The following is a 72,089-nucleotide window of genomic DNA, read 5'->3' on the forward strand; positions in this document are numbered from 1 at the left end:
TAAACAGGTAAAGTATTGCAGGTTGACAAAGGGCATTCAACAAATTACAACTTGGAACTCTGCTAAAATTGACAATTGTACCCCACTTCCAAGCAATGTTTCCTATTTATAGTTCTGACATTAAATATCTGTGTGCTAATTATACCATTTTGTTTCACATAGGGGAGAAATGACTCGGAGGACTTCCCTCATCTGTGGAGACCAGAGCCCCCCCCCCTCTGGAAGAAGGGGAAGTCCCCCCAACACAAGCTGAGCAGGAGGATGAAGACGTGGTGGAACTAGTCACCACAACAGGTGAGTGTCTGCAACCACAGGCTCAGATAAGAGATGGATGGCGGCATTTTTTTTAAACCAAATTTATTTTGGGGTTCCTCTCTTTTTAGGTGATCGTGAGGTTGTGGATAAAGATCCTTTCACATCCGAAAGTGCCCAGATCCTGATCGGGGAGATCATGGGGTGTAATTTACAATTGGAAATCATCAAGCAAAACATCAATGATGTTATTCCAAAATATAAAAACATCATTGATGTTTTGGGGTGAGTTTAAAACCCCTCCAAATCACTTTCTTCTTTTGTGTGCTACAATGTGCTAAATGTTTTTGTGATTTTTCCCAAAGCCAAATTTGGAGGATGCACACAGTGTGCCAACATGTGCTATCTGCCATCACGGGAGATCAATGGACGCGTTTTGGGGGTGCAACCCCTTCCTCAATAATAAAGTAGCGGTGAGGAAGGGCTTGCTCCCCCAAAACACATCCCTTGATCCCCCGTGATGGCAGGTAGCACATGTTGACATTGGGAAATTTGTGTGCATCTTCCAAATTTGGCTTTTCCAGGGGTGATTTCCCCCCATCTGAACGCAATATCAAACACAGTTCCTAAATACTCATGTCTGATATTGCCTTCAAGTTCTACCAAATGTGAACTTTGTAAGATCAAGATTTGTGTCTTTCTTGTTGGTTTTACACAGGCCTGTTTTCTATAAAATGGACATTTTGATTTTGGATAATGCCACCACAAAAATTGGTATACAACAAACATGTTGGTTTGTGTGAAAAACCTTTGGTAAATGCACATGTGATTGTGCAGGTATTAAAAAGATTGTTAATCAAGAATGTGTGGATTATTGTCTCAACGCTACAACACTTTTGGGGTGATGTAATTGTTGTTTGATGAGAAAATGGGGGTTATTTCCTAAGGGCAAATCCACTTTGCACTACAAGTGCAGTTTCAGTGCACTTGCAAGTGCACTTGTAGTGAAATGTGTTTTTGCATTTAGTAAATAACAGCCAACAGTGCTTTGTATAAGGTTACACAATCACGCCATTTTCTGCACTCCAAACATTTCTGTCAGGGTCAGCTAAAACAAACACAAGCAGTAAATGTCCACAAAGATTTTTTTTTTTTTTTTTTATTATAAAAAGGCTTCACAGATTGTCTGGCATATTGATGGCCCCCCTACCCGCAAAGAACTCCTGGTATCGTAACCGGACATCACGGGCACTCAGGGAGGGCAAGCCAGGACGGCCGCTTTCAAGCGCCATCAGTGTGGTTTGATGTATCATTCCGGCCTCAGGCCCAACTGAGCCAGCATAGTTGGCCGAATGTTTCCTTAAAAAGTTATGGAGAACACAGCACGCAAGTATTATATGGTTCAGTTTATACTCCGCCATATGGATGGGTGTCATAAATAGGCGGAACCGGCTGGCCAGGATTCCAAATGTGTTCTCCACCACTCTTCGGGCTCTGGCCAGCCGGTAATTAAAAACCCTCTGTTCCGGGGTGAGGGTCCTCATTGGGAATGGCCGCATCAGGTGGTCCCCCAGCGCAAACGCTTCATCAGCAACGAACACGAATGGGAGTCCTTCCACATTGTCCTCTGGAGCTGGCAAGTCCAACCTGCCATTCTGGAGACGCCTGTAAAACTCCGTCTGGGCGATGACTCCACCATCGGACATCCGGCCATTCTTCCCCACGTCCACATACAAGAAGTCGTAATTAGCCGACACCACCGCCAACATCACTATACTATTGAACCCCTTGTAATTATAATAGTACGACCCCGAGTTGGGTGGTGGGACAATGTGGACGTGTTTCCCATCAATTGCCCCTCCGCAGTTAGGAAAGTCCCACCGCTCGGCAAAGTGGAAGGCCACAGTCTGCCATTCCTGTGGCGTGGAAGGAAACTGTTGAGGAAAAAACAATAAACATTACTATTTTTACTCTGAAACATGGCAAGCAGATTAGACACAAACATTATGGGGCAACCTCCAGATAGCATTTATTAAGGGGAATTTAACAACACCAAAGTATAAGGTACACCTATCATATTCCCTCTCCCCCCCCTCTCATGGGCCATTTCTAACATTATAGGGGGTGTGTGGAAATCTTGGACAGGTAACCCTCTTCACTTCATTGAGAGATGAATGCCTAAATAATGGGGATTACTTGGAACAGCCCCTCCTTAGTTACACTATTGGCAGACCACTGGACAGGTAAGAAGTGTCTGAATACAAAGATATAAATACACACTGTACACATTTGAGGACATTTGGACATTCTGCTATTACCTATCAAGATAATAATAGGATACAAAAACTTTAAACAGTACCATTGGAAAGTATACAGGCAGGCCCTTGCACTACATGCTTTGGGTAATTCATCCATAAATCTGACCAGTAAAGAGGTGGGTATAGTGTGTATGGGTTTGGCAAAGTCAGCAGATAGATGATTGAGGATAGATAGAGAATTGGGATCAGCTGACTTAGCAATTGGGGGAGGGAGGGTTACTAAAATTATTTGGGGACACCACAAAAAAAAAGCCTCTGGCACTCTGCCTGAATTTAAAGAAAAAATAACATTTCCAAACATTTTAGGGAGTGTTTGGGGTAAAGCACTACTATGGAGCTGATAAAATACATTGCTAAGTGAATATAGGGCAGGAGACACCATGCTGGGGAGGTTATTGAAGGGCAAATATGTATGAAGGACCTAAAATAATAATTACATAAAAATCCAGCATGCATGAGAACAAAGGGGACATTCACAGCATATTACAATCATGGTAATTAGGGAATGAGGAAAGAAATACAAGATATTATCAAACATTCAATACAATAAAATGTGATATTAAAGGATAAAAGTCTTACCTTCATATACTCCTTCTGCAGGACCTGGATGATGGCAGAACAGATCTCTGGGATAATGATCCCCAGAGCCTGGGGGGAAATGCCTGTCCAGAACTTCAAGTCCTGCAGGCTTCTCCCTGTGGCCAAATACTGCAAGGTAGCGACCAACCTCTGCTCCGGAGTGATGGCTTGCCTCATGCAGGTATCCTGCCTGCTGATATAGGGGGTCAGCGAAGCCAACAAACGGTGAAACACGGGGTCCGTCATCCGGAGAAAGTTCCTGAAATCATCAGGATTATTCTCACGGATCTCATGGAGCAAAGGCATATGAGAGAACTGGTCACGCTGAAGCAACCAATTCTTGGTCCATGGACTCCTCCCCACCCTGTTCATGGACTGGACTTGTGTCAAGGTCAGGACCCCAACACTAAGCCCCCGCACAGCACGAACTCTACGAGGAGTACGCATACGAAACATGGCTAGAAAACGGTCGGCTGCTCAGAACGAAGTAACAGAACGCACTGAAGAACAGCAAGGCCTGTGAAGAGCGACCTGAAAAACAGTAACGAACGAACAAGAATACAATGACTACCTAAAGTCACGCGGAACTTGCTGCACGCACTGAAGAGCAGATACAAACCCAAAAGCACAAACTGAACGGCAGAAAACGATCTGAAAGCCACGAGTCTGAAAAAGCGCGAATCGTCTCTCACCAAACTTTTACTAACACAAGATTAGCAAAAGGAGCCCAAAGGGTGCCGCGCTTGGTTCTGAACCGGCCTTTTCTAGTCTCGTCGTACGTGGTGTACGTGACCGCGTGGTTGGCGATGGGAAATTCCGACAACTTTGTGCGACCGTGTGTAGGCAAAACAAGTTTGAAAAAAATCCTAGGATTTTGTTGTCGGAATGTCCGAACAAAGTCCGACCGTGTGTACGCCCTATTACAGTAAAGAACCCTCTACGTAGTTTAAGATTAAGCCCTCATGCACACAGGCTGTTAAAAAAACGTTATGAAAACGCCAGTATCTTTGCAGTGAATTTTTTAAACTTTTTTCAGCTTTTTTCAGCGTTTTTGCAATAGCGTTTTTGAGCGTTTTTGAGCGTTTTTCCGCGTTAGCGTTTTGAGCGTTTTTGAGCGTTTTTGAACGTTTTTGAGCGTTTTTGAGCGTTTTTGAGCGTTTTTCAGCGTTAGAGCGTTTTTACAGCTGAAAAACGTCTTTCAGAACCCACTGGTCCTGGTTTTTTTTACAGCTTAAAAACGCCTATGCCACTTGCAGCTCAAAAACGCCTAGGTGGGCATGAAGCCATAGACTAACATAGACAGGCCTTTTTAAGCTGCAAAAAAAGCTCAAAAAAGCAGCTGTAAAAACGTCCGTGTGCATGAGGACTAAACCTCTTTTCTTCTAATTGTAATGAGTGGCCACGAGTCTTATTTATTTTTTTTTAAAGGTAAATTTTATTTGGTTTTGTGGTACAAAACAAACGTACAAACACAAATACATACATTTCGAGTAAACATTGCTCATTACAATACAGAGTGTCAGACAATGGCATATATTTGGCATACATGTTTTCATATTGTACAGCTGCATATGTCTATTCAGTTTTCATCAAACTTGGTATCATTGACTGGAGTTTCTTTATTAGCTTTATATGGTAGGTGTAATAGTGTTTTCAGAGCTAGTCCACAAACCCCATATTTTGTAAAATTTTTTAGGGCATCCTCTGGCTTCGTATGTTAATTTGTATAATGGTATAGCCTGATTAACCATGTTCAGCCAGAATGCTATCGTAGGTGGGGATTGTGATTTCCAATGAATAGTAATAGATTTTTTGGCATAAAATAATACAATTCTCAGGAAAGTTTGCTTGTTTTTAGATATACTCTCATCGTCCACATATCCTAGTAGGCATCTCAGGGGGTTGCAGATATTAGGCAATTGGGTCAGGGAACTGACAAAAGCAGTAACCCCTGACCAGAACCGCCTGATCTCGGTGCATTCCCACATCAAGTGGAAGAAGGTGGCCTCCACAATGCTGCATCTGGAGCACATTGCCGATGGTAGTTTTCTAAGTTTAAATAATAAGGATGGCGTAAAGTATGCTCTGTATAATAGTTTGGTTTGTATGACCCTATCCCTGGAGGAGATGACAGAGGGGACCTGGAGGGGAAGTATGTCCTGCCAGATATCCTCCGTCAGCTCAGGGATATCAGCTTTCCACTTAGTGAGCGTGTTACTGAGTCTGTGCGTTGTGGTGTGCAGTAGAGTTTTATAGTATGTGGAGATCAGTTTGTCATGGGAAGGATCTATTAGTAATTGCTCTAGCGGAGATAATCGGACAGTTACATTACGCAACCCAAACTGGGTGGTTGCTGTGTGGCGTATTTGCAAGTAATGAAAATAGGCTGTGCGTGGCAGCTGGTAGTCCTGGCGAAATTCCTCAAATGACCTAAACATATTATTTGAGAATAAATGCATTATGTTTTTTACCCCTTTTTTCGACCAGTATTCCCCATCTGTCCTACGGGCGAATTCCTGTAGATTTGGGTTCCCCCATAATGGAGTATTTGGAGAGTAGGTACGGTGCTCAGTATCTGGCAGCATTTTAGTTAATTTGAGAATTCGTAGAGTCATTTCAAGGATTTTAGTGCTTTCCCTCCCTCTAATGCCGCGTACACACGGTCGGACTTTTCGTCTACAAAAGTCCAACGGACGCTGACGGACTAAAGCTGGCTGGTAATCCGATCGTGTGTGGGCTTCTCCGGACTTTCAACGGACTTTTTCAGCCTCAAATCCGACGGACTTTAGATTTGAAACATGCTTCAAATCTTTCCGACGGACTCGAGTCCGGTCGAAAAATCCGCTCGTCTGTATGCTAGTCTGACGGACAAAAACCCACGCTAGGGCAGCTATTGGCTACTGGCTATCAACTTCCTTATTTTAGTCCGGTGTACGTCATCACGTAAGAATTCGACGGACTTTTGTGTGATCGTGTGTAGGCAAGTCTGTTCGTTAGAAAGTCCGCCGCAAGTCCGTCGAAAGTCCGTCGAAAGTCTGTCGGACAGGCTGTCGGACTTTTGTAGCTGAAAAGTCCGACCGTGTGTACGCCCCATAAGAGATAGACGGTGAACCAGATATTGTAAGGATTCGTACGAAGTGAGTATGGCCGCTTCTAGGGACGTAGCCGCATTGTTGGCTTCAGGGAAGAACCACCAATGGGCATGAACCAGTTGTGCGGCTATATAGTATGTCTGGAGACATGGTAGTGCCAATCCTCCCTCCAACACCGGCAGTTGAAGAGTATTTTTTGCAATTCTCACTGCTCCCCCCTTCCAAATGAAGGCGATAAGGATAGAATCAATCTCCTTAAATTTAGTTTTAGTGATATATATTGGTGAATTGCCTAGGAGGTATAGGAAACATGGGAGGAATATCATTTTAAAGATATTTATCCTACCTAAGATCGTTAAGGGAAGATTGGTCCATGTCTTCAGTGTGGTCTTCATTCTGTTAATAAGTGGGTCTAGATTATATTTGCTATAGGAGGACAGAGGATGTTGGATCATGACCCCCAGGTATCTGAAAGAGTCAACTATTTGTAACGGGCAGGAGGAAGGGGGTGTAAACACCGCTTCCTGATCTATTTTAAACATGAGGGATTTGTCCCAATTGACTTGAAACCCTGAGAAGAGGCCGAACTGTCGAATAATTTCCAGCAGGGTTGGGAGAGACGATTGGGGGTCCGCTAGGTATATTAACATGTCGTCAGCGTATAGAGATACTTTCTCTTCTAGGCCCCCAATCGTCAATCCCTTTATTTCCCCACTGGATCTTATCAGTGCCGCCAGAGGTTCTATCGCAATTGCAAATAGCAACGGCGACAGGGGGCAACCCTGCCTAGTACCCCTTTTAATCAGGAATGGATCGGTTACTGATGTATTTATCCGCAGCCTAGCAGTAGGCTGTGAATATAAAAGTTGAACCCACTTGATAAAGGTATTTCCAAACCCAAATTTCGCTAGGACTTCCAGCAGGTAGGGCCATTCGACCGAGTCAAATGCCTTGTGCGCATCTAAGGCCAGCACCGCTCTATTGCCTACAACATCATGGGTGGCCTGCAAGTTTGTGAACAGTCTCCGTAAATTTATGGATGTTGATCGTCCTGGAATGAATCCAGTCTGATCCGCCCCAATAATGGTGGTGATAACTGAGTTCAATCTCCGGGCGAGCACCTTGGCTAGAATCTTGACATCTGAGTTAATTAATGATATTGGTCTATATGACTCACACAATAGGTGGTCTTTATGAGGCTTGGGGATGAGGATCAATGCTTCTGACATAGAGGGTGGTAACTGTCCCGTTTTTATAGCAAAATTATAAACTCTCAGTAAATGGGGTATCAAAAGTTCCTTGAACTGTATATACCATTCTATGGGGAAGCCATCCAGCCCCGGTGTTTTGTTTCTGGCAAAGGACTGCATGGCTTCTCCAATCTCCTCCTCCGTTAGAGGGTCATCAAGGAGTGAGGCCTGTTCTTCTTGGAGCCTTGGTAGCGTGATGCCGGCCAAGTAGTCATCTAGTTCTACAATAGTATAGTGAGCTTTGGTAGCATATAATGAGGAGTAAAATTTCACAAAAGCATCGACTATTTCCCCACTCTGTTCCACCACTGTACCTATTGTATTTTTAATTCTTGGGATACTGCACGGTTGATAATCAGGCCTAGATAAATACGCTAGTAATCTGCTATTTTTGTCTCCAAACTCAAAGATTCGCCGGTTTTGATACAGCAATTTCTTCTGAGTGCGCTCTAAAAGGACTAGATTCAGGTCTCTGGATCTATATTTCCAGGCATTGTGTGTTGCTGGGGAAGGGGTGGTGGAGTAAGCAGCCTCGGTGGCCACGAGTCTTATTAAACTCTCTTCTGCGAAAAAGTTTTATCCCTATTGTGGGGTCACCAGTACAGTATTTGTAAATTGAAATCATATCCCCTCTCAAGCGTCTCTTCTCCAGAGAGAATAAGTTCAGTGCTTGCAACCTTTCCTCATAACTAAGATCCTCCAGACCCTTTATTAGCTTTGTTGCCCTTCTTTGTACTCGCTCCATTTCCAGTACATCCTTCCTAAGGACTGGTGCCCAGAACTGGACAGCATACTCCAGGTGCGGCCGGACCAGAGCCTTGTAGAGCGGGAGAATTATTGTTTTATCTCTTGCGTTGACCCCCCTTTTAATGCATGCCAATATTCTGTTTGCTTTGTTAGCAGCAGCTTGGCATTGCATGCCATTGCTGAGCCTATCATCTACTAGGACCCCCAGGTCCTTTTCCATCCTAGATTCCCCCAGAGGTTCTCCCCCCAGTGTATAGATTGCATTCATATTTTTGCCACCCAAATGCATTATTTTACATTTTTTTACATTGAACCTCATTTGCCATGTAGTCGCCCACCCCATTAATTTGTTCAGGTCTTTTTGCAAGGTTTCCACATCCTGCGGAGAAGTTATTGCCCTGCTTAGCTTAGTATCGTCTGCAAATACAGAGATTGAACTGTTTATCCCATCCTCCAGGTCGTTTATAAAAAAATTAAATAGGATTGGTCCCAGCACAGAACCCTGGGGAACCCCACTACCCACCCCTGACCATTCTGAGTACTCCCCATTTATCACCACCCTCTGAACTCGCCCTTGTAGCCAGTTTTCAATCCATGTACTCACCCTATGGTCCATGCCAACGGACCTTATTTTGTACAGTAAACGTTTATGGGGAACTGTGTCAAATGCTTTTGCAAAATCCAGATACACCATGTCTACAGGCCTTCCTTCATCTAGATGGCAACTCACCTCCTCATAGAAGGTTAATAGATTGGTTTGGCAAGAACGATTCTTCATGAATCCATGCTGATTACTGCTAATGATATCGTTCTTATTAGTAAAATCTTGTATATAGTCCCTTATCATCCCCTCCAAGAGTTTACATACTATTGATGTTAGGCTAACTGGTCTGTAATTCCCAGGGATGTATTTTGGGCCCTTTTTAAATATTGGTGCTACATTGGCTTTTCTCCAATCAGCTGGTACCATTCCAGTCAGTAGACTGTCTGTAAAAATTAGGAACAATGGTCTGGCAATCACTTGACTGAGTTCCCTAAGTACCCTCGGATGCAAGCCATCTGGTCCCGGTGATTTATTAATGTTAAGTTTCTCAAGTCTAATTTTAATTCTGTCCTCTGTTAACCATGGAGGTGCTTCCTGTGTTGTGTCAAGTTATGCCACCCTTTATGCACGTAGGGAGATATTTCTCCATTGGAAAGATGTTGCACCGCCCACAGTATTTACTTGGAGCTCTGTTTTAAACTCTGTTTTGCCACTGTATAGAATCACTTACCTTAACCGGAATTGCCATAGCAAAGATCTAGGTCATGAAGCTGTGCCTTGATAAATATATACCTATGTTGTCTCTCACCCTTTATTACTTATGTGGAGCTTGTAACTAATCTTTTTACTTGGGCCCCACCCCCGCCGCCCCCCTATGGTTTTCTCCTATATCCATATAGAATAATCAGGGCTTTTTTTCTCAAACAATAGGTGCTGGAACTCAACCACGACCCCCCAAAACCCCTCCCCCCACACACACCCTCCAAATCACATCAAATAGTGGGTATGGTCATATTTCACAAACAGTAGAAGGGTCTTAAAGTGGCATTAAATATCAGGATTGCATTACATACAGAGTGCGGAGTTAATGGGAGTTACACACAGAGTGCAGAGCTGTCACTTGTAAACACTGAAACCAGACTTCTGTGTTTACAAGTGATTGTGGTGAGCAGGCACCAAAGGGTCTGAGCCAGAGGTGGTGGAACTGAGTTCCACCAAGTTCCCCCTGAGTATAATACACCTGACAAAGGACCATCCTACTGTATTTTAGGTGTCTCACACCCCTTTCTCCTCTGGAAAATCAGCAAACTGCTCTATGTGGCAATCCCTATTGTAATGTAAGAGTTACCAACTGTGCCTGTTCATCGCTTGTAATGTAAAGATTTGAATAAACCTTTTCTTGTTAAAAAAATAAAAATAAATAAACTGACAGGGGGTTTTGACCCTCCTTTACTCTATCCAAAATGAACAAAAAGTTTTGCCTATAGTTCTACTTTAACCACTTGCCGCCCGCCCTATTACAAAATAACGGCGGAAAAGTGGTTTGATATTGATGACCAGATGTCATATGACGTGATCAGGAATATCGAGCCGCTGCTCGCACCCGGGGGCGCACATCGCGACGATCGTTGTTGCGGGGTGTCAGTCTGACACCCCGCAACACCGATCTAGGTAAAGAGTCTCTGACGGAGACTCTTTACCACGTGATCAGCCATGTCCAATCACGGCTGATCACGATGTAAATAGGAAGAGCCGGTAATCGGCTTTTCCTCACTCGCGTCTGACAGACGCGAGTAGAGGAGAGCCGATCGGCTGCTCTCCTGACAGGGGGGGGGGGGTCTGTGCTGATTGCACAGCCTCCCCTCGGATCTTGCCCAGGACCACCAGGGAAGCCGCCCAGGACCACCAGGGAAGCCATCCACACTGGACCACCAGGTATGCCCCTAGACCCCCAGGGAAATACCACTATGTGCCCAGGCAGCTGCTAATCTGTGCTCAGGCAGCTGCCAATCAGTGCCCACTCCAATGCCTGCCAGTGCCACCAGGGATGCCTATCAGTGCCTCATATCAGTGCCGCGTACCAGTGCCCATCAGTGCCACGTATCAGTGCCCATCAGTGCCCAGCAGTGCTGCCTTTCAGTGCCCAGCAGTGCTGCCTATCAGTGCCACCCTATCAGTGCCCATCAGTGCCGCCTTTCAGTGCCACCCAGTGCCACCCATGAGTGCCCATCAGTGCTGCATATCAGTGCCACCTACCAGTGCCCATCAGTGCCGCATATCAGTGCCCATCGTCAGTGCCTGCTCATTGGTGCCACCTCATCGGTGCCGCCGTATCAGTGCCTGTCAGTGACGCCTTATCAGTGCCCATCAGTGAAAGAGAAAACTTACTTATTTACAAATTTTTTTAACAGAAACAAAAGCAAAACTTTTATTTTTTAATTTTCGGTCTTTTTTTATTTGTTTAGCAAAAAATAAAAACCGCAGAGGTGATCAAATACCACCAAAAGAAAGCTCTATTTGTGGGAACAAAATGATAAAAATTTCGTTTGGGTACAGTGTAGCATGACCACGCAATTGTCATTCAAACTGCGACAGCACTGAAAGCTAAAAATTGGTCTGGGCAGGAAGGTGTCTAAGTGCCCTGTATTGAAGTAGTTAAGATTTTACATGTTTGGTATTTGTTTACTACAAGCAATCCCACCTTTTATATTTTACTCAAAAATGGAGTATTATTTTGTGTTTGTTTGCACTAAAATTCATTTTAGTAATTTTTTCCCCTGGAAATATGCCCCCACAGAGCCATTGGGCTTTCCTTTCACCAGTTCGCACATAATACACCTAAAGACTATCCAAGCTTTGTAATAGTGTGGAAATAGTATGCCTGTGTTCCGTCAGATTTTGTAACAGAAGTGACGTTCCGTCACTGCCATCTTGGTACACCTCACAGTCGCCCACAGTAAGGATACAGTGAGAAGGCGGCAAGCGGACATCTTTTTTACACTCACAGAAGTGTTGCATTTCACACTTATTTTAACCAGTAAACTGAGCTTATATCGTGAAATAATACAAGATTTAGGAGTTCGTGTGACTGTTTTGATGTTGAATTTTGAAAGCAGTGGTGTTCTGTCAGATTAGCAAACGTGTGAGATCAGCGAGCTTGCCACTGCTTTTAAAATTCAACATGAAAACAGTGTCATGGATTTCTAAATACGATATAATTTCACGATATAAGCTCAGTTTAGTGGTAAAATTAAGTGTGAAATGCAAGACTTCGGTGGGTGTAAAAAGATGTCTGCTTGGCGACTTCAGATTGTAGGCTTGGTGTTGGTGAGTGCGGGGTGTACCAAGATGGCCGTGATGGAACGTCACTTCTGTTACGAAATGTGATGGGCCACCTACTCTGATGGTGTTCTGTCAAATTAGCCAACTTGTCAGAAAACTCCAACTACTTAACTTCCGGTTTCTTTAAACCATCAGTAATTGGAGATTTTGACGAATTGCTGTTTGGACACAACACCTGCAACCGAATACAGTCCAGTACAGGAAGTTTTAGCTGTTTTGACAGCACAGCGGCTAACGAGGACAAAGTTGTCGCTGCCTCAGAGGCGGCCATTTTGTTGGCTAGTATTGGATCGGAGTAACAATCTCCGCTCATGATATCATGCACCAGACTGTATTTGGTTGCCGGTGTTCCATCAGATTAGGCGACCCGTAGCGAAAGTGACGTTCCGTCACGGCCATCTTGGTACACCCTGCACTCGGCCACACTAAGCCTACAATCTGAAGTCGGCAAGCGGACATCTTTTTACACCCACCGAGATCTTGCATTTCACACTTATTTTTACCACTAAACTGAGCTTATATCGTGAAATACAGGATTTAGAAGTCTGTGACACTGTTTTGATGTTTTTTTTTTAAAGCAGCGGCAAGCCTGCTGATCTCACATCTCGTTTGCTAAACTGACAGAAGACTGCTGCTTTTAAAATTCAACTTTAACTAGTTTGGACAGGAAGGATTTGCCCCCTTAATGTACAGGCCATTTTTTACGATACGGCACTGCGTAAATTTAACTGACAATTTTGCGGTCGTGCAACACTGTGCCCAAACAAAATGTATGTTCTTTTTTTCCCACAAATTGAGCTTTCTTTTGGTGGTATTTGATCACCTCTGCGCTTTTTTTTGTTTTTTTTGCAATATAAACAAAAAAAGACAGAGAATTTTGAAAAAAATATATTTTTTACTTTTTGCTATAATAAATATTAAAAAAAAACAAATTTCTTCATCAGTTTAGGCAAATATGTATTCTTCTACATATTTTTGGTAAAAAAATTGCAATAAGCGTAATATTGATTGGTTTGCGCAAAAGTTATAGCATCTACAAAATAGGGGATATATGTATGGCATTTTTATTATAATTTTTTTTTTTTACTAGTAATGGCGATTTTTAGCGGCACTGCGACATTGCGGCAGACAGATCGGACACTTTTTTTGGGACCGGTGACATTTATACAGCGATCAATAGCCATTGATTACTGTATAAATTACACTGGCAGAGAAGGGGTTAACACTAGGGTGCGATCAAGGAGTTAAGTGTTCCCTTGGGAGGTGCTTCTAACTGTGGTAGGGAGTGTAGTGACTGTAGGAGGAGAGAGATCGCTGTTCCTGATCACTAGAAATAGCATATCTGTCTCTCCTCCCCTGACAGAATGGAGAGCTGTCTACAGTGACAGATCCCTGCTCTGTCTCTCTCAGGAGTGATCCCAGGTGGCCGGTGGACATTGTGGCCATGCACATTGGCTCCGGTGTCATGCCCCCCCCCCCAGAGCTCTCAAAGTGGCCGAGGTACAATAACGGCGATTCGCCCAGGAGAGCCAACCTACCACAGTACAACTGCAGTGGCTGGTCCTAAAGTGGTTAAAACAGTGTCACAGACTTTTAAATGCTGCATTAACGATATAAGCTCAGTTTAGTGGTTAAAGTAAGTGTGAAATGCAAGATTCCGGTGAGTGTAAAAAGATGTCCGCTTGGCGACTTCAGACTGTAGGCTTACTGCAGCTGAGTGCAGGGACGTACCAAGATGGCCTTGATGGAACGTCACAAGATTTGATGGGTCGCCTAATCTAACAGAACACTGGTGTTGTTAGGGTTGCCACCTTTTCTTCAAGCCAAACCCGAACACTTTTGCGGCACAGGGCAATTTTTTTTTTTTTTTTTTGCAGTAAACACTATAGGATTATAAAAGACCTGGGACACATTCGGGTGCCCCAAGGGGAGCAAAGCCGTTTGAAGGAATTTGGGGGCTCCAAGCAAAATGGACATGGAGGCCCCCCCTAGCTCATTGCGGGCGGTATAGCCGCACTGTCCCATTGATTTCAATGGGCAGCAGCAGTGAAGGAGCGGTAAATACACCGCTCCTTCTCCGCTCTTCTCCACTCCAAAGATGCGGCTAGCAGGATTTTTTTACCGTCCTGCTAGCGCAACGCTCCAGTGTGAAAGCCCTTGGGCTTTCACACTGGAGTGAATGTGACAGCACTTTAAGGGTGGATTGCGCTATAGCGCCTGCAATACGCTCCAGTTTGAAAGGGGTCTTACGTACACACCAACATGGAAGCATCGTGGCAGTAAACAATGAGGTCCTAACCGCTTAAGCTCCGGAAGATTTTACCCCCTTCCTGACCAGAGCACTTTTTGCGATTTGGCACTGTGTCGCTTTAACTGACAATTGCGCGGTCATGCGACATGGCTCTCAAACAAAATTCACGTCCTTTTTTTCCCACAAATAGAGCTTTCTTTTGGTGGTATTTGATCACCTCTGCGATTTTTATTTTTTGCGCTATAAACAAAATAATAGCGACAATTTTGAAAAAAACGCAATTTGTTTTTACATTTTGCTATAATAAATATCCCCCAAAAATATATAAAAAACATTTTTTTTCCTCAGTTTAGGCCAATCATATTCTTCTACATATTTTTGGTAAAAAAAAATCGCAAAAGTTGTAGTGTTTACAAAATAGGGGATAGTTTTATGGCATTTTTATTAATATTTTTTTTTTTACTAGTAATGGCGGCGATCAGCGACTTTTATTGTGACTGCGACGTTATGGCGGACATGTCGGACATTTGTGACACATTTTTGGGACCATTGTCATTTATACAGCGATCAGTGCGATTAAAAATGCACTGATTACTGTGTAAATGACACTGGCAGTGAAGGGGTTAACCACTAGGGGCGGGGAGGGGTTAAGTATGTCCTAGGGGAGTGATTACTAACTGTAGGGGGATGGGCTAGCAGTGTCATTACTCTGATCACAGCTCCCGATGACAGGGAACGCGTAACTCCGGGTTATAATAGGGTGACGGTGCTCATGCTGTGTGACAAGTCTTAGAATCCAGAAACGTCAGTGCAGCACTGGATGAAAGATGCAAGGGTCTGTCAGGAGTCCAGAAACTCATTGACCTTTTATACACACATATACTAATTACAAGCAAACAGATCACAGAGAGGGCAAGACGAGGCACACCATTCCGGTCGGGAGCCTGGCTGGGATCGTAATACATCTGCCTTTTTGCTTTATTTGTCTGGTAAGGGGACATCCCGGAGGTCCGTTTAAATATCTGTTCCTTGGTGTTTGGTTCCTGGTTTCACTATATCTGCATACGAGGGTCTGCCTTCTGGTAAGCAGCTCGTACTATTAGCTTTCTCAGCACCTGGTGGGAGTTTTCTCCACAACCTTTCACATTTTCTTGGGGTGTTTTATACACGTCGACTGTCCAACTATATCTGGTAAGCAGATTTTGGAAGTCGTTGCATTTTTCACCCTTATAAAATTTACATTCAAAATTTTTTATTTTCACTTATTTCTGCATGATTGCATGATACTCACCATATTGTCCTAGCTATTCAGCATAGGATTTTATATGATCACACGTGATTTAAGGTTAATAGAGTGTCACTTCTTTTTTTGGTTTGGCGTGCCTTTTAAAAACAATATTACGCTATATTTTTGTTATACCTTTTTTGAATTATATCTGTGGATACACGGGACGAGGGCGCCCTTCCTGCTTCATCTGGAGTGTACATCTAAAGGCCCAGGCTGGGTTTAAGCCACTCGCCCTTTTATGTCTTACTTCTGGTAAGCGCAATATATATTGGAGTGTTCTGCTTACTGTGTTCACCATTACTGTTTCCTTTGGAAGAAGTTTTATATCATCTACTTATCCTCCTTGCCTGGACTGTAATTGGGACTATTCATTTTATGTTATATGGGACTTCACAATTGGACTTATGTATATATCACTCATAGCGCGTTTTTTTCCTTTTTGATTTAATTTGGTGGGCTACACTTATGACCGCAGCTTATTTTTTCTTCTTTTTTAAGCGCAGTTTTTTTCTTTTATTTAGATTTGTGTATGACCCTTGGTTACTTAGGGAGCCTCAGCCTGGTCTGAATGTGTCTGGGTTTCAGGTGGACTGAAACTCGGACACGTGATTCAAAACCTGGACTGTCCGGGTGAATCCTGGACAGGTGGCAACCCTAAGTGTTGTGTGTGTCCAAACAGCAACTGTCAAAATCTCCAATTACTGATGGTTTAAAGAAACCGGAAGTTAGATAGTTGGAGTTTCTGACGAGTTGGCTTTTTTTTTTAGACAGAATGCATTCCTCAGAATAAACGTTTTTACAAAACTCATCTCTGCCAAGACTTTCCCAAAGCTAAGCAGAGAATTCTCCTGAGGGAGGAATACACAGAACACGTGCGACCTCTAACTAACGAGCAGCCAGAAAAACCTACGTGGGAAACCTAGTAACACGTAATACAACCGCGCTCGGTGACCGCCGGGCTTTAATCCATTATTGATTAACAACGTTATAATCGGTCTCAAAGGCTTTGCCCAATTCAAATATGGCCGCCAAGGTTTTATTTTCGTGACGTAACTTCCCATGTAGCCTTGCGCAGTCTCTTTCTCCGGAAGAAATCCGCCTCCTGGTGCTGGGAACTTCCTCTTCGCGAACAGCCCGGGCCTAGGTAGGATGATAGTGTTGTGTCTCCGTTTTGTAATCCGTTGTGGGGGGCGGCCATCCCGCCTCGTTAGTTCTCATTGTATATCAGGACGGGTGTGTGCACTCCGCTCCGTGCTGGTAGACGGAGTATTGGTGGGATTGGAGGAGGAATTGTGGGTATTATCTGAGGGGGAAGCAGGCTCGGGTGCCGGACCGGCTTTGCTGCTCATCCATAGTGCTAGGATTGTAGGAGAGGGACTAGGCAGTATTGATTCTAAGAACACAAGGCATTGATAGAAGCTCTTCCTATATATGTGACATCTATATCTGTATAATTAATATATATATATATATATATATATATATATATATATATATATATATATATCTCTAGCTATCATGGAGCTGGGCTGCCATCCCTGCCTTCTCTTCTGGTTGTTGTCATTTCTCAGTATCCAATCATTTCACTACCCCTTGTGTATGATTTATAGTAAGCTTATGGCTGTGTGGATCATACATAGATGAACATACAATAGTTGTTTTTAAAGCCAAACCTGGCAGATGACCTCCGGGTGAGCCGGGGTTTCTATTCCATATCCCACCTTTCAGCTGGGTTCACACTTACGCGATTGCGGACATCGCATGTGATTTGCAATGCTGTGCAGATCACATGAGATGCAAACTGAGCCACACAGCAGTTTGCATGACTGAAATCACATTGCGTTTGCATCAGAATGGTGTAGGACCCCCCCCCCCTTTTTTTTTTTTTTGGTCCGCACTGGAATCGGATCACACGGGTGTTCATACCCATGCTATTAGATTTCTATCTGATTCCACAGTGCACACTGTGTTCTGTGAACTGATTTTTAGGGGTGCCATTAACTTTACGTTGACGCCCACACCGGTTTGAAGATGTCAGTGTGAATTGTCAGATGCAATGTGGGAACCCGCACAGGAATCACTGTGGTTCCCACATTGCACCGATGTGACACGATCCTTCATGTCCATATTCTCTAAGGACAGGAATTCAATAAAAGTCCTACATCTGATCGAGACCACACTGGTGTGATATTTTTTTTTTATTGCCTACGTTCGCTGTAATGCTTTACTATGAATCACGTTATTCTCTATGATGCCCATTCACATCAATGCAACATGGTGCAGTGACTTCTAAGGTGCATTTATGTCCATAGACTTCAATAGGCGCACATGGAGAAACATATATATATATATATATAATGTGGTTTGGGTTAGTTTAGAAAAAAAAAAAAAAATTCAGAGTTTTTTTTGTTTAAAACTCCTCCCTGAACGTGGAGTTCTGTTAACCTCCTTGGCACTGGCTGCACACAAATATGCGGTCTCTCAGCGGGTGGGCCTTAGTGCTGAGCGGCCGCATATGCGTGCAGCCGATGCCGAGGGATTCAAAACAGAAGTTTACATTCATTATTAGTTTAAATACAGCTGTGCTGAGAGCACATGCTCCAGACACAGTTACTGACAAGCTCCCGATCGCTACTTGGGATCGGGAGCTTTCTGATTATGTGACAGCCAAATACGGCGGTCACATGATCATAAACACAGCCTCCTGGCATCCTAAACCCCTTAAATGGCCAAGAGGTTAAGAATCCCCCCCCCCCCCTTTTAACAATATTGGAAGTTTATTTGGGGGAGGGGAGAGAGGAGGTGCCTGCCCACAACCTCTTGGAACACGCAGTGTCCTTTTATATCTATATGTTCCTCAAAAAGTCCTTGGCTACTACCATTTTTTTGTTTGTATATTCTTATTTAAAGTGGAAGTACAGCCTAAAACTTAAATCTTAGACCCCTTTCACACTGAGGTGTTTTTCAGGCGCTAAAGGTCAAAAAATAGCACCTGTAAAACACCTCCCCTGCAGCCCCAGTGTGAGAGCCCAAGTGCTTTCACACTGGAGCAGTGCGCTTGCAGGATATTGCCCATTGAAATGAATGGGCTCCTCTGCTGAAGCGCCTGCAAACGATTTGTCATCGGCACTTTTTGGGCGCATTTAACCCTTTCTTCGGCCGCTAGCAGGGCCCCGGTGGCGGCCGAAAAGCGCTGCTAAAACTAGCGGTGCTTTACCGCTAACACAGCCGTGCTGAGTGTGTGAAAGGGCTCTAAATCTACTTGCATCCACAATCTAAGACTAACCTATCTAGCCCTGTAAAGCAAAAAAATGCTATACATACCTTCTCTGAAGCGGTCTCCAGCAGCGGATGCTGTGTACAGGAGACAACGCCTGGGAAGTGACTTTACTATGGGGCTTCCGTTGTCAGCTGCCTCTCCTGCACCTTCCCACACAGAGAAGCTACCGCTGACAGCTCAGTGTGGGACTGAAGCGGCTTCAGAAAAGGTATGTAATAGCGATTTTTGCTTTACAGGGCTAGATGGGTTATTAGATTGTGGCTGCCAGTAGATTTAGAGATTTTAGTTTAAGGCTTAACTTCTACTTTAAGGACAAGGACATCTAGAACACTGTACACTGGATAACCACCTTTCCCAAGAGGCTGCAGGACCATTCTCAAAGCGCTGCGCAACTCGCAGAGTGTGAAGCTGGAAAGGGTCACAGCCGGCTTCCCACCCTATACATGCCAGAAACCGAAGACCAGCGAAGAACTGGCTCTGGTAAGGATGGCGCTGGATCCCTGGACAGGTAAGTGTCCTTATAGTAAAAGTCAGCCGCTACAATTTTTTGTGTAAGCACTTGTCTGAATAGGTTGAAGTCTAGATAACCTATTCTGATTATAGTAGCTCATTAACATCCTTATTAGTTTACTAATGTTTTTTCACATTGGGAAACTATTTGGGGCCATTAAAATTCTCATACCCATTTCTAATATGGATCACTTGCATTTGAGAAGTATAGCAAATTTATTTTGCCATGCTTCTCTTGTGGGTCTCAGGATTGCACTTTTTTTTCTACTATACTGCGACCTTGAATCGGCATATAATAAGCTAATGCCCGTTGTCGGCAGATGTCACAGAGCTGCTTCAGGCCCTGGAAGGATCCAGACAACAGAGATGCTTGATTGGCAGCAAGCTTAGCATCTCAACAGCTTTTTCCAAGCAGCTTTCCATGGGGGCACTTGCCGAAGAGGATCAGGGCTGCTCTGTGCAAAACCCTTGCACAGAGCAGGTAAGTATACCTTGTTTGTTCTAATAAAAAGAAGCTTTTAATATCGCTTTGTCTTCTCATTGAGAATGCAAGATGTTTACATGATTTGTTGCAGTGTGGAAATCCTTCCCACAGTGAAACATTTTAACAGCCTAAAGATGACTTATTGAAATGGTTCACAAGTTTAGTTATTTAACACTATGATTTTATAAAAGTATTCCTGCAATGTATGTCTGTGTTAGCTGTTGTATGTTTAGTAAATAAGATTTTCTACTAGTTTTGGAGATTATTTTAGCTTTGTGGCTGTTTGGTTTTGCATATCAAATAACCTAATTAAACATATCTTTGCAACATTTGTTTTCCAGTGCACCATGGGACGTGTAATCAGGGGACAGAGAAAAGGTGCGGGGTCTGTTTTCAGAGCCCATGTAAAGCACAGGAAAGGACCTGCTAAGCTCAGGGCTGTTGACTTCGCAGAAAGGCATGGCTACATCAAGGGCATTGTGAAAGTGAGTACCAATTATCCAATGCTGCCCTTGGTGATCAACATAGAAGTGTGCCATAATTTCTGTTGTGTTTATGTGCAAAGGCAAAAGTTTGTATGGCTTTTTTTTTCCTGAGGATTACGTATATGTGCATTTGTGGTTACAACATCTGAAACTTGCATGTGAATGTTGCCCAAAAGGTTTTTCACATATGTTGGTGCATCGCATGCCTGCTGTGACCAAGTTGGACTCCAAGCTGGTGACCCTAACACAATTGCATGAAACGCAGATAACTCTGTCCTTTTGGCCTTTACTATCGAAGGGCAGAGTGAGATGCATAGTTACCCCTTGCCCATGCACTTTGGCCAGTGGGGGATTAAAGCCTTCTGGCTACCATCACTCTAATAATGAAGGCACATTGGAGGAAATTAATTGAAAGTATCTGCAACGACTTCTATTCCAACAGGTGATGTAACCCATAGCAACCAATCGTCTAGCTTTCATCTGACCCTGGGCATAAAAAATGCTGTACCGACAATTGGTCAATCGATAGCAGTGGCAAGATTAATGACACAGAATGCTTGACAGTGGCTGTAAAACAAAAAGATGAACAGTGAGAGGTCATACTTTGTATGGGTTTGCTAGACTTCAGTCTCTCCCCATACTTATCTCCTCCTTTTCTATTTCCCCCACCCCCATCTGATTTTTTTTTTCTCCCCCCCCCCCCCCCCTTTTTCTTTCGCCTCCTATATTTTGGGGCCACTTTAGACTATGTAAAATTCTGGAAAATAAAGGACTTTAGCGTAATCTTCATAATGGATCTCTGCCTACTTATAGTTAAGGCTGAAGGTTTTCTTTACCTTCATGCATTCAATGCATGAAGGTAAAAAAAAAAACCTTGTGTGCTGCTCCTCCCCCCCACAGCCCCCCAATACTTACCTGTACACAATCCAGTGCTGTGCACGGGAGCCTCGGGTCTCCCTCTGCTCATTGGCTGAGCCATTGGGCTGTCAATTACAGCCGGTGAGGCCAAGCCACTTTCGGTGTCTTAGACATAGAGCGGCAGCTCAGGAGTAAGCACGCATGAGTGCCCCCAGGGCAAGCGGCATGCTCTGGGGGGGCACTCTGCAGGGGGGGGGGGCGCGAGGAGTACCAGCAGGGGACCCGAGAAGCGGAGGATGGGGGCTGCTCTGTGCAAAACCATTGTACAGAGCAGGTAAGTATGACCTTTTATTATTATTATTATTATTATTATTATTATTATTAATTTTTTTTTTTTTTTTTTTATGAAGTTTTAGTGCCACTTTAAGATGTAAGGGGTCAGAAAATGTTTTTGCAGTTGACGAAACTGGTGGTCTCAAGTGTACATGAAATTCTTGGGTCTTCCTTATTATATCCAGGATAAATTGGTAAAGTGGGTATTCAACATATTTTTTTGCTTTTTAAAAGGTATGTGAGGAAGATCTAGTTATAAATAAAAGCATGTGGACAGTAGTTCTCTGGTAACTGTTGGAAAAATGTTTACCTCTTTTATCATTGAAATAAAATTATTTTTTTATTTCCACAGGACATTATCCACGATCCTGGCCGTGGTGCTCCACTTGCTAAAGTTGCCTTCCGTGACCCTTACAGGTTCAAAAAGAGGACTGAACTTTTCATTGCGGCTGAGGGTATCCATACCGGTCAATTTGTGTACTGTGGCAAGAAAGGTAAAATGGCAGTTCAATCCTAGAAACATTTAAATGACTTCAGAAAAGGCAGCCCTTCAAATTCAATGCACTTTAACACAGGCTGGTACTAAGACATAAATTGGTGATACAAATCAAACTGACAAGTAAAGTGGTTCCAGTCTGGCCACAAATGGTTTTCTGTAGCAGTCAAAGTATTAACCCTGCAGTCTCCTAAGTATACTTTTTTTTTTTTTTTTTTCCTCTCTTATTGATTTAAGACTACCATAGTTTTAGCATTGTAATCATGATTGTTGGTCTGTTTGACATTTCACAGACTTGATTTGTTCTAAAAAAAAGTTCTTTGAAAATCCTTTAATGTTTCCTTTTGAAATGACTAGCTCTCTTGCTGATCTAATGGGTTCAACTCATTGACGTGAAACAAGAATTCAGATAAGCGCTTAAAAATCTCTTGATTATATATATTTCTTCCAGGTTAGTGATTATTGAAACCAGTGGGTCAAACTAGCATATGTAAAATTGCTTTTGGAATGTTACTTTTATGTGATGATCCTGAAAAACTTGATTCTTAGCTAACTTTTTTTTTTTTTTTTTCTCTTTAGCTCAGCTAAACATTGGTAATGTCCTCCCTGTTGGTACCATGCCCGAAGGAACTATTGTTTGTTGTGTAGAGGAGAAGCCAGGTGATCGTGGCAAGTTGGCTCGTGCATCTGGCAACTATGCTACAGTCATCTCCCACAATCCTGAAACAAAGAAGACCAGAGTAAAGCTGCCCTCTGGCTCCAAGAAAGTTATCTCATCTGCAAACAGAGCAATTGTTGGTGAGTGCGTCGGCCCAGTTAGCCGGCCAGAATGTTTGGCCTTGTTGCATTAAAATGCAAGCCTGTTACTCCTTGATTACATATTACAACTGCGTGTCCCTTACCAACTGGTTTGATGTTTTTTAAATGCAGGAGTCGTTGCTGGTGGTGGACGTATTGATAAGCCCATCCTGAAGGCAGGTCGTGCCTACCACAAATATAAGGCTAAGAGAAACTGCTGGCCACGTGTCCGTGGTGTGGCTATGAATGTAAGTGTGGTTTTTAGTTTTGTTGTTTTTTTTTTTTTTTAATCCAGTCCTAAATCTTTGTGCATTCTAACATGCATAAAGAATATTTTGGGCCTTGCGGTAAGAGGCAAAAGGGGGGGGGGGTGTTTGCCTGTAAAAATCAGCTTATAGGTGGTAGTGTAGTGGTGGTCACTCCCATTGGCTCAACTCACCAAATTTTGGTCCTGTTTGGGTGCCATCACAAGTGGAGATGCTTAATTCATCAGAGGGGAAAGATTTTATGCCTTTACATTTTCCCAGATGTGATAAGAATATGTAGAACTCCAGCTACAATTTTAAAAATCCAGGTTTAACGTTTGTGTATTCCATACCTGACTGATCCCTTTGGAAGCTGAGAATTAATTCCCATCGCTGGCGAGGAGCCAGCAAAAAAATGCGTATATTATATATTTTTTTTTTTCCTTGTGCAGCTTCCTTGCCCCTTATCGTAGCAGTAGTTGCCCGCACCCCTTGCTAGCTGTTATGTAGTCCTCTGATTACCTGCATGGTAAAGAATGTCTGCCTTAAGCTGGCCATATACTGCTAAACTTTTGGTACAGTTCAAGCTCAGGGTGGCTCTGTTGGCACAACTCAGTTCAACAAGTGTGAGTTCTACTCGTGGGGAATGCTCCCTCTCCGGCAGAACATTATAGCTGGCAGCACAAATCCTTTGGGAAAAACCTGACAGGCTGGTTGTACTGCAAGTTGGTCGATCGACTTGTACAACCAGGGTTCCCATACATGAGTTGAAATTGGGCTGGTCCTATCTGAATTTTGAACCATAAGATGTACAGTCACTAATCCTGTGTTCAGTAGCCACAGGTCCTGCCTACAATAGCCAATAAGCAGTATGATGGGTTTTGCCAAAAATATTAGCAAGTGTGTGTTGTGTTTTTGTGTTTGTTTTTTTTTTTTTTTTTATTTAGAAACACAAATCCAAAAGACAGAGGGTGTGTTATCATTTAAAGTGATTGTAAACCTAGTTACACCACTTTTACCTACAGGTAAGCCTAAAAATAAGGCTTACCTATAGGTACTGGAAATATCTCCTACCTACCGTAGGAGATATTTACCATATACGCTTGCACCGACATCATCGGCGCATGTGCTCTGGAAGGGCACAATTTCTGCCATTTCTAAAGGGCCCGTGCCGTGTCCGGCGACTCCGGCCAGTCACAGAGCCGGAGTCCATGGCCCCAGAGGGAAGAGGGGTGAAGATTGATGCAGGGACATCGCGGGCTTAGTTTGAAGGTAAGTGGCACATAATGGGCTAGTATGCAGTGCATATCAGCCTGTTATGCTTTTACTTTGCAGGGAATAAAAGAGGAAGTAAAACCCATGAGGGTTTACTTCCTCTTTAAGGATGACTACCAAGCCATGTAAATGCTTAATATAGTGGCCTACTGAACAGAGGACTGCCAGCGCTTAGCACAGATTTTAGTCTTTAATATAGAACTATCTTACATACAGCTGGTATTAGCTTTTGCCATTTCTCAGTACACAATCTGGACACTGGCTTCAGTGGAGTATGACTTTGACTTTTAGCAATGACAGACTAATCACTTGAAAAGATTTTGTCCCTTCACCACAACATAATGCCTGAATTATGGCGATGGCTTTTTAAATTTTAAAGTGGTAGTGAAATCTGCTTGGTATTACCTGTAGGTAAAGTGAATATCTCCTAAATGTGCACCGTTTAGGAATGATTCACCCTGCATGTAGCCAGTGGCATCACTAATGCATGCACTCTCAAGGTCTGGCATACCTTGCTAGAATGGCAGAGCTTCATACTGGAACCGAGGTATCTTGCGCGGGAGTGAAGCCATCGTGGCTCCGGCCAATCACATAGCTGGAGCACTCAAACCCGGAAGAAAGAGCAGGGGAAGAGGTCAGCAGGTGACGGTTCAGTGCTGGAGGGTTTCATTCCAAGGTGAGTATTTTGTAATGTGCTAGTTTGCGGTGCACATTACCCCATTTCTTGCACGGTTTGGGTTTTTTTTTGCCCTATTTCTCCTATGGATCACAGGACTGCACTTCTGTGACCCATTTTCAGCCAACAGTGGCCTAAAGTCCACTGTCGGCCAACGTCACTCAGCTGTTCCAGGAGCTGGATCGATCCTGACCTCAGTCCGAGATCCACCTAGATGCCTCAGATGGCACAGCCTCTCAGTGAGCCGCTGGGAGACTAGGCCAGCTGCTCCCACCCCTTCCACAGCCCAGCACTCCAGCTGACAGTCAACCGCCCTATGCTCAGAGGCAAGGGGGAAACTGAACAATCGACAGTGTGCGATCGCTTAGTTTTCTGTGCAGAGGCGGCAGGGGACAGATGCATCAGGTCCATGCTGCATCCACTTAGGTGAGGTATACAAAACCTTTTTTTTTTTTTTTTTTTTTGTGAAAGCCCATACTTCTCCCTTAATGAATTTTGCATGCTGTCAATACAAAGACTGTACATAATGGTTATGCGTACTGACTGCTTTGCCATCCTAGCAGCTTGGTACAGTTCTTCCTTAATGTTTTACTTTGTACTTTAAAATTTACATTTTAAATTGCATATATAAAGAGTTAAATACTTTTTTTTAATGCATTGTGATAAAGATTGTAACTTTAGCTCATATCTTGTTGAATAACATGCGTCCAGTTAATTTGCAGTGGATTATAGAAACCTAACCTATAAATTTACTGACCCTTTACCTTTTCTCTGCAGCCTGTAGAACATCCCTTCGGTGGTGGTAACCATCAGCACATTGGCAAACCTTCAACTATCAGGAGAGATGCTCCAGCTGGTCGCAAAGTTGGTCTTATTGCTGCTCGTCGTACTGGACGTCTGCGTGGCACAAAGACTGTGCAAGAAAAGGAGAACTAAAAATATTCCCTGCATAATTTACATAATAAACTTTCAAAAACTTCTAAGATGGTGTGTTTTTAATTTATTGTAAATGCACAAGTAGAGTTAGATGTTTACTGGTTTCATTTGTTGGTGGAGAAAGGGTTGAGTATATCTGGTAACAATCATATTTAGGACTTCTTAAAACAGACTATAAAAACGTTGCATATAGTTCTGTACGCAGCAGTAAAGAAGATGGTGGGCCTATTCACACAACCGCACCTAGCAGCTTAATGTTGCACTGCATTTAGCAGTGCAAAAAAAGTCTGGAGCTGCATTTGGACCATGTTCTGTTTGAAAATGTTTTTGCTGGAACATGTAAATATTAACAATGTTGTAGCCAGTAGTGTGGCCGCACCACTGGCTATGCATTGTTAATGCTTATGTGTTGGTACCGAGAAGTGGCAGCCAACAGTGTCTATTTATCTTGTACACATGTAAATGTCCATCTTTTGCTGCCAGATTCTTTGTTGGACCTATTCTGGGGAATTAACCAAGCCCAGAAACTGTAAGAAGTGGCTGGCGCCACATTAACAGAGGAAATCTGTTTCAGATCCATCTGTGCCACCTGCACCAGTTTATATTTCAGAGTGAAATAGAAACTAGCGCAGGTGTGCACCTGATTATCAGGGGGGATAAGGCAGTTTTTTTTATATATACAAACTGCCACATTTCCTCCTAGGTGTGACCCTGTCACATGAGATGTTAGCTGACAGCTCACATCCCTCTCTGCCCATGTAGTGATAGTGCTACATGAGCAGAGACTGCACAGGATTAACACCCTCCTCCCCTGAGCTGAGCTGATCGGGGTGGGCAGAGAGATCAGAACATGCAGCTTTAGCTCTGTGTGCTGTGTCTGTCACAGAAAAAAAGAATAGATCACTCCTAAATAACAAATGAGCTTGCACCTTTTTTTGTGAATTAGAAGCAGTATCTGCTCAATGTTCTACATTTAGAAGAGTTGTACAAACATGCTTGCACAATGCTTTTAATTTCTCCCCATAGTGCCAGTATAGGGCTGACAAATACAGCTGGAGGACAGCTACAGACTGAGGTCCGCTCACTGAGTTGCACTATAATAAAAATGGAAATAGGTCTGTGTTCAAATCCAAATAACGAGTATTTGACATTTTGCACAGTAGGGCCAGGCAGGAATCGCCTTAAAGTGTTACTAAACCCACAACGGTAAAATCGGTCTGTATATGTAGTAAAGCATGCTTGTTATACTTGCTGTGGGGTTAATCCTCTACATTGTGTGTAAAGGCTGTTTAATCCTGTATGGGATAGATCCTCCTTGCATTGTCTCCAAAACATGTCCGGTTAAAACAGTTATTGGCGTTAGGATGCACATGCCGTTTGGTGTGTGTATTGCTAGAGGTGTTTTTTTTTTTTTTTTTTTTTTCCTTGGGAGTGCATGTGATCAGCACAGGGTCAAGTAGCACTGTCCTGGCAGAGGGTCGGTTCCTGCATCCTGATAAGCCAGCCAGTGCAGTATGAAAACTCCTCCTACAAGCTTCAACCAGGCACTGATAGAAGTCACAAGACTGCTCTATACTGCTGATGAGACAAGGTATTTAGCGGTTTATATTTGCTAAAATAATTGCATTTCCATGTTCTGTGGGAGATCAGATATAATGAATGCAGGGTCCTGGGTTTACTAACACTTTCCCCCCTCACCTTCCAGGACAGCTACTTGAGAGATGATCGGCTCCGCCCTCTACAGGAAACACAAATCAGAATTTAAAAGGCCCCTCCCTTTCCTCTGACCCTCAGTTGTTTTGTGTTTCCAGACCCTCCAGGAGCACCGACACGTTTTTTGTTTTCTTATGGTCTGGTAACTGTGGTTGGTGGACCCTTCTCTGGTTTCATCCAGGACTAGTTGTGGCCAAGTCCTGGATGATGGTCTGTACCAGAAGGGTTTCCTATTTCTAAGGGTTACTTGCCTATGTAAATGGTGACAACTCCCTTCCTTTCCCCAGCGCTGCTGTGTGGAACCGTGTCCTCCTAAATGCTTCATTCTGGTGTACCAAGATGGCGTCAGGAGGACTTCCGGTGATGCAGCAAGATGGAACCGGAAGTCACATGACGCACTTCCGGACGCCGAGTTTTTATAAGGAGCATGGTGTAGAGACACTGAGGACATGCTGCAGGGGAATGGCCTGCTAAAAATGCCATTCTAGGCGCAGTTTTCGCGGTACAGCAGCAGTCTTCTCTGCGACCGTTCTCCGCTTGCTTCATGGAGCTTGAGGACAAGTCTGAGGATGGAACATCCGCTCGTATTGAACCAGCGGCAGCATCCGGGTCCCATACTGCCCCGAAGGTAAGCCCTGGTCTGTGGATAGCTACAGTAAGGGACTTCTTTTGTATGGATCCTTTTTATTCATGGTCCTTGTTTCTGCTCTCTTCTAGGCCAAACCGGTGAAGAAGAAATGTGGGAACTGTAGAGCCAGGCTCTCTGATAGTTATAAAAAGCTATTTTGTGTGGATTGTATCCCACCCAGAGCTAGTTCAGAGTCTTCCTCCTTTAATGACTTCTATGAAGGAGGTAGTGGACTCTTTTCGGTCAATGAATGATAGGGTTACTAGTATAGGCCCTCTCTCTTCTAGACCCATAGCTCAAGATCCTTCAACCTCTGCAAGTCCCTTCCCTTATTAGTATCTGAGACTATTAGTTCACGCAATACCTCTGATCTGGAGGAAGGTGAGAATTCAGTCACTTCATCTGATGAAAAGTCTGCATCAGAGGAAGATACAGGTAGCTCATCTAAGCATCTTTTCCAGTTGAGGATATTGATGAACTATTAAAAGCAGATTGAGATGCCACAGCAAGCTCAATCTGTAGAGGATAAAATGTATAGGGGCCTTCAGGGATGGAAATCTAGAACCTTTCCGGTACATCAATCTCTTAGAGACATGATTCTATCTGAATGGAAAGAACCTGAAAAAAGGTTGTTCCAATCCAGAGGACACAAAAGATTTCCTTTTCAGCCTGATTTTGAGGAGGTTTTCTTTAAGTGTCCTAGATTAGATGCCCCTATGTCGCAGGTGTCCAAAAGGTCAGATCTTTCTTTTGAGGATTCTGGGGTCCTTAAGGATCAAATGGATAAAAAGGCAGACTCATTGCTGCATGGGGCCTGGGATGTTTGAGCCTATTCTTTAGGCCCAGCGGTAGCATCCACCTGTGTGGCTAGAAATTTAGACGTATGGGTTCAGCGTCTAGATGATCTTCTGGCATCTGACACCCCCAAGGAAGAGATTAGAGAATCCCTCCCACTCATTGCCAAGTCAGTCGCCTTCTTAGCTGATGCAGCAGCAGATTCAGTGAAATCCACAGCCAGGGCTTCTGCTCTCATTAATTCAGCTAGGCGAGCTATCTGGCTTAAATCTTGGGAAGGTGACCTTACTTCCAAAAATAAGCTCTGTGGCATTCCTTTCGAAGGCAAACTGTTGTTTGGTTCATCCTTAGAAGAAGTCTTATCTCGTTCCTCTGAGAAAGGTAAACGATTCCCTTCTTCCCAAAGGAATAAGCCCCAGAATAAGAGGCCTTTTCGTGGCTTCCAAAACAAGCAACAGACTAAAAAGAAATGGTCCTTTAACAAAGACAAACACAAAGCGGGAACTCCCTTTGCTCCTTCAGCCCCTTCCAAGAATACCCAGTGACGCCAGGTTAGGGGTAGGGGGAAGATTGTGCCATTTCATCAAAGAATGGGCAGAGATTTCCACCAATTCCTTTATCCTTCAAACTCCGGAAAAGGGTTACAGATTGGAATTCAAAAATCCCCATACCCACCCACCCCCGGAAGTTTTTTCTTACCCACCTGCCGAGAGACGGCAAGCCATGTTAAATTTGATCTCTGTGGGAAACAGAGGGAGTTATTTCTCCTGTCCCAGAAAATCAGAAGTTTTGGGGATTTTATTCTCACGTCTTTCTGTTCAAGAAAGCTTCTGGCGGCTTTCGTATGGTCATAAATTTAAGCGTCCTGAACCAATACATAGTTTACAGACGTTTCCGTATGGAGAACATTTATTCAGTAAAGAATCTGTTGTTACCAGAGGTCTTCATTGTGACCCTGGACCTTCAGGATGCTTATCTTCATGTACCAATCTGCCAGAGCCACCAAAGGTTCCTCAGGTTTGCAGTGCTCGTGGGAAACGAGCCGTCTCACTGGCAGTTCAATGCCCTTCCTTTTGGTCTCTCGGCAGCACTGAGGATTTTCACAAAAATCATGGCCAAAGTCATGGCCTTTTTTCGGATTCAAGGTGTATCAATCGTCTCATATCTAGCCGATTTTTTGATTTTTTTTCTCAGGGCAAGGAGTCCCTTATTCAAGACCTACAGTTGGTTTTGCGGACCTTTCAAAAATTAGGGTGGAAGGTCAACCAGAAGTCTTGCCTAGTACCCTCACAGAGCATACTTTCCTGGGTTATCGAATAGACTCTGTTGCCCTAAAGATTTTTCTTCCCGAAGAGAAAATTGTGAAGATTCTTCTCTCTGTGCAGACCTTCAAACTGCTCCCTCAGACCTCCCTTCGGCGAATCATGGGCCTAATGACTGCAGCCATTCCAGGGGTGCCTTGGGCTCAATTGCACTCCAGACCCCTTCAGGCTTTTCTTTTGCTCCATTGGGATCGCAGGAAAAATTCTCTGGATCAGCTGGTAAATCTACCAGAAGGGAATTTTCTAGATCTCGCCTGGTGAGAGCAGCGAGAACATCTGCAGAGGGGGAAGGATTGGACACAACATTGCCCGGTCAAGATTACCACAGATGCCAATCTGTGGGGTTGGGGTGCTCACTCACAGGGCTGGCAGGCTCAAGGAGTCTGGTTGCCAGAGGAAGCAGGTCGCTCCTCGAATTTCAGAGAGCTTCTGGCTGTGAGGAAAGCACTTATGTCTCTGGGAGAGAGGGTCTATTCAAAGGACCTTTTAATATTTTCAGACAATGCCACAACAGTGGCGTACTTGAACAAGCAAGGGGGCACTCGCTCTGAATCGCTTCTGTCATTAACGCAACAGATTCTGTCCTAGGCAGAGATCTATGTCACTTCAGTAAGGGCAGTCCACATTAAGGGGTCAGAAAATGTGCTGGCGGACTTTATGAGCAGGGTGTGCATCAGTTCCAGCGGTTGGGAACTACATCAAGGCACGTTCCAGGTGGTGGTGCTAAGATGGGGTCTCCCCGCAGTGAATCTTATTGCCTCCAGTCTCCACAAGAAACTACCGGCGTTCTCTCTGGAGAGAGAAACAGAGTCCTTGGGGACGGATGCACTGTCCTTCCCTTGGGACTTCAGCCTGGCCTATGCCTTCCCTCCTTTTTACCCTTTTGCCCCTAGTGGTTCAGAAAATTATTCAGGACAGAGCAGAAGTCGTTCTGATTACCCCCTGGTGGCCCAGGAGGAGTTGGTTCTCCTCTCTGAAGGCCCTATCTGTGTATCCTCCCTGGCCCCTTCCAGTTCGAAAGGATCTACTCCATCAGGGACCGGTATTGCATCCAAACCCTCAGACCTTTCATTTGACGGCCTGAAGGCTGAGTGGCGCATCCTACAGTTAAATGGGTGTTCAGAGAGGGTTATTCATACTGTCCTGGACAGCCGTAAGTTGGTCACAAGAAGAATCTATGGGGAAGTTTGGAAAACTTTTATTTCCTGGCAAAGGAATTCTGGTTTAAATTCTTTTTCCACTCCCTGCATTTTAGATTTTCTGCAGGAGGGAGTGGAAGAGGGGCTCCCTGTCAACACTCTTAGGGTTCAGGTTGCTGCCCTATCTTTGTTTTCAGAAAGAAGACTAGCAGAAGATCCCTTAGTCAGGAGGTTCCTTTTAGCCAGATCTAGACATACTCCCAGGATCCTCAAACATGTTCCACCCTGGGATCTGTCATTAGTATTAAATGCACTAACAGGAGCTCCTTATGAGGCTTCCCTAAAAATTATTTCTTTGAAGTTGTCCTTCCTTTTGGCTATGACATCAGGGCGAAGGATTTCTGATCTAGAGTCTCTTTCCTGTAAAGATCCCTTCCTGAGGATTTTAGAGGACAGGGTGGTGATTAAACCCGATCCACTCTATTTATCCAAAGTTTCTTCCAACTTTCATAGGTCCCAGGAGGTAGTCCTCCCTAGTTTCTGCACCTCTCCCAAGAATACGGAAGAGGAAAGGTTTGGTCTTTTAGACCTAAAGAGATGTCTTCTGCTTTATCTAGAAAAGACCACTGGGTTTAGGAGTTCCTCCCAACTGTTAGTTTTGTTCAGTGGCCCCAAGAAGGGGTCCAAAGCATCTAAAAGTTCTGTTGCTAGGTGGATTAGGGGAACTATCTGTGAGGCATATAAAGCATCAGGTCGCACCCCTCCTTCTAGAATTAGGGCCCATTCAACTAGATCCATGGCCACATCATGGGCAGAAAGAGCGGGAGCTTCATGGTAAGATATCTCTAAAGCTGCCGTCTGGTCCTCCTCTCATGCATTTGTCAAGCATTATAGAGTTCAGATGCTTTCCAGCCAGGACCTTTCCTTTGGTACTAAAGTGCTTCAGGCTGTCGTCCCTCCCTAAGGTATTAAATCTTGCTTATACTCTCAAGTAACTGTCCTGGAAGGTGAGGGGGGAAAACCCCCGTTAGACTTACCGGTAACGGTATTTCCAGGAACCTTCCAGGACAGCGTCTATATTCCCACCCTATTCTATTTTTTTTTTCACTGGTCAACCATGTTTTCCTGGTAGTGGTGTGTTTTATGTTTTCTATTTTTTTCCTCTGCCGAGTGCACCTTCGGTGGAGGTTACTTGATCTTCTAAACAACTGAGGGTCAGAGGAAAGGGAGGGGCCTTTTAAATTCTATCTGATTTGTGTTTCCTGTAGAGGGCGGAGCCGATCATCTCTCAAGTAGCTGTCCTGGAAGGTTCCTGGAAATACCGTTACCGGTAAGTCTAACGGGGGTTTTTATGCAGTTGGTCATCTTGAAGATGTGTTGCAATATGTGTAACCCAAGAATCCCAGGTTTTTATGGAAGTCTGCTAGCGATATGTACTCAGAGGGTTCATTCAAACCTTTAGCATATAATCTGGGGAATTCAAAGAGTCCAGAATGACCGTTTTCTAGAACAAACTAAATTCCCCTTTAGTGGACTTTTAAGACACTAAATCCATGAAATGATATGCAGTAAAAAATTGTATTAATCAGGTATTTATAAAAACATTAAACATAGAATGTACACAATGTTATCTAGAATTACACACAAAAAAAATGATGGAATGTGATACTCCTTCAGCTGACACATTTCAGAGCATAACCATCTCCTTCAGGGGTGTTTAAGGAATTTGATCATATGTCTATAATATAAATGTGAAAAATCAGCCATAGAACAATACATTACCTAGTCATAATACATATACATCGTTTGACAATTTCAAAACTTGCTCATATTTCAACAGTGTCACAAATGAGCATTCCATGAGAATTTTAAAATCAGTATAAAGAACACAAAGAAGGAACGTGTCTCAGATATTCCCGCTCCAATAACTCATCGTAGTACCAATTTCATAGCTGTGTAATATGATCAGCTTGCTATTTTTTTTTTTTGGTTTTGTGGGAACCGACTGTGATGGGAGTCACTTTGGGCGGGGGGGGGGCCTGTAGAACCCAGAATCCCCTGGGGAGGTTGGGAAACCCTTGTTTCAGCTCCCCACGCACCTCCTATGTCTAAGTGACCCTGTGTCTCTAATAGGGGCACAGGGTGACCGAGAACCCCAGTCTGATCTGTACTAATCGGACTCACATATGTACAACCACACTGGAATGTGTGTGTGTATATTACATGTCTACACACTCTAAGGAAAATATAGGTGTTAGCAGTGCTAAACTAATGTTTCAACACAAAGTGTCCAATAAACAAGTTTTTGTGTCAAGCAGACAATGATTGCTGAAAACACAATGTCCTCAATATAAATAAAATTAGAAAGTCTGTATGGAGTAATCAGCTGTAACAAGGTAACCAACAGTGCACGGGGAGATGTTGAGAAAATATATGTAATTCTTGAATCTCTTCATCCCTTCACCACACTACGCAGGACACCATTCTCTTAGGATGTTACGCTCAACAGAAATCAGGTGAAAATCAGCATTAAACTCCACAACTCAGCAGACCTCCTCCTCTGATCATCGGATCATGGTACGGACTACCTCTTTAGCTTCCGATGCAAATTCACCAATAATAGATCTGTATGGACTCCCACAGTATTAGATCCTGGAATGCCGGGCTCCAACTGATTACCGCTGATGAACTTGGGATCCATTAGCAAAGGGTAAAAAAGCTCTCATAGCGTGATTCCGTTAAAAAGCAATTTTAATGAAAAAACCGAATCCCCCTTACATATTGCACTTACAACGTTAAAATAAAAACGAGCATGTAACATTCGCTTGCCTGCCTGATGTCACTCTTACCGCCACTAGGATTTGAAAGATCGCAGCGGCGACCGGGTTGAGCTCCACAAGGATGGACAAGCTGAGTGGCTGTGTAATTCCACCCTAACGTTTTTTGTCATCAACTTCATCAGAGGGCGTGGCTACACAGCATGGCTCACTCTATTTATGAGCTGTCATCAGGTAATTTAACTCTCAGACTGCCCTCAGTTTTGATCTGTGCAGAGATTGCTCTCATCACATATTATCATTGTCTAGTTACTCTATGCTTATAGTGTATGTTGTTTAACCTCCGTACACTACATAAATACCTCCAGCAATTCTACATTACTACATTTTTTAATTAATTTTTTTTGAAAGGTATTTATTTTGGTTTTACAACAAAAACACGACAGAGACAGACTTACATTATAGGCATGTAAGGTGCATATGACTATATCAAGTCATGTACTAATTAGTGTACACCGAGATGGCAGTCCGTGAAGGAACAGAAAGACCCCAACAACATTCATACATACACACATTCAAACCCACAACACATACGACCCCATATCAACAGTAGATTTTCAAGGTCCCCCGATGTAGTGGAAGTTCCCATACAACGCAATCCCTGTTTTCAATTTCTCTTTATTAGAGTTTCTCTTTTTAAAAAAAATAGACATTAACATCTATATATCATATCACTTTCAAAAAAATACATATAATGATATCTTCTTATACATAACCATAAATAAGTGATCTTGATCACTATCCCTCATCTTCTCTATTACTATATTCCTACCCTCACCTCTTCCACTATTACATACATCTGGTAGATTCATACTACTTGCACTCAATTCATAAAAAAAATAAAAAACACACCCCACCATTATCTGTTCTCTCCCCTTATAAAAATTCTAACATTCCTTTTGATAACCGAAACTCGTCCCATTTTTGCCATATTTCTGGTATTTGATTTATTATGTACCCTTCATCTCTTATCTGTTTTTTCATATACTGAATCTCGTTCATTTCACAAATCCATTCCGCTATTGTTGGACACTTTATTTCTTTCCAATTTCTTGCTATTAGTGTTTTAGCTGCGGATGTCATGTGGTGGAGGATATCTGTTTTAATTGTTTTTATTGAGTTTAGTGTCAGAGAAAATAACGAGATTTTCATATTTGGGATCTCTTCTACTCCTGACACTTTATGATAGATCCCAAATATCTTATTCCAAAATCCTCTCACCCCCTGACATCCGTACCATATAGGATCCATTGTCCCTCTCTCTGTCTTACATCTCCAGCAAAACTCTGTATTTCCTTTATTAATTAAATTTAATGCTACTGGGTACCTATGCCATCTCATTGCAATCTTGTAGTTTCTCTCTTGATATTTATTTGCTGTAGTTGTTTTATGTATAATTTCAAAGATTTTTTCCCATTCTTCCTCTGATAAAGGATTACCCATTTCTGCTTCCCATTTTTTTATTCCAGTTATCTCTCTTAAGGGGGCCGGAAGGGAGTAACAAATCATATACCTTCGATAGTTTTTTAGTTAGAACTGGTTTTTCAACAAGTATTTTTTCAAATTTAGTTAAAGGTCTGTTTATCTTAGGTATTTTCTCCTCTATGAATGTCCTTAATTGTTGGTATTGCAACCATTTATTTTTGTTTTCAAATCCCATATCCTGCAGCTTTGGTAGTTTCCCATCCATAAGGACCTGTACCATTCTTACGTGCTCAGTTTTATTCCATTTTAGATAATTTGTGACCTCCAAAGCTGGGGGAAATTTGGGATTGAAAAACAAAGGTGTCATGGGTCCGAGCATTGTAGAGAGATTCCCCCCTTTTATTATTGTATCCCATATTTTTAATGTAGCGTTTACAAAAGTTGTTAATTCATTATTTTTTTTTTTTTTTTGGTCTTAAGTGGGGTTTTATCCATGGGAGAACCTTTAGTTGAGGTCCTATTATTTCTTCTTCTAGGCTAACCCATTGTTTAGTTTCTTTATTATGATACCAATCTATGATACTAGTCAACGATGCTGCTTGTATTTTACAAAAACTGGTAGTGCTAGTCCTCCATATCTATTTTTTCTGATCAAGTTTTCTCTTTTTACCCGGGGAATTTTATGGGCCCAAATAAAACTTACTACAGTTTTTCTTAATTCCATCATCAATTTTTTAGGAGGATCTAATGGTATTGTTTGAAAAATATATAATAATTTTGGCAGTATATCCATTTTTACTATGTTGATTCTTCCCATCCATGAATATGTTAGCTTATCATATTTCTGTAATAATTTGACAACTTTTCGGACTGTCACATCGTAATTCAACTCCTGCAGTTGTTTCAAGTCCTTCGATATAAAAATTCCTAAATATTTGATTGCTTTTTGTTTCCATTTAAATGGAAAATCTTTTTGCAAAAGTGAATATATTTTTTCTGGTAACGATATGTTCAATATCTCTGATTTGTCATAATTAACTTTAAAGTAACTTAGTTCCCCAAATCTTTTGAATTCTTTCATTAAATTTGGAATTGTATAGGATTAGTTATATATATTTACAAATCATCTGCATATACAGCAGTCTTTTATTCTTTATCTCTCACCTTTATCCCTTTAATATCTTTATTTTTCCTTATTGCCATGATTAGATGTTCCATTACTAATACGGGTTCCATTTGATATTTTTATATCGTCTGATAATTTTCCATTTGTTCTCACTTTAGCACTTGAGTTGGAGTACAATGCGACAATCCTACTAAGCATTTTTGGACCCATACCTAACTGTATTAGTGTTTCTTCCAAGAACCGCCATCCTACTCTATCAAATGCTTTTTCTGCATCAACGGCCAAAAGACATGTCTGGATGGCGGTTCTCTGAACATATTCCACCAGTGTACAAGTCTTTATAATATTATCTTTAGTTTCTCTTGCTTTCGTAAACCCCGTTTGATCTAACTTTATATGATTGGGTAATATTGTTGTTAATCTATTTGAGATGATTTTAGAATATAATCTTATATCTATATTAGTTAAGGAAATTGGTCCATAATTTTTACATAGCGTATGATCTTTCTCTGGCTTTGGAATCAAGATGATATGAGCTTCTGTGCTTTGTGGTACGAAACTTTGTGTATTAGATATAGAATTATATGTTTTCTTAAGAATGGGAGTAATTATATCCTGGAAAGTCTTATAGAATCTAGTAGTATAACCATCAGGTCCGGGACTTTTCCCTAGGACCAATTCTGCAATAGCTTGTTGGATCTCTTCTGTTGAGATATCTTTTTCCAGGTCCTCAATTGTTTCTTTAGGGAACCTAGGCAGAGCTGTCTCCTCAATGTATTTTTTAATCCCCTCCCGTTCCTTTTCCTTTTTCCCTTGATGTGTTTTAATATTATACAGATTAGAATAATATGTATGAAATTCTTTTGATATTTCTTTTGGATCATATGTCAAATCCCCATCTGTTTTTAAAATTTTTACTATGGAGGTTGAGGGTTGTTGGTCTTTCAATGCTTTAGCCAGTATTTTCCCAGTCTTATTTCCACACCGATACCACTGTGTTCTATTTTTATCCCTTACCCTTAGGGAAAGCTCGTCGAGCATGGCTTGTAATTCTATTCTTTCGCTTTTTAGATTTATTTTTTCTAATGAGTTAAAACTCTGTTTATGTTTTTTATCCAACTTCTCAATTTCCATTATCAATTGAGATTTCTTTTGTTCCCTTTTCTTTTTTTAATCTTGAGCCATGCTTGACGAATATCCCCCGTAGCACACACTTTAGTGTTTCCTACTGCATGGGAACAACGCAATCCCTGATTATTGTGTTGGCAACCTTCAAATCACTGTTAGAAGTTACACTGGTGGAGGACTCACTGAGTGAGTTGTGAGGAAAGGCCATCCCCCCAAAAATTCTCTGAGACATCCAGCCATGGTTGCCATATTTTGGCAAATTTCTTAGGGCATGCCCTACTTTTATATATCAATTTAAATTTGGGGAGGACCCCATAAACGTTACGAAAGAAGGCGTGGGCTGAAAGAGGGCCCACATCCTTCCAATGCAATAAGATGGTTTTACGTGCATAAAATAACAGTATATGTAACAAAGTTCTGGCGTGTGTGCAAGGAACATAGTCATTAAGAGTCCAACTTCTGGGTTATGAGGTATCGGTAGGTGAAGCTTGTGGTCAAAAAAAGCAAATAGATCCTTCCAGAAGGTCGAGAGTCCAGGACAGGTCCAAAACGTGAAAAAAAATCAGCAGCAATCATATCACATCTAGCACAGGCAATATCCCGGCCCAATCCCATCCAAACCAGCCTGCTGGTGTGTAATGCAGGTGATGTATGAACCTAAATTGGATTAGTAGGTCGGCAGTGCTGATTATATCCTGAAAACATATCTTGGTTGCCTCTTCCCAGTACTCCCCAGAAAGCTCAGGCATTGACAGCAGCCATTTGCGATGAGAGTTCTGGAAAGGTTCTGCCCCAACCAACTGGAGGCGACCATAAAAGGTCGTCACCAACTTGGCAATTTACAGAAACAACAAGCGGTCCTCAATAGATGATTCCATGAGCTTAATGGTCAATGACCCAAATTTTGCCTGAATGGCATATCTTAATAAAAGATATTTAAAAAATTATTTATTGTCCAGACCGTATTAAAGTCTGAGTGCGTCAAAGGGTAGTAAGGTATTATTCGCAACTATATGGGAGAGATGAGTAATTCCAAATCGACCCCACTATGTTGAGTCCGGGTGACCAAACAGCTCAGGGAGGTTAGGATTCTGCCACAATGGGATCTGTGGCGAGATACCCAGAGGACTGTGTCAGAAATTTTTCCCCCCTCCCTCCAAGCCATAAAACTGACATCAACAGGAGAGAATCTGGAGCCCCCGGATCTCCTTGACCTATGTAGTTCGTCCCTGAGAGAGGTAGAAGGTCCAAAGAGGGTCTTTAAGAGCACCATGGAGGGAGTTTGGGGGGTCAGAGTGTAACAAAGCATGGACGTAGGTGAGTTGGGAAACAAGAAAGTAGTTCCTTAAGTTTTGGCAGACCAGGCCTCCCGCGTCCTTAGCTGCCTGTAATGAGGATCTCGCTATACGAGGCTGGCGGCCATTCCATAAAAAGGAAGAAAGGGTGTAGTCTACTTTCGCAAAAAAATGTTTAGGGAGGAAAACTGGGGCAGCTTGAAAACAATATAGAAATTTTGGTAAGAAAATCATTTTAAATATATTTATGTGGCCAATTAGATTGAGGGGCAGTACGACCAGGTATTAAACCTTTCCATCATCTGACTATAGGAGTGATGTTGAGTTCTTTGTATTTTGAGAGATCGCCATGTATTAGGATACCTAGGTATTTGAAGGAAGACATTAATTGGAGACGTGACCCCTGTAGATATTCAATAGGGAAAGGGGGGCCTATGGGAAAGGCTTCAGATTTTTCCCAACCCACCCGAAGCCCGGAAACCGCACCAAACTCCTCCACTACATGCAAATGAGCTCTCTCTACTGTCCAAGTATATAAGGGCATCGTCTGCGTAAAGAGAGATCTTCTCTTCTATTGGACCAGAGCGGATGCCCCCTATCGCTGACGTCTGCCGCACTGCCAGGGCCAAGGGCTCAATGGCCAGTGTGAACAGAAGTGGAGAGAGAGGGCACCACTGCCTGGTACCCCTCTGCAAGGAAAATGACCCAGAAATATCTTTGTTGGTGCGGACTCTGTCCATTGGGTTTGATTATTATATGCTGACCCGAGGGCCAAAGTGTGAACCAAAACCCATCCGTGCCATAGCTTCCCATAGGAAGGACCAACTCACAGTGTCAAAGGCTTTCAACGCGTCTAGGGATGGAACCACTCAACCACGTTTCGCATGTGGTGCACTATGGACATGCAAGAGTAGTCTACGAATGTTATCAAAGGTGCTCCTGCCAGACATAAAACCGTACTGGTCCGGCGGTATGAGAGATAGAATAACCGTCTGAAGTCTAAGAACGAGAATCTTTGCTAGAATTTTTGCATCATTGTTTAGGAGTGATATGGGACGATAGGATCCACATTGCAGCCTATCCTTGCCAGGTTTGGGTATGACAACAATGACTGCTTAATTCATAGAGTCAGGAAGTTTCCCTTGTTTAAGAGAGTCCTGGAATGTCTTAAGGAGCCTGGGAGCCAGGTCCTCTGTGTGCCTGATACCATTCTGAGGGCAGGCCATCTAGGCCCCGGAGTTTTACTGGTTGGTAATAGGCGTATGGCCTAGCATGATAGGTTTATCTAGGAGGAGTTGCTGGGGGTACTGAGTGCTGGAAAATCAAGTAATTCAAAGAAACTCATAAAGCAGGGATATGCAATTACCGGACCTCCAGCTGTTGCAAAACTAAAAGTCCCATCATGCCTCTGCCTCTGGGTGTCATGCTTGTGGCTGTCAGAGTCTTGCTATGCCTCATGGGAATTGTAGTTCTGCAACAGCTGGAGGTCCGCTAATTGCATATCCCTGTCATAAAGGCTTGCTCAGAAGGTACAGTCGTATCTTCATAGAGCTTGCTATAGAATTCTGCAAAGGTTTGGTTGATAGTCAAAGCGTCAGAGGTAGTTGACCCGTCTGGGAGTTGAATTTCGGCAAACTGTCCTGAAAGTCTGTGTGGGCGAGGTACGCAAGAAGCCTACCGTTTTTCCCCCCATGCTCATCAATGCGAGCAGAGAGGTACAGTTGTTGCTTCCTAGTCAAATCCACCATATGAAGCTGCAGCGCCCGATGAGCATCTGTCAGCATACCACGAGTCTCAGAGGAAGTGCTACCCGTATGGCGGGCGCGTGCCTCATCCAGTGTTTTTTGGAGAGCATCTCAAGTGGCCCGTCCAACAAATCTGTACAGTTTAATACGTGAGATATATGAGCCCCTGACCACCGCCTTAAAGGCATCCCAGACAGGGCCCCCAGCTGCAGAGTCAGAGTTGGAGGACCAGTAATTGGCCATGTTAGTCGGGATGGATTCCAAGATTTCCGGCGTGGAGATCCAGAGAGGGCTGAGTCTCCAAGCCCGAAATGAGGGTCTGTGGCCCAAAGTCAAACCCACCTGTATTATAGAATGATCAGTCACCGTCTGGGGCAGATATGCTATGGACTGGACACAGGGTAAAATGTCACCCTTGGCCAGGGCATAGTCTATTCTGGAGAGGGCAGCATAAGACCTGGACTGGCAGGAGATCACCCGATCTCTGGGATATTTTCAGTGCCATAGAACCACATATCCATAGGTATTGCACCACACACGAAACAATTTAGACTCAGATTGTAGAGGTGTCAACCTATCTAGTTCAGGCTGCAACACAGAGTTAAAATCCCAAAGAATGAGCATGGGATAGCTGGGTAATGAGGCAAAATGCACACTGAGATCAGAGAACACTGCAGCCATGACCAGAGGGGGGAGATAAACCGTGACCAACAGGAGGGGAATACCATACACAGTCACATGTAAAATAATATACTGCCCCTTAGGGTCCAGAATAACTTGATGGCATGAGAATGGTAACCCTTTATGAATTAGGATCACAAACCCCCGGGCGTTGTTAGAATAGGCAGAGTGGTAGTTATGAGCCACCCGATATTTTATGAGGGCCAGAATCTTAGAACCTATGAGACGAGTTTCCTGGAGACATAGGACATGCAGTTTACATTGCTTCAGGGCCTCGAAGACAGATGCTCTTTTAAATTTAGAGTTCAGTCTGTGGACATTCCACAAGCAAATGTTTACCATGGACATAGGGTAGATTTTAAAACCTCTAGGGCAGGAGGGAAGGGGGAGGCTCACATAGGGCTCTCCATCTGCGGTCACAGCTACAGGGCGTCGTGGGGGTCACAGTGTTGCATAAGCATACATCCACACATACAGCATAACAAAAGAATAAAGCTATGTACAATAGCATAATCATTACCCAGTGAGGGTAGCATTACCCCTGCCCAGCTCAAAAAAAAGGGGAGTGGGCTTATATCCCAAACTTGTACCATGCGTGGGGCGCATGGCCAGCAACAGAAAGTAAAAAATGTCAAGAAAACAAAATAGTGTTCAACAAAAAATCAAGGGGGTTTAACTCACCCCAAGGCAGCTCGGGCCAGCTCATTAATTGAGGGCCAGGTATTCTCCCACAGGAGATGTGTGTGGTCGACCAAACTTTCGCTTAACAGAGCTTCGGTAGTGAGTAACAAACAGCTGAAAAAGCTGAATCATCTTCCTCTCCCTACCCTTTCCCTTTAACTTAGTGTGTGGACCTCCATCAAGCAGGTGGTTTAGGGGGGGTGGGGTAGTGATTCCCACCAGGATAGTGGCATCTTGTGGGGATTTGAAGAATTGAACTCTCCCCTGGTAGGTAAATCGGAGGGTAGCAGGGAACAGCATGAAATATTGGATATCCTGCTCTCGGAATTTCTGCTTGACATGCTGGTAACTGGCTCTTTGGTTGCGGACTGTCGCAGAGTAGTCAGGAAACGGGGACAGAGTTGTTGATCTGAAGACTTCCCTTCTTCCTGGCTGCCCCCAAAATCACGATCCCTGTAGTTAAGGAGAACCACCTTCCCCATAAGGTCTGTATGGTTTACCTTAATGATAGCGAGGACCTCCAACAGTGTAGGTCCCTTGCCATCATCCTTGACATCCACACCCAGGGTCGCTTGCAGGGACACGACGGGGGGGTCCAGAATCTCAGGAGAAGGTGGCGGCAAGGCGTCCTGGCTGTCTCCAAATAGATCAGGATTGGAGGCTGGTGATGCGCTAGGCCCACGGACAGTGTTGTGGCGGTCATCTTGGCAGGAGCGGGCAGTGATGCTCATCGTGGCCGGAGGTTGCTTCTTCCGCCGCCGCTTTCCTATTAACCAAAACGCTTCCCTAGGATGCAGAAAATGTTTCTGCCCGGGTAGATGAGAATTATGGTCATTTTTCACCTATGGTCGATCAGGATGGTGCAGGATGGTAGAAGGAGAAACCAGAGCTGCACAGGAACATGTCTGATCACATCCTGCGCTAGGACACACCCCATATTACTAAATTTATAATTAATTTTACTGTATTTGGATGGATAAATACAATACAATGAGTTTACGTTTTTGTTTAGCACATCGAAAACCCCCAAATCACCACTAAATCTTACTGGGTGCTCCTAAGTGAATTTGACAATCCACTTTATATATTATCTCATTCTAGGTGTCTAATATGAAGCCTTTCTAAACATCTAATAAACAATTGAATAACCAATAAAACATACACAATTCATAATTAAAAATATTACTAAAACAATAATTTTCCAATTACTGTTATAATAAAACCCCCCAATTTTTTTTTATATAACGTTAAGTTATATAAAAACATTTTTGGGGGGTTTTATTCTATGGTAAGATACATTACAAAATACTCTCAACATCATGCAGAAATACGCGACATTTTAACTACACACTGGTCTCTGTTACGTGAGGATCCAATTCTGGCCAAATATGTAACTCCTACTCTAGCTATTACATTTCGTAGATGCAGATCCTTATGGGATAAACTTACATCTAGTCACTACTGCAACGATTCTCCAGCACAACTCCACCCAAAAGGTATTACTAGATGCGGGAGATGTACTTTTTGTCCCTGGATTCGTACAGGTACCTGTTTTGAACTACCCAATGGAGAAATCTTTACCCCTCACTTCCATGCGAATTGCGAAACTCAGGGTATAGTTTACCTAATGACATGTAATTGTCAAGCCTTTTATGTTGGGAAAACCATCAGACAATTTCGCTCTCGCATTAAGGACCATATTTACTACTTGTGTGGGGGTAAGATGATCACCTCAGTGAGCAGGCACCTGGACCTCTACCATAGATTCTACACCTCAGTGGTTTCTTTCATCGCCCTCGCAGTGATTCCTAGGAACCCTCGGGGTGTCAATTGGGACAAACAAATACTGAGACAAGAAACACTCTGGATAGAACGCCTGAATGCGACCTGGGCTCCTGGCATAAATGAAGCTCAGTCCTACAAACCCTTTCTTTGAATCAGCCTCTCCTATGTATATCTCAATGAGAAGTAGTGTCGGTGAGATATTAGAGATTCAGGGGTAATTTATCTGATATTTTTCTCCTCTTCCCCTCTCCCCTCGATATTCAAGCTCTAATTTCATTTATGAAGACCATTGATGCTTAGGTTTATAAATTGCTTAAAATGTTTAATAATGTTTGTTGATGATGATTTACCCCTTGTTATTTTTATTTGTTGTATTTCGTTCCCTTTTCCCTGCGGTGCTGTTCCAGTGTGGTTGGTATGGGCGCCACCTAGTGGTGGGTTCTTGGCTGCCATGCGGCCGCCCAGCGTCACACCAGCATTGCTGATGTGACGCTTACATCAGCTGGCATGGATGGATATTTCCCATCTCCATGCCGGCTGTTGTTGCTCTGTGCGGCGTGTGTTGCTCCTCACGTCGGATTCGCCGTCATCCACACTGACGGCGATCCGGGTCGGGTGGTGCGCATGCGCACTGGGAGCATTCGGCCGGTCCGGATGACGTCACGTCGGCGAAGCCGATTGGGTGACTACGGACGGGACGCACACACAAATAGGACGGCGTCCTGTTTATTGTGTGCAACCCGATCCAGTGCAGGGAAGGCACCACGCGTCGGAGGCTAAAGGTCCATGGAATTCAGGTACCCTTATCTCTATATAAACAGCGGCTACAACATAGGGATTACTGGTGTATATATATTCTTTAGGCAAACTTTTTCATAGCTGACTCCCCATCTTGCTCCCCTTTGTTTTTTAGGCATAAGCACCACTAAATTACCTGTTGAGACTCCTTGGCTTTGGCATCCATTTAACTATCTCTGACCTTCTGAACCTTCCTGTTATACTTATACATATAGATCTGAGACTGACAGGCAATATTTTTTTATATTCTGAGCTGCTAGTGAGTGAGTTTTGTTATATTCTTTGTGAACCTTATGAACATTCTAGGCATGTAGATCACCGCTTTTTAAGTTAGTTCTTTCTTTTTAGAAAGGTCTCTCCATAGGACATATTATCAGCCCAGATTCATCCGACGTGTGCTGCTATACCACATTGCTGACCCTTCCCTAACCTGCGGGCATATTTTTCATGATTTTAGAATATATACACGTTGTGAGTACTTTCAGAGATATATCCTCTCTTTGTCTTTCCCCTTCTGGTTTCCCCCTTTCCCTTCCTGCCATACCCCTTTCCCATTCCAACCCCCCCTTTTCTTTCCCCCCTCCCCTTTTCCCCTTCATCCCGCCCCACTTTCCCCGTCCCCTTTCCCCCATTCCTCCCCTTTCCTTTCCCTACTATTGGTGGATCTACAACTATTTTTGTATGAAGCTTTTCTATATTGTTATGCTTTTCAGCTACCATTCAGTACTATGTTGTGTGCGCCCCCATGGTAGCCTTTCACCACCTTCTGGGGTTGTGTCTCTGCGCTATACCGCACTGGTTCAGCCTGCAGGGAATTGTGTGATTATGGAGTATATGGCATCACTTTAGGTGCTGGGTTTCAGGGTTTTATGTAATAATTATATGTTATGTTATGTATTTTGTTGGCACAATTTATCTTTCCGCTCTTGAAGAAGCGTGAAGACACGCGAAACATGTTGAGCATTGAATATCTACCTGACATGAACTAATCGATTGCGGATCTGCTATCCAGCCATCCTCTCGGACCGATTCTTATTTGGGATATTTTTCCTCATGTCCGAAGAACTGTGCATTTAGATGGTGTTGTATAGCTATCGCTTCCTTATATATATATGATTTGTGGTTTTAATTGATGTCCTTTTTGTATTTTTCAATAAAACTAATTTTTTATAGATACTTTTTGTAGTCGTGCCTAGAAGGTCCAAAGTCCCTCCTCATTGTGTTTTGAGTCTAAATAATAGTTGTAGGACGTGGTACAAGTATACCTCTCATGTATCCACAGTACCATTCTGTGTTGTGATACAATTTCAATTTTGTACGCTGTGTAATCTGGCACTGACGAGGCTGCAGATGAGCAAGGATATGCAGGCTGCATTAATTTACAATGGCGAGGCTGCATTAATGGGCAATGGAGAGGCTGCTGATAGACACTGTGCAGGCTGCATTAATTTGAAACAGTGAGGATGCTGATGGGCAATGTGCAGGCTGCATTATTTGGCAATGGTGGGGCTGCAGATGGGCAATGGAGAGGCTGCTGATGGGCAATGTGCAGCCTGCATTAATGGGCAATGGAGAGGCTGCTGATGGGCACTGATCAGGCTGCACTGATAGACTGTGATTCTTATTTTGCTTCTTTATTTAAAATGTAAGTTTTTTTTTTTCCTGAAACTTTCCTTTTAAAATGAAGGTGCGTGTTATACGCCAATAAATACGGTATATCCAAATAACACGCCCAAGCTCATCCTTAGTCCTGAGCAGTGCTCGGGATTTGATGGGGGCCACAAAAGATATATATATTATATATCCAAATAATACACCCGAGGTCATCTCTTCACCACACACAACCACAAAGGTAATTCTTGTTTGGCAGTGTACTGGTGCTTGGACGAACACAGTTAGACCAAAGTTTAATGGTTCAAAGAATGTCAGGCAAAATGGTCGGCCCTCACGCATGTTCACTTAATCAAATCTGGCCCTCTTTGAAAAAAGTTTGGACACCCCTGTTCTATTGTGTCTGTCTTGGGTATTATGGGATGTGTATGTAGATTAGCTGTGAGGGGGGGATTCGCCCAACAGCTCTCCCTGCTGATTGGACAGTCTACTGAAGTTTGAATATCTCTGTGTACATGTGTTTCAATAAACAGAATTCATGTTGAGCAACCAAAACGAGTGCTGGCTAGTTATTGGTTGTCAGCGGTTCGGATAATTTGATATCTATATTCAGACTGGGAGGAAGCAGTGTATGATGAAAGCACTCAAGCGGAGTGTGGGACGTTTCATTACACCGACCTCCCAGTGGTCCCCCCACTGTAGTCAACAATTCATAGTAAACAAACTTTGCGACAGGCTACTGCAGAGGGGTTATTCCCGTGCCTCCTTAAAAAGCGCATACAAAATGGGCCTCTTCACAAACAAGACAAAAACTGCTTTACTCACAGAAACCCAAAAATGAAACAAATCCCATAAACATTATTACTTAGTATACAAATCAACAAGATCAAATTAAAACAATTGTGGGGAGGTATTGGCATATCTTAGCATTGGATTCTTCTTTGACAATTTGTCCCTGAGTTTCCATTATTCACCTGCAAAAGGGCAACATCTATTAGGGACAAATTGGTGAGGAGTAAATTTAAGGGAGGGCCCCGCAATGACCCGTGCAAATATAAAGGTACTTGTATGTGCGGGTCATGTAATTATTGTAGGTACATGTATACCCAAAAAAAAAAAAAAAAATTTTACCTAATGGACAAGTTTTCCGACCAGGACATTTTGCAAATCGCAGAACGATTGGAGTCATCCACATGCTAATTTGTGATTGTGGGTGCTTTTATATTGGGAAAAACAAACTTGAATTTTGGACCAGAGCATGCGGACATTGCGCTGCCCCAACAGGGCATAGAATTTATATATATATATTGTTTTCCTAATCATTTTTCTATGGACTTTTATGTTTAGTTTACATGCTGCCATCTAGTGACCCTTTGTGGTAATGCACTTGTCTCTCAAGTTTATTTTTCCCTTATGTTATGACACACTTCCTTTGAATGTAATGCTCCACCCTTCTTCCTGTGTTTGTACTTCCTGTGTCATCTATGCAGTTAACAAGCCACATGTAGCAGGGCACATGTATTCGCCATTGTAAGCTACAGACAGTATCATCTTTTGACCGCACATTACCACAACCTGTTCATCTGTTTGTATCCTGTCATCTGCTGTAATCTGATGTTCGGAATAAAGCATCTGTGGATGGAAATCGGTATTGGTGAGTTCAAGCTATCTGATGAGGATTGTCCTCAGTGATTATATCTGCTTATACAGGCCAGGCATAGAGGTCTCACAAGGGATAAATTGCTTTACAACAATCGGTGTCAGAATAGACATATTAGAAGTATGCAGGTATGCAAGCCTGAGTTGCCTCTTGCCCGACATACTAAGTTAGTCCATGCTGGCAAGTTTCCAAAGATGACATTTCTTATTTTGTATCGTAAACATCCCAGCTCTGGGGGGGTGTAACAAAGTCCTTCTCCAGATGGTGCTTCGATGCATACACAACCTTAGAACTGCTCTACCCCCAGGACTCAATGAGGCTGTATGCTTTAAACCCTTCCTAGAGGGTTTCTCATCAGGAGGGATGGAAAAATAGGGGATATAGGGTATCTAACTAGCTTGATTATTGGCCATTCATGTTACTGATGCCATCTGTTTAGACAGTTTAATTTATACTATATCTTGTTGATGTTGCCCTTGTGAGAGTTTGACAATTGTTCTCTAGACTCTTTAAAGGAATGTCCCAATGGTTGGCTCATTGTGAACTAGTATTGTTAAAAATTGCATTCTCTGTACAATGTGTCTCAGATCTTCCTGCTCATGTTTTACAATTAGTTTTTCATATTTGCACTGTGCCAAAGCCCTGCAAGGGGTGTATTAAAGGTTTTTCTACATGCCAATACATGTGATTATGTAAGTTAATGTATTATTCCCCAGTGGCTCCCCTTTGGGGTGTGACAGCAGATCACCCAGCACGGCAAGCTGCCCGGGCTGCAGCCCGTGGCGGCTTTGAGGCTCTGACAATCCATCAGGGTGTTGTCAGCTTGTCTGGCCTCCATATTGCTACTCCAGTGGACAGTCTTGGCTGGGGAAGCTTTCTGCGTCGCCAGAATGTGTGTGCGGGGAACTCGCGCTGATGCAATTCTTGCGCATGCGCGTTCAGGGTGGTGCGCATAACTCGGGAGGCCAGCCAGGATGGGAACACCTGCTTCCGCCTTTTCCGGCCACACACAGCTGCTGCCTATTAGGCGGCGACTGGTGATTGGGAGGGGAGGCATATTTAGGTGCACACTGGAGATGATTTTGGCAACTATCCTGCGGAGACGCTTGATGGAAGGACATGCTCGCACGCTCGACTCATACTGAGGTAAAGCACAGATTTTGTGAGGTGGTGTTTTCTGTTTGGTGGTCTGATCCTTTTTTAGTGGGACATACTTGGCTGTTCTTTGGGCTGTGGGCTGGGTGCTTGGGGGGATTCCTGGCACGCATGCTCCCCATTCCCTCATGAGTATGGGGGGGGGTGGGGAGTGTGTGCGCCGGGCGTCCACCTGGGCACCCGGTCCACACAATCATATGGGTCAATTATAATAAGTGGCCAATAAATAAGTGCTATGATCAATTTATATAAATTAATTTCTAACAATTAATAAAGGTATTACACTAATCACACTCTATCCAGGATATATGGGGTTTCCCCTGAATATCCATTATAATGCCATTAACATCCTAAGCCATTACACGGGAAAACACATTCCTACGTTTGTGCATTTTTCAGCATACATCATCACCATAAATAGAGGGCCATTATCGCTCCTCTCCCTTTGTTGCAAGATACAAATAGGATACACTATTGGTTGTAATTATGTATGTACTATAGGACATTAATGGTACACAACTTTATACTCTTTTGGTTGTACAAAATCATATCATGGATCATTACTATTTATGATTGCAGATCCCTGCCCAACATTGACCTCGGTGTTCTCCTTTGTTTACTATCCTCTGGGGGGACCACTGGAAGGTCGGTTCCCACAAAATCGATAAATAGCAAGTTGATCATATTACGCAGCTATGAAATTGGTACTACGATGAGTTATTGGAGTGGGATATCTGAGACACGTTCCTTCTTTGTGTTCTTTATTCTAATTTTAAAATTAACAAGTAAGTTTTGAAATTGTCAAGTGATGTACATGTATTATGATTAGGCAATATATTGTTATCATTGTTCTATGATTGATTTTTCTAATTTATATTATAGACATATGATCAAATTCCTTAAACACCCCTGAAGGAGATTTTTATGCTCTGAAACGCGTCGTATGAAGGAGTATCAGATTCCTTAATTTCCTTTGGTGTAATTTTAGATGACATTTTGTACATTCTATGTTTAATGTTTTTATAAATACCTGATTAATAAATACTTTTTATATACTGCATATCATTTCATGAATTAAGTGCCTTAAAAGTTCACTCAAGGAGAATTTAGTTTGGTCTAGATTACTGGATGTGGCACGCTATGAGGAAATAACCACAATAATAATTTCTCCATAATGACCGATTTCTGGCAGTAGTTTCATTAACTACCTAAGACAAAGGCATAATGAGCTAGTATGCATCGCACACTAGCTCATTATAAAGTACTTACCTTAGATCGAAGCTGTTGCAGCGGCCCCGCACACTGCTGTGACTGGCAACATGTCTTCTGGAGTTATTGCCGGGTTTGCGGGCTCTGGCGCTCTGATTGGCCAAAGCCACGATGACATCACTCCCGTGCATGCGTGCGGGTGCTGCTGGTCACGGCACGGTTACTGAAGAAACGGCATGAGCGAGCCGTTACTTCAGTGTGCATGCGCCAATGACGTTGGCGCACGCGTATATGGTAAATATCTCCTAAACTTGCACGGTATATTTACAGTACCTACAGGTAAGCCTTATTCCTAGGTACAAGTGGTGTAACTAGGTTTACAACCACTTTCACCACCTGCTGCAATGGTAGCAACAGATTCTAAAATAATTGGCGGCAGTTCTCAGGTTAGGAAGCTGGCAGTAAGACCATTTCTGGCAGCTTCCCATTCCCGAGAGATTCCTTGGGCAAAAACCAAATTTAAACAAAGGGGCTGGGAATACAGATGTCACTACCCAAATGCCCTTATTTGGGGAATGACTTGTCACTAGGTGGAACGAGCCTAAATATAAACTGAGTAGTTCCCCATCAGGTTCACGTTACTTTGGATTAACAGTGCTTGACAGTGGGCAGATTAGAAAGATGCTAGGGGACTGAATAGCTATCAATCTGCCTACTGCTGTGCGCTGCTGAAAGTAAAGTAGATCTGATATGGAACTTGTATTTGTTACCCATCAGGCTCTGCTCACCCCTATGAAATGTGATGGATGCAGTGGCTCGGTAGAGAGGAAGCACCCTGAGGAAGGAATGTCCAGTGTGGGGACACTGTTCTCAGTGCAGGCACCAACAGATCCATGTACTTGTCTGTGACCATTTTGACGCAACACTCCTATGGGAATTCTAAAGGGGGTCTGCAACTCGCTTGCGGACCACTTACTGCAGCAGAGCGGCCCTGCTGTGTTGGATAACGTACATGTACATGATTCAGCACTTCCAGATAGGGTGCACATGCTCCTGCACAAGCTAAACGGGTGAGCGAATGACAAGAGAGCTCTGTTGGTAAACAGAGCTCTCGACAGACAGCAGTGATGTGCGTTTATTTTTATTTTTTTTTGCAGAGCAGGGAGTGCTCAGTAAAAACAGTACATAATAAACCTTGTAGGCACACAGTCTTTTTGATTGCCCCTAAATGTTAACCCCTTCCTAGCCAGTGTCATTAGTACAGTGACAGTGTATATTATTAGCACTGACCACTGTATTAGTGTCACTGGTGATGTCAGTCAGTGTCAGATTGACCGCTGCACTATTGCAGTCCCACTATAAGTCACGGATCAGTGCCATTACTAGTATACATAAAAATTCCAGTATATATCCCATTGTTTTTTCATTTTTTTCTTTCATCTAAATTATCTTCATTTTGTCATTTAAATTAGTTACATAGTTGGTAAGGCTGAATAAAGACACCAGTCCACTCTGTTCAACCTGTGTGAGTGTGTGTGTTTTTGTGTCAATGCAATTTCCCATATCACTGCATATTGCATTTGCTAAGATGTTCAAAGAGTACCAACTGTTGAAGGGAGTTCCACATCCTTATTGCTCTGCCAGTAAAGAATGTATGTAGTTTAAGGTTAAACTGCTTCTTGTCCTACTTCATTGAGTGGCCATATGTCCTCTTAAGTGACCCCAGACTAAATAATTTTCCTCTTATGCTACAATCACCACTGAGATATTTGTATATCGCAGTGATGGAGAACCTTGGCACTCCAGATGTTTTGGAACTACTTTTCCCATGATTACATTTTTCAACATTCAGGCTGGGTTCACACTATTGCGAATTGGATGCGGGTTTCCCCGCATCCAATTCACATGTCAGGAGCCTGTGACCGGCTCTCAATGAAGCCAGTTCACACATCTGCAGAACAAATTGCACAGGATTCCTGTGCATGTTCTGGTCCGTTTCAGGTCTGAATTCAGTCCAAAATTTGGACCGAAATCAGACCCCTGCTGTGAGCCGCTCTGCATGGAGATGTGAACCCAGCCTAATGCCCCATACACACGATGAGATTATCGGACGAATGATCGTCCGTTTTTTATTGCATGCTAATCTTAGATTGAATCTGATGGGTTTACTAAAGTCACGAAAATTCCCGCACGACAGAAATAAAATTCGGAAGTGATGTCAGGTGTTGTAATGCATTTTCGAACAATAGCTGTATTATTATTATTATTCAGGATTTATATATAGCACCAACAGTTTACGCAGTGCTTTACAATATAAAAGGGATGTACTGATTAAACGAAAATAGTACGATCTGGCATCATACGAAAAAATTTTTCGTGCATGTCCGATCGAATAATATTGAATGAACTGTCCTGATCGGCTCTCGAAAGCTCTGCACGAACGATCCGATTATCGTACGATCGCGAAAGCTGTATTTTCCGTACGATTTTCTGATCGTGTGTATGGGGCTTAATCCTCATTTACCACGTAGTTGCCCACCCCTTTATTTTATTGAGGTGGTCTTATAAAATTTCTAGATCCTGATGTGAAGTTATCACCCTGCTTACAGTAGCTTGAAAAAGTATTCATACCCCTTGACATTTTCCACATTTTGTCATGTTACAACCAAAAGCGTAAATGTATTTTATTGGGATTTTATGTCATAGACTAACACAAAGTGTGGTGTGCATTTGTATTCAGCCCCCTTTATTGACACCCCTAACTAAAATTAAGTGGAACCAATTGCCTTCAGAAGTCACCTAATTAGTAAACAGAGTCCACCTGTGTGTAATTTAATCTCAGTATAAATACAGCTGTTCTGTGAAGCCCTCAGAGGTTTGTTAGAGAACCTTAGTGAACAAACCGCATCATGAAAGCCTAGGAACACACCAGACAGGTCAGGGATAAAGTTGTGGAAGCAGGGTTAGGTTATAAAAAAATTCCTAAGCTTTGAACATCTCACAGAGCAATCCATCATCCGAAAATGGAAAGAGTATGGCACAACTGCAAACCTACCAAGACATGGCTGTCCAGCAAAACTGACAGGCCGGGCAAGGAGAGCATTAATCAGACAATTAGCCAAGAGGCCCATGGTAACTCTGTAGGAGCTGCAGTGATCCACAGCTCAGGTGAGAGAATCTGTGCACAGGACAACTATTAGTCGTGCAATCCACAAATCTGGCCTTTATGGAAGAGTGGCAAGAAGAAAGCCATATGAAGTCCCATTTGCAGTTTGCAAGAAGCCATGTGGGAGACACAGCAAACATGTGGAAAAAAGTGCTCTGGTCAGGTGAGACCAAAATTAAACTTTTTGGCCTAAAAGCAAAACGCTGTGTGTGGCGGAAAACTAACACTGCTCATCACCCTGAACACACCATCATGGTGGTGGCAGCATCATGTTGTGGGGATGCTTTTCTTCAGCAGGGACGCTGGTCAGAGTTGATGGGAAGATGGATGAGCCAAATACAGGGCAATCTTAGAAGAAAACCTGTTAGAGTCTGCAAAAGACTTAAGACTGGGGCAGAGGTTCACCTTGCAGCAGGATAATGACCCTAAACATACAGCCAGAGTTATAATGGAATGGTTTAGATCAAAGCATATTCATGTGTTAGAATGGCCCAGTCAAAGTCCAGACCTAAATCCAATTAAGAATCTGTGGCAAGACTTGGAAATTGACGTTTACAGACGCTCTCCATCCAATCTGACAGAGCTTGAGCTATTTTGTAAAGAAAAATGGGCAAAAATGTCACTCTCTAGATGTGCAAAGCTGGTAGAGACATACCCAAAAAGACGTGCAGCTGTAATTGCAGTGAAAGGTGATTCTACAAAGTATTGACTCAGGGGGGCTGAATACAAATGCACACCACACTTTTCAGATATTTATTTGTAAAAAAAAATGTGGAAGAAGGTGCTCTGGTCAGATGAGACCAAAATTAAATTTTTTGGCCTAAAAAAAAAATGCGTGTGTGGCGAAAAACTAACACTGCACATCACCCTGAACACACCATCCCCACTGTGACACATGGTGGTGGCAGCATCATGTTGTGGGGATGCTTTTCTTCAGCAGGGACGCTGGTCAGACTTGATGGGAATATGGATAAGCCAAATACAGGGCAATCTTAGAAGAAAACCTGTTAGAGTCTGCAAAAGGCTTAAGACTGGGGCGGAGGTTCACCTTGTAGCAGGACAACGACCCTAAACATACAGCCAGAGTTACAATGAAATGGTTTATATCAAAGCATATTCATGTGTTAGAATGGCCCAGTCAAAGGCCAGACCTAATACCAATTGAGAATCTGTGGTAACACTTGAAAATTGCTGTTCACAGATGCTCTCCATCCAATCTGACAGAGCTTGAGCTATTTTGCAAAGAAGAATGGGCAAAAATGTCAATCTCTAGATGTGCAAAGCTGGTAGAGACATATCCAAAAAGACGTGCAGCTGTAATTGCAGCGAAAACTGATTCTACAAAGTATTGACTCAGGGGGGCTGAGTCAATGCACACCACACTTTTCAGATATTTATTTGTAAAAAAAAATGTTGAAAAACATTTATCATTTTCCTTCCACTTCACAATCATGTGTCACTTTGTGTTGGTCTATCATATAATATCCCAATAAAATACATTTACGTTTTAATTGGAATATGACAAATCATAACACAACTCCAGACCACTCTGAGTACATCCTTTGGATGTGCCCCTGTAACCAGTTTTCAATCCAGGCACATACACACCTTCAAAGCCAACAGACCTCAATTTGTAAATGAGAGGTTTATGAGGAAATGTATTGAATGATTTTGCAAAATCCAGATACACCACGTCCAGAGGCCTTTCTTTACCTAGATGACGGCTCACTTCCTCATAGAATGTTAACAAGTTGGTCTGGCAAGAACGATCTTTCATTAATCCATGCCGATTCCTACTAATGATACTGTTTTCAAGCAAATTCTTGGATATTATTATTATTATAATACTCCCTTATCCTCTGCAATAGTTTACAAACTTTTGATGTTGGGCTGACTCGTCTGTAGTTGCCAGGTAGATATCTTGGCCCTTGATACCACGTTGGCTTTTTGCTAAACAACTGGTGCTATTCCAGTCAGTAAACTGTTCTTAAAAATTAGGAATATTGGTCTGGATATAACCTGGCTAAGTTCTTTGAGGACTCTCAGGTGTAAGTTTTTCAAGCCTTTTTTGGACACTGGTTTCTGTTGGCCACAAGCGTACATTCTGTATTCTGTTACTAACCATAAGGTCTTGATTATGATATCCCTCCTTTTCCTCTGTAAAATCTGAGGTGAAGAATGCCATTAATACAGTTGCCTTCTCTTTGTTATTTGTAACCAACTTCTCATGACCATCTATTATAGGGCCAATAAGCTCTGACCTCACTTTTTTACTATTAATATAGTTGAACAAATTTGGGGGATTTTTTTTTTTTTTGTGTTCTCTTCCGATACTTGTCTCTCATGTTCTATTTTAGCTGCCCGACTGTGCTCTTGCATTTCTTATTGCATTCCTTGTATTTAAACAAAAAAAAAAAAACAAGGTTTGATTCATCAGTTTGTTTCTGTTCTGTTAACACTAGCTCATTTTGGTATGAGATTACCTCCAGGGAAAACAATGCTAAAATCACTTGGAATTTTATATATAACGGCTAATAATTGTTATTTAAATATTGTGTGCATCAGTCAAAATGTGCTGGCTATTGTATGTTTAAGATCTTACCTTTGGTGTGAAGTAAATAATAATTTTCAAATGTGCTAATCAGGTAAATTTTTATTGATTTGGACAGAGCGATCAAGCAGTTTGTTAAATTTCTCCCATTCCACATTGGTGGATGAATTGTCTAATTTGGAAACACAACAATGAACACTTCCTGTATTAGGTTAGCATTGCTCTCCAGCTTGAAGTGTAAGAGAACTACCTGGGGTAAATTCTGTGCAGCTTTAAGCAGTATTTCCAGGAGTTGTTAGATTAGTGGCTAGCATATTTGCACTGAGGTATTTAGACAGGTGTCGATTGTGATGTTGTCTCCGCCTCACTGCCCCTCCTTGGATGCCGCTATGTATCGTGCATACACAACCTTATGGCCTTGCACTTGCGCTGTAAAGACCTGCATCATGGTGACGTCAGGGCAACACCAGCACCACCATAATGGAAGCCAATCCTCTCTCGTTTTTTAAAAAGACTAAGGAAAAGGGGAACATCATTGTTCATCTTTGAGGCAACCCCACTATTATCACCAATGAAGATATCTGTTCACCATCTGCCCTGGGGGCTGCAGGCTCACACCATACCATAGACCATAGATTTGTATTAGTTCATTTATGTCCCTTTCAGGTCAGTTTTTCTTTGTGAGTTATGATTATTACCTGGCTTTCAGTGTCTACCAGGTTGAGACTGTGTATGTATACCTTTTAGGTTTTGCCGACTCATTTAAAAAGAGTTTTTTGGTGTCTTTCCTTTTTGTCATGCACTTCTATGACACTGGCTGGCTGGTTTAATGCCTTGATATTTTGCATGGCCATTATCTCACCACAATTCTACACTTCTAGGTAAGGATGTTGGTATGCAGCGGTAAAGCTAGACATTCTTTTACAAGATTTAGTTCAGCACCGCACCTTTAAGCCTGAGAAAGGGACTGAGGACAGATTACCAATTTCTGTGCATCCTCAGAGTCCCTTTCTCTGCATCCTCAGCTGTACTAGACAGTGAATGAATAAGCAGCTCTGTGCTGAGCGGCTTCCTGTACATTTACAAATGGAAGCATTGTAAACACAGTTTAATATGCTTCAGTTGTAAATGCACACAGTGAGTGATCAGTACCAAAGGGGTCACTGGTGCTTAGTGGGGGGGGGGACAAGGGGGGCACTGGTGCTCAATGGGGGGACAAAAACACTTGCGATCAGTGGGGGTAGAAGGGGGGGCACCGGTGCCCAGTGGGGAGAAACGGGGGGCACTGGTGTTCAGTGGGGAAACCAGGGGGCACTGGTATTCGTGGGGAGACAAGAGGATACTGGTGCTCAGTTGGGGGAGATGGGGGCCCTGGTGTTTAGTGGGGGGGTAATGGGGGTCCTGGTGTTTAGTAGGGGGAGATGAGGGTTCTGGTGCTTAGTAGGGGATATGGGAGGGTCATGGTGCTCAGTGAAGGGAGATGGGGGGTCCTGGTGCGTAGTAGGGGCAGATTGGGGCACTGCCAGTCAGTGGGGGAGGGAGACACTGGTGCTCAGTGGGGGCAGATTGGGGGTACTGTCAGTCAGTGGGGGAGGGGGGCACTGGTGCACAATACCTAGCTGCTTGATCCATCTGAAATGCTGTAGAAGAATCATCCACTCTCTAACTGTTCTTCTCTGCTGATATTTCTCCAGATAGATGCAGTGACAGACCCTGGCTCGTCTGGAGGGATGCTGGGTATGCCAGTGCAGTGATAGCTCAGACAATCACTGTAAAAAGATATTTTAAATCCCACACTTATGGAAATGAAAGGTAACGAAGAGCAGCTCCCTCTACCAATATGTCCACGTGAGCGGAAATATAGAATGAGTAAAAATAGGAGGGTAGAAATGGCGCTGTTCTAGGGTGGAGTGTCCCACACCCCTAACATGAGAAGTATCCCTAATGGGACCAAACGTGAAAAATAGGAATAAACCTGTTGGGTATATCCCTGTGTCCTAATGCAACAATCTGATATGCTTCTGTGCAAATAACCTCAAAGTGATTCAAATAAACAAAAAAACAGACCAATAGATTGTGCAATCCTAATATACAAATGATCTAGGTACTAATGCAACAGTCTGGGCTAAAAAGCAAAATATCAAACATACGTAAACGACAGAGCCTGCGTGTGAAACGTAAAACACTGATATCCTTCTTGTGATACCCGCTAATGGATTAAAGAAAGTGCTGGAGCACTAAAAGTCCATATATCATAATGAAAATAAAAAATAGAAAAATAAATAAAAAAGTGACAGCTGCTCTTCTGTGCTTCTTAGAGGTGCCCCCATAAGAAATACACTCACCGGAACCATTCACCCCACATGGAGGTATTGCACCTTCACAGTATCTGCCACTGTGTAGCAAACAAAACAAGTGTATTGATAAATGTATTTATATGAAAAAAGTACTAATGCGCTACCAAAAACCAAGTGTATTGATAACAGATACAGAAGTGTTAATTATAAAGTGTGTGATAAAAAGTGCTTGATGAGGCAAAAAAGCAGCGTTGCAAACACTCCTAAGTAAGTTTAAATATGAAGTAACGCTAATTAGTAAAACACATCACTAAAGTGCTAAATAAGCAAAAATTATATAAATAGCCAAGGATCTCTCACGTACTCCTCGTAAAGAGAGACACATAAATATGTGTTCAATATCCTATAAAGTGTATCACATCCAAGTAATATAAAACTAAACATTAGTGCAATAAAGTCCAATAAAGTGCATCACATCAAAGTAAACTTCAAATGAATAATTATGTGTGAATAATCAAATTATAAAAAAAAGCAACCAAAAGGAATCTAAATCCACAGCTCGAAACCGGAAGTGATGCAAAGACGCTGGTAACTCCGCCCTACGCTTTTCGTCACTTTTTATTCTCTATGTGCTATCCTTTACACTATGTATAAAAATAGGGTGCTAGTTGCTACCCATGCATACGGCATCAGTGCCTCTTCTGATTCCTTCTTTGATTTATTTGGATGGTCTCGGAGCTCACCCAGCAGACAATTGATGGCAGTGGCTTCCAACATTCCAGCACGTACACTAGATTTCATGTATGTAATCGGACTGGGGGACCCTCTGCATACCCACACATAGATGGGCAGTTGAGTTTGCATAGTGTGTGGGGGGGGGTTGTATGCAGGATATGTCCCATTTCCTCGATTGATATACTATTATTATATTGTACATTTTGTGAGGTAAATTTATTTTGTACAGGGACGTGCCATATTTTCACTTAGTGTTTTACTTACAGTATCTCACAAAAGTAAGCACACCCCTCACATTTTTGTAAATATTTTATTATATCTTTTCATGTGACAACACTGAAGAAATGACACTTTGCTACAATGTAAAGTAGTGAGTGTACAGCTTGTATAACTGTGTAAATCTGCTGTCCCCTCAAAATAACTCAACACACAGCCAGAAATGTCTCAACTGCTGGCAACAAAAGTGAGTACACCCCCTAAATGAAAATGTCAAAATTGGGCCCAATTACCCATTTTCCCTCCCTGGTGTCATGTGACTTAGTGCTACAAGGTCTCAGGTGTGAATGGGGAGCAGATGTGTTAAATTTGGTGTTATCGCTCTCACTCTCTCATACTGGTCACTGGAAGTTCAACATGGCACCTCATGGCAAAGAACTCTCTGAGGATCTGAAAAAAAGAATTGTTGCTCTACATAAAGATGGCCTAGGCTCTAAGAGGATTTCCAAAACCCTGAAACTGAGCTGCAGCACGGTGACCAAGACCATACAGCGGTTTAACAGGACAGGTTACACTCAGAATAGGCCTCACCATGGTGGACCCAGAAGGAAGCCTCTTCTAAAGGTGATGCACAAGAAAGCCTGCAAACAGTTTGCTGAAGACAAGCAGACTAAGGACATGGATTACTGGAACCATGTCCTGTGGTCTGATGAGACCAAGATAAATGTATTTGGGTCAGATGGTGTCAAGCGTGTGTCGCGGCAACCAGGTGAGGAGTACAAAGACAAGTGTGTCTTGCCTACAGTCAAGCATGGTGGTGGGTGTGTCATGGTCTGGGGCTGCCTGAGTGCTGCCGGCACTGAGGAGCTACAGTTCATTGAGGTAACCATGAATGCCAACATGTACTGTGACATACTGAAGCAGAGCATGATCCCCCTCCCTTCGGAGATTGGGCCACAGGGCATTATTCCAACATGATAATGACCCCAAACACAATTACAAGACGACCACTGCCTTGATAAAGAAGCTGAGGGTAAAGGTGATGGAATGGCCAAGCATGTCTCCAGACCTAAACCCCATTGAGCATCTGTGGGGCATTCAGAAACGGAAGGTGGAGGAGCGCAAGCTCCGTGATGTCATCATGGAGGAGTGGAATAGGACTCCAGTGGCAACCTGTGGTGAACTCCATGCCCAAGAGGGTTAAGGCAGTGCTGGAAAATAATGGCGGCCACACAAAATATTGACACTTTGGGCCGTACTCACTTTTGTTGCCAGTGGTTTAGACATTAATGGCTGTGTGTCGAGTTATTTTAAGGGGACAGCAAATTTACAGTGTTATACAAGGTGTACACTCACTACGTTACATTGTAGCAAAGTGTAATTTCTTCAGTGTTGTCACATGAAAAGATATAAAATATTTATAAAAATGTGAGGGGTGTACTCACTTTTGTGAGATACTGTATGTGCATAAGAATAAAATGATACATTTTTAAAATAAAATACTTTGTGGATGCCTTAAGTCTGCGGAGTGTGTTTATAATTTCCAAAAAGGATGTGGCACCCTTTTATATAAATAAGCCCCCTTCTTTCCCCATATGTTGCTCTGCATTTTTGTGAAAATACATCTCTTTAGGGAAGCCTATCCCGCCTCCACCAACAACTGAAATTTTACTTTCTCCAGCAACTCATGTCCTCACACTTGCTACCTATTGCATCACTTGCCCTTATCTTTTAGATTGTAGGCTCTCACAGGCAGGGTCCTCCTAACCCTGTTGTCTCGAATTGTAACGTAACTGTAATGTCTTCCTTTCGTTTTCTGACACATGTGGTTTCCAAACCCCTGGTAAATCTTTGCAGCTATTGCCTCCTTTTATTGATTTTAGGTGCTTATTTGTAATTTTCTGCACTTGATTGATATTAATTAATATTAATATTCCTCTTCCTTGAAAGTGTATGAAATTATGTCATTGTATTCTGTATAATAGTAATACATTATTAATGTTTTATTTTATTTACTGTAGTTATGATGTATTTAGTTTCCAGTTATTCCTAGAGTACTTACCCTTTTATATCTAGGCATACACAAATTGATATGTGGGTTGCCAAAGGAAAAGGAAAATTAAGAAGACTTGTATGTAAACTATATCATTAGAAAAACACAGTAATGACAGCTGTTTGCAGTGGGTCATGGGTGTCTTGTAGGGTAGGCAGATGACACTTTCTCCATATTTTCCTCCTCATTTGGTGCCAAGTATGGGTCACATAGGAGGCCTACCCCGAGGTGGGTTCTTCTAGGCTACACTAGGCACCTTGAACAGGGTCACTGCCTTACACATGGGGTATCTTTATTTGAACAGATGACTGAACTCTAGTTAACTCTCTTTAGAACTCTCACACCCTCAAAACATCAGGAAGCCACCACTTTGTTTCACAGTGGGGATGGCATTCTTGTGGCTATAGGCCTCATTGACCCCTCTCCAAAATAGTGCTTATGGTTGTGACCATAAAGCTCTATTTTGGTCTCATCACTTCAGATTACAGTGTTCCAGAAGCTGTGAGGCATGTCAAGGTGTTGTCAGGCATATTGTAACCAGGCTTTTTTGTGACATTGGTGAAGTAAAGTCTTCTTTTTGGCAACTGGACCACGCAGCTCATTTTTGTTCAGGTATCGTCATATTGTGCTCCTTGAAATACCCACACTGTCTTTTTCCAGAGCAGCCTGTATTTCTCCTGAAGTTACCTTTGGGTTTTACTTTAGAACCTGAATAATTCTTCTGGCAGTTGTAGCTGCAATGTTTCTTGGCCTACTTAACCTTGGCTTGGTATCAAGAGATCCCCAAATTTTCCACTTCTCAATAAGTGATTGAACAATACTGATTGGCATATTCAAGGGTTTTGGATATCTTTTTCCTTTTCTTCTCCCCATGACTCAGTAGAGAGCTAACAAACTCATTGACTATATATACACAGACACTAATTGCAATTTAAAAAGCCAGAGATGTGGGAACCTTTAGTTGCCATTTTTACCTGTGTTTCACCTTCTTTGTCTGTACCAATACCAAACATTCCAGGGTATGTAAACTTTTGTTTAGGGCCATTTGGGTAATTTCTGTTATCTTTATGATTTAAAAAGGAGCCAAACAACTATGTAATAATATATGGCTTCATATGATCACTATCCTTAAATATTCACTATAAATGCCAAATTTTCAATATCAATGCTTAAATATAGGTAATGACACGGATCTCTATACACGAAGTGCCAGAGTGTGTGTGTGTGTGTGTGTGTGTGTGTGTGTGTGTGTGTGTGTGTGTGTGTGTGTGTGTGTGTGTGTGTGTGTGTGTGTGTGTGTGTGTGTGTGTGTGTGTGTGTGTGTGTGTGTGTGTGTGTGTGTGTGTGTGTGTGTGTGTGTGTGTGTGTGTGTGTGTGTGTGTGTGTGTGTATACACATACATACATACACACACACACACACACAGTACACTGAGTGACACAGAGATCAGTATTATATATAGGGACTAGCACTATGTAACCCTGTTCTCTATATCTTATTACCTATATACTGTATAACACCGATCTCTGTACACCGAGTGTTATTCCCTATATAAAACTGATCTCTGTACACTGAGTGCTATCGCCAATATGACACTGATCTCTATATACACCACTGACCAGTACTAGTCCACTTGTGGCACAGGACAGGGGACTGATGGGGAGCTCAGCATAGTGCGGGAATCTCTTAGAATTGTTCTTGCTTACAGTAATGTATTGTAAGCCTTTTTCTCTGCAATTATATTTACTGTACACCTTGTGTATTCAACCAGAGACCTGGGATGGTTTTAATAAATACATAAGCTTTGGATGGTGCCTTTAATATGCCAGAAGTTGCTGGATTATTTTTATTAGGAATATTAAATGATGCCCTCTGTGCTGTAACTTCCTCATATTCTTTTATTTTTTTTCTAACCACTTGTCTATCACGGTGCATTTCTAAAGAACATGGGAGACAAGTGGTTAAATCAAGCTCACAGCTGCTGCTACTTGTTTTCTGATAAAAGTAATCGGGTGGCTCTAGAGCCGCCTAGTCACTTTTATGGGCTGTCAAAGTGCGCTCCTTTCCACCGGCAGCACCCACAGTGGTTCCCAGACTCTCCCGTTGGGGAGCACAGGACCATAGAAAAGGACTTTGCCAGTGAGAGCGGGAGGAACTCTGGGAATATCTACTCACTGTTCCCTCGTGTGACTAATCGCCCCAGCGGCGATGTGTATTATGTGACTTTTGGGGTCAAAGCTATAGCCAAGGATGCAGCTGTTTAAACACAATCTGTGTTTGAATAGATGCATTGGAGGAGAGGAGAGACATTGGGGGTCCAATAGTGCCTATCACCTGCCCATGCTATCACATAAGGATAAAATGATGACGTTTAAAAAAGTCCACCAAAATCATCAGCATGATGCTCTTAATCCCCACCCTGACCGAGGTGCGGAGTCTAAGCACTAGCCGGTCTTCACCTGAGCTCCTGATGGTGGAGATGGGTTTCATTGCACGCTAATGGCAGGTCATGGCCCTATGGATTGCCCCAGCAAGAAAAGAGGAAGCAGGGGTTAGGTAATGGATGAAGCAGACAAGGAACACGCAGAAGCGTATTCAATGAATAAGCCAAAAGGTCAGTAACGGGTGTTAGCAAAGTAAGGTTGTCCAAGGAATTAGGCAGGGAGCTGTCCTGCATTCCCAGTGGCACAGCAGGAAGATAATAGGTCAGAGGTTGCAAGTTCAGATCCTGACAGGAGATTCAGGGAGTAACCACTACCGTCCTCAGAGATCTGCTCCAGCATGCAGGAACGAGAACGTGCTATCCTGGTGGTGTCACTCCCAGGTTCCATATCCAGGCTCAATGTCCCCTGCAGAAAGAATAATGGAGTGTGGAGCCATGCGAAGTATGTCTAGCTACATCCAGAGGGTCTGTGTTGCCCACCTGGATCTGAAGATGGGGCAGTTTGAGCATGACCTCTGGGTGAATCAAATCCATGTCCAAAAACTCCTAGACTCTGGTATACCAGTTTGGTGATTCTGGTATATACTAGTGGAGTGGGTCCTGTGGCAAAAAACCCTGAGGAGGGTATGCATACACAGGGACACCAAGGATACTGATGCCAGTAACCATCTCCACAGCATGTGGCACAGTTAACCAAAGACTACCTGAACAGAGTGACCGACCTGCTCTCTTTAAAAGGTTTGAACAATGTGACTTTAGAAAGATCTGATGAAGGTATACCTGTGGCAGACTATCTACAGGCTAAGGAATCTCCCTTCATGCAGGTCATGGTTGGGGGAAACAGAGGAAACCTCCCTTCTACAGGTTATGTCTGAAGAGGACGGAGGGGGAAGGTTCCTCTAATCCTGAGCTGGAAGTATCACAAGAGGCATTTGGTGCCACCCAAACGTGGGACCCCACATTAAAACATGTCTGGAACAGGTCACCATAGTTGGGGAATCACAAGTGCCCGAGGCTGGCAGAAGGTTTCCCCACTCTGCAGTACAGTGGTGAGAAGTTATAATGAGGAACTGAAGTTCAGGGTGAGATGAAAGACTAGTTACTGGTCCCCAGCCTTCCAAGCAGCATATGGTGCTCGACCTGTATCACAATGAGGTCACCTGAGGGCCAAAAAAACTGACAGGTTCTACTAGGTGAGAGTGACAGCGGAGGTGAAACGATATTGCAGTTCATGTCCCACTTACCAGTTAAATGCATCTGTATCACATTTCAGGAAGCCTTTGGTGCCTGTGCCCTTTAATGAAATCAGCTAGGGGTCACCAACACATCCTTGCGGTACTCAATTGTGTCACCAGGTATCCAGAAGCAGTCACCCTGATGAAGCCCTCCACAAAAACAATTGCCAGGGAATTGTTTAAAATGTTCTCTAGGACCAGGTTCCTGAAAGAGATTTAAACAGACCAGGGCACTCTATTCATGCCTAGGGTGATGACAGATCTGTGTAAATTATTTCAGATCAAACAATTGCATACCTCTGTCTATCACCCACAGACAGACAGGCTTATTGAGTGGTTTATTAAAACCCTAAAGTCACTGCGTAGAAAGGTTGTGCAAAGAAATAGTAAAGATCAGGACTGCCTGCTTCCGGCACTGATATTTTCCATTAGGCAAATACCACAGGCATCCACCAGGTTTTCCCTGTTTAAAGGATAAGTTCACCTTTGTACACTGTTTTTTTTCATCTAAATTCCAGCTCGCAAATGCACCAATATAGCATTCATGTACTTTTTTTTTTTTTGCAAAAATATCAAAGCTTCCCATTATCTAGTCACTTACTTTTCTTGTCTAAATTCACATTTCCATTAGTAATGTCTTATTCCTGATCAGACGTTAGGTAATGACACAGGAAGGAGTTGGCCAGCTGACCTCATTAGCACACACCCTGCATAATCCACCCTCTCATTCCCAGGTGCACATTTTTTTTTAAATGAAATTAATCAGTGATCACTCTTCTCACTAAATACACAATCAGATTGCATAGTGTATATGGCCATCTTTATACAAGTACATAGGAGGGAGTAGACAGAAACACTCAGCTGTCAAGCCTTGTTCACAACTCTGCATAGTGGGAACTTGCATTCCCACATGGGTTTTATTTTTTATTGCGGGGGGGGGGCGTTTTGGAGAATTTTCACTCATCACACATAGGGCAGCTGCTCTACACACAACAATCGCCCAAAAGAAGCTTCAGACTTTATGCAAAGAGCACACAAAGCACAGAGGTTATACAACCAGGTCACCAAGCTCGGGTAGGGATTGGGTGGTTTTTGTCATACCCACAGTAGAAAGTAAGTTCCTAGCAAGGTGGCAGGGGCCATTTAAAGTGGTAGATAAGATTGGAGGGGTAAATTTTAAAGTACACCATCCTGGGAAGCAGAAGCCCTACCAAATATACCACGTTTAGGTAGTTGCCCTGGCTGTGGTTAGTTCTAAGTCCTCTTAGAACTAAGGGGTGTGCATACAGTGGGGACGGAAAGTATTCAGACCCCCTTAAATTTTTCACTCTTTGTTATATTGCAGCCATTAGCTAAAATCATTTAAAATATTTTTTTTTCCTCAATGTACACACAGCACCCCATATTGACAGAAAAACACAGAATTGTTGACATTTTTGCAGATTTATTAAAAAAAGAAAAAAAACTGAACTATCACATAGTCCTAAGTATTCAGACCCTTTGCTGTGACACTCATATTTAATTCAGGTGCTGTCCATTTCTTCTGATCATCCTTGACATGGTTCTACACCTTCATTTGAGTCCAGCTGTGTTTGATTATACTGATTGGACTTGATTAGGAAAGCCACACACCTGTCTGTATAAGACCTTACAGCTCACAATGCATGTCAGAGCAAGAGAGAATCATGAGGTCAAGGGAACTGCCTGAAGAGCTCAGAGACAGAATTGTGGCAAGGCACAGATCTGGCCAAGGTTACAAAAACATTTCTGCTGCACTTAAGGTTCCTATGAGCACAGTGGCCTCCGTAATCCTTAAATGGAAGATGTTTGGAACGACCAGAACCCTTCCTAGAGCTGGCTGTTCGGCCAAACTGAGCTATCGGGGGAGAAGAGCCTTGGTGAGAGAGATAAAGACGAACCCAAAAATCACTGTGGCTGAGCTCCAGAGATGCAGTCAGGAGATGGGAGAAAGTTGTAGAAAGTCAACCATCACTGCAGCCCTCCTCCGTCGGGGCTTTATGGCAGAGTGGCCCGACGGAAGCCTCTCTTCAGTGCAAGACACATGAAAGCCCACATGGAGTTTGCTAAAAAAAAACACCTGAAGGACTCCAAGATGGTGAGAAATAAGATTCTTTTGTTTGATGGGACCAAGATAGAACTTTTTGGCCTCAATTCTAAGCGGTATGTGTGGAGAAAACCAGGCACTGCTCATTACCTGTCTAATACAGTCCCAACAGTGAAGCATGGTGGTGGCAGCATCATGCTGTGGGGGGTGTTTTTCAGCTGCAGGGACAGGACAACTGGTTGCAATCGAGGGAAAGATGAATGCTGCCAAGTACAGGGATATCCTGGACGAAAACCTTCTCCGGAGTGTTTAGGACCTCAGACTGGGCCGAAGGTTTACCTTCCAACAAGACAATGACCCTAAGTACACAGCTAAAATAACGAAGGAGTGGCTTCACAACAACTCCGTGACTGTTCTTGAATGGCCCAGCCAGAGCCCTGACTTAAACCCAATTGAGCATCTCTGGAGAGACCTAAAAATGGCTGTCCACCAACTTTTACCATCCAACCTGACAGAACTGGAGAGGATCTGCAAGGAGGAATGGCAGAGGATCCCCAAATCCAGGTATGAAAAACTTGTTGCATCTTTCCCAAAAAGACCTATGGCTGTATTAGATCAAAAGGGTGCTTCTACTAAATACTGAGCAAAGGATCTGAATACTTAGGACCATGTGATATTTCAGTTTTTCTTTTTTAATAAATCTGCAAAAATGTCAACAATTCTGTGTTTTTCTGTTAATATGGGGTGCTGTGTGTATAGTAATGAGGGAAAAAAATGAACATAAATGATTTTAGCAAATAGCTGCAATATAACAAAGAGTGAAAAATTTAAGGGGGTCTGAATACTTTCCTTCCCCACTGTAGAAGGTTTTTACAGCAGAACAGGTAAATGTTTTCAGGATTACCAGGTCTTACCAAGGTAAATGAGCATGGCATTGTCATAGAACCTGTTGTAAAAGTCAGAGTAAAACCCTACTGCATTCCCAAGGCACATTGGAAAGCAGCGTCAGAGAAAGTTCGGAGGATGCTGGAACTTAACCGGTTCCGGACCAGCTGCCGCAGTTATACTGCGGCAGGTTGGCCCGGCTGCGCGAAGCGTCGTAGCTATGGGGCACGTGTCGGCCGCGACGATCGGATTTGATCCAGAACCGATCAATCTCCAGGCCTAGGCCAATGAAATCTGGCCTGGACCTGGTGATCGGTCCTGGCAAATGAGATCCTTCCCCTGGCTGTGTAACTGTTAACACTGACAGGGGAAATGATGTCATCTCTCCTCGTGTCGGTCTTTTCCATTCCAGACCGAGGAGAGAGAACATCTAACAGTAGGTGCACCAACGCTACACTGACACCAGTCCACGTAGGTACACTTGCCACCCCCTGATCACCCCCCAGTTATCCTCTTCACTCCCTGTCACTGTGTGACCCAGTGCAGCATTCCGATTTTTTTTTTTATCGCTGTACTGGTGTCATTAGTGACAAAAATCAGCATTAGGGTAATTAGTCTTAGACCCAGATAGGTCTAGGGACCCCCCTTAAATGTTTAATGCCATGATCACCCCGTCACCAGTGATCACTGTACAAGTGTCACGGGTGACGCAAGTTAGCTAGTTTATTTTTTATAGTGTCAGGGCACTTGCCGTATTTTACCTAAATAAAGGTTTAACCCCCTGATCACCCGAAGGGTGATCAAAGTTAGGTTTTAGTGTCAGATAGGGTCTGCGTCGGCCCAGGCAGCGTCAGATTAGTGCCAGTAGCACTAACACCCAAGCACGCATCATACACCTCCCTTAGTAGTATAGTGTCTGATATATACTAGTTTAGGGTTCCCAAAAACGGAGCGTCAGCGGGATCAGCCCAGATACCTGCTAGCACCTGCGTTTAGCCCCTCCGCCCAGCCAACCCAAGTGCAGTATTGATCACTGTCACTTGTCACTTACAAAAACAAATAACTGCAGCGTTCGCAGAGTCAGGCCTGATCCCTGCGAACACTAATAGTTTTTTTTTGGCAGCATTTGAAGCAGTCGCTGACAGTGAGGTGCTTTTTTTTTCTTGTGAGTCTCACTAGTGTACCAGTAAATTTAGAGACCAAAATGTCAAATTGAAGGTACACTAGTGAAGAGGCCTACACGTTTCTGAGCATGACAGATAGTGAAGAGGAAGTCACTCATCTGTCAGATTCAGGCTTATGCCGCGTACACACGGTCGGACTTTTCGTCTACAAAAGTCCGACAGCCTGTCCAACAGACTTCCGACGTACCTTCGGCGGACTTGCGGCAGACTTTCTTACGAACGGACTTGCCTACACACGACCACACAAAAGTCCGACGGATTCGTACGTGATGACGTACACCGGACTAAAATAAGGAAGTTCATAGCCAGTAGCCAATAGCTGCCCTAGCATGGGTTTTTGTCCGTCGGACTAGCACACAGACGAGCGGATTTCGGGGTCCGTCGTACTTACGACGTAAAGATTTGAAGCATGTTTCAAATCTAAAGTCCGTCGGATTTGAGGCTAAAAAAGTCCGTTGAAAGTCCGGAGAAGCCCACACACGATCGGATTACCAGCCAGCTTTAGTCCGTCAGCGTCCGTTGGACTTTTGTAGACGAAAAGTCCGACCGTGTGTACGCGGCATTAGAATACGAACCTGTAGACAGCAGTGGCACCCTGACAGATAGCTCTGATGACTGAGTTGTGGTCCCTGCTAAGGTCAGGCATACCAGACCCCGTTCTTCTACGGTTGTTGAGGTGCAAGAACCACAGGGCTCTCATATGGAGCAGAGCCAGTATTAGCACTGCTCATCCTTCTGGTGAACTGGCAAGCAACAGCGGCCTAGTATATCATGGTCGTACATCCAGCACTGCAGTAACACTTGGTGACGTGGAGAGTCCCATATGTGCAGTTCAAGCTCAAGAGGTGGCTAGCACGAGTAGTGTCCCGCTGCCACCAAGAAGACAAAAACACAGGCCCGTTGAGCCCATAGGGCCCTTCCTGCTGCATTCGCCAATCCTAATTGGGAACCCACCACTTCTGCAGCACCTGTACTTCCCCCATTCACTGGCCAACCCGGAATTCAGGTGGAAAGGGGTTGATTTTACATCACTTGATTTTTATTCGCTGTTTTTCACCGAGGATCTCTATAGATCTATTGTGGACCAAAGGAATTTGTATGCTGGTCAATTCATCACCACTAATCCCCAGCTGACCTTTGCCAGAGATTGGAAACCAATTACAGTTTCTGAATTTAAGAACTTCCTGGGCTTATCCCTCCTCATGGGGATAACTAAAAAGAGTGAGTTGTGGTCATATTGGTCCACTGACCCAATTCACCATATGCCCGTGTTCTCTGCCTCCATGACCAGGACACGATACCAGCAGATCTTGCGGTTCAAGCACTTCAGCGACAATGAACTGTCGTCCTTGGGGTGACCCTTTGATAGGCTCTACAAAATTCGGCCCCTCGTAAACCACTTCAAACAACAGTTTGCAGCCTTGTTAACTCCCGATCAAGTTTTCTGCGTTGATGAGTCCCTGATTAAGTTTTCTGGCCGCTTGTCTATCAAACAGTATCTTCCCAGCAAGCATGCCAAATATGGGGTCAAGATGTATAAGCTCTGTGACAGGCTATACATATAGTTTTATGGTTTACAAGGGGAAAAAATATTTACATAGAGCCGGAGCACTGCCCAGACTACATAGGGAGCACTGGTAAGATTGTGTGGGACTTGGTGTCACCCTTATTCGGAAAGGGATACCACTTGTACGTGGACAATTATTACACGAGCGTGCCACTTTTTAGTCACCTTTTTGATTATGGAATTGGCGCATTTGGCAACGTGCGATCTAACCCCTGGTGCTTCCCCCAACGGCTTGTAGAATCCAGACAGACGGGGAGAGAGAGCTTGCTTGAAGTGTAATAATTTGTTAGCAGTGAAGTGGAGGGATTCCTGGAATGTTTTCGTTCTGTCCTCACTTCACGCAGACACGACGGTCCAAATTTCTACAGCGACTAGTGTTGTGGAGAAACCCCTCTGTGTCTGTGTCTATGAATACAACCCTAATATGGGAGGGGTGGACCTCAATGCCCAGTTGTTGGCACCGTACCCAATTGCCCGTAAAGCCAGACGCTGGTACAAAAAAAGTGTCTGTATATTGATTTAATTTGGCTCTGGTGAACGCTTTTGTGCTATACAAAGCTTCAGGATGGATGGGGTCCTTCCTTAAATTCCAGGAAGAGATCGTCACTGCCCTTCTGTTTCCAGATGGTGCTTTGGCCCACCTTCCCAGTGCAAATGCAGTGAGCCGCCTGCATGAGAGGCATTTTCCTTAAGTCCTCCCTGGTACCCCTACCCAAAGAAGATGTCATATCTGCAGAAAACACAGATTTAGGCGTGACACCCACTTTTATTGCCCCTCCTGTCCTGACCAACCTGGTCTCTGCATTGGTGACTGTTTCAAACGCTACCACACACTAGTTGAGTATTAGCGTAGGGTACAGCACCACACAGTCCTAGGAACACGTACACAGGCTCTCAAAAGATGTGATGGCCATCACATT

General features: G+C 43.2%; 1 protein-coding gene across 1 annotated transcript; it reads left to right on the plus strand.

Moving 5' to 3' along the window:
• Positions 1 to 16,656: 16,656 nt before the first annotated feature.
• Positions 16,657 to 26,086, plus strand: RPL8 (ribosomal protein L8). Its single transcript, XM_073616317.1, has 6 exons — positions 16,657 to 16,807; positions 20,279 to 20,422; positions 21,966 to 22,107; positions 22,689 to 22,907; positions 23,040 to 23,155; positions 25,881 to 26,086. Exons 2-6 carry the CDS (start codon positions 20,285 to 20,287, stop codon positions 26,037 to 26,039), a joined length of 774 nt encoding a protein of 257 aa, XP_073472418.1. The 5' UTR covers positions 16,657 to 16,807; positions 20,279 to 20,284; the 3' UTR covers positions 26,040 to 26,086.
• The last annotated feature ends 46,003 nt before the right edge of the window (positions 26,087 to 72,089 follow it).

This window comes from Aquarana catesbeiana, linkage group LG02 (assembly GCF_042186555.1).
Source record: "Aquarana catesbeiana isolate 2022-GZ linkage group LG02, ASM4218655v1, whole genome shotgun sequence".
NCBI classification, from domain to species: Eukaryota; Metazoa; Chordata; class Amphibia; order Anura; family Ranidae; genus Aquarana; species Aquarana catesbeiana.

Coding starts and splice junctions, on each gene's coding strand:
- RPL8 (XM_073616317.1), top strand. CDS start 20,285: ATGGGACGTGTAATCAGGGGACAGAGAAAAGGTGCGGGGTCTGTTTTC. Junction 20,423..21,965: donor ACATCAAGGGCATTGTGAAA/GTGAGTACCAAT, acceptor TTATTTCCACAG/GACATTATCCACGATCCTGG. Junction 23,156..25,880: donor TCCGTGGTGTGGCTATGAAT/GTAAGTGTGGTT, acceptor TTTTCTCTGCAG/CCTGTAGAACATCCCTTCGG.